A 72,089-nucleotide genomic window follows, 5' to 3' on the forward strand; every position below is an offset into this window, starting at 1 on the left:
GGGCTATAGCTGCACGGAACAGTGCCGGCGCACCATCATTGACGCGCGCCGGTGGCAAAATACCACCGGCGAGCCATGTTAGGCCGTGTAAACACCCAGATTTTTAAGTCCAGATGCCTGTTATGCCATACATCGCAATCCCATGAATATTGTTGTTGCGAGACATAACAGTTGAATATCATAAGTCATCATTCATTACATACCATAGTCGTCTTACAAATAGATCACATGATCCAATATTACACAAATAGTTGATCTACTGATCAACGGACATACACAAGTTCATAGCGGAAGCTTAAGATAGAAGGGACTCTCTAGTCCACAGGCCAACGTCTGACGTCAAAAGATTCCCTAGTTGTCGTAGACATCTTGGTTGCCGTCATCTTGATAGTTCTGCTCCTCTTCATAGTCTGGCCATTTGAATAGCCAGGGACACAGCCATGAGTACTTTAAAGTACTCGCAAACTAATACTAATGTAAGTACTAACAATTTTAGTAAGGGGGTGCTAAGCTCTAGTTTATTTGCACAAAGCCAATTTTAGTTCACAAGTATTCGAGAAAAGACTTATTCATGTACTAGACTAACTCAAGTGGGAACATTAGTGTCATTCCCACAACATTGTTGTGATTCAAAGTCAAGTCACAAATTCACCATTCATTTCACCATCATTTTCAAAAGATTTGACATTGGACACTGTATGGCCTTTCCAACCGTCCGTAACCGTGGACACGGCTATTCGAATAGATTTACACTCTGCAGAGGTTGCACACTTGTGCCACAACATTTGATTTCATCCGTCGGGGTTACCCCGAATCATCGTAACACAGTACGCAGATCATCAACCATAACCTTTCACTTACAAATCCTAGTATGAGCACCTCTCCCCATGAGCTTGGCCTCCCAGTGAAGACCAACTGTCAACTCGGGAACCGCACAGGGCTTGGCCGTACAATTCACCTCAATTCACATCATTTCTCAACAACGGAGGCAGCCTCGGCATAACCCCTATGATGTGTGTTCAGAGGGAACCCATACTAAGACGCATAAATTTCCAGTTAAGCCCTACCCATAATCGGGTATTGTGGGGGTACTCAATGTTGGAAAGGTATCGCATTCAAACCAATATCAGTTTTGTATCAAAAATCACCATCTTCTCTTGGTCATATTCACCTTCAAAAATCCTTCAATGGAATGACTCATCATTCCAAGGTTTCAAATTCATTTCAAAGTCACATGTTCCCATCTAGAGTAGTCAAGTTTTAATATTTAGCACTAGCACTAAGCATGAGGGGTGCTAATCTTGCTTGGCTAACTTGAGACTAACTTTACTACTCTAGTAACCTTCTTTAACTTAGACCAAAGTTAACTATAAAAGCAACTCTTTAAATAAACAAGTAAAAACTTGTAAGGTAAAAACTTGGGATAGGCTTGTGGTAAGAAAGGTAAGAATCATAGTGCCTTGCCCCAAGGGGGCTTTGCACTTTGCAAGAATATTAGCTTGCCACAATGGAACTTGCAATGGTGTTAGCTTGCCTTGGTGGTTGAGGTGATCAAAGTGCTCTTCTTCTTCTGGGTAGAATCCTTCCTCTTCCTGGTATTCTCCGGTACTAGCGTCTATACACGAATACGAGGATACAATCACCAAACAATACTTAAGTAGCCTTAATTAGCCTTAATGGCTCACTCCAAATGATCTAGCATCATCACTTAACATTGCTACCCAAAATTAATCTAGGGTTTTCTTATTTAGGGTTAGGGAAAATAATTTCCTCTCATTACATATGTAAATGATAGTTTTCATAGGGTTCTTGAGGAATAATTTCCTCTCATTGAAACCTTCTTCAGATTTAATTTCTCAAACAATCATACATGAATTAATATTGACCTAAGTCAACCCTTCATTATCATCATTTGAGAAAATGATTTAAATGAGGTAGACCACCTCATACCATTTAATACTTCTACAAATGATTTAAATCTCCAAGTATTTCATATAAGAGTGTTTGACCAGGGGTTCAAACATCACATGAATTCACTTGGGACAAGATTTAAATGAAGTATAACACTTCATATAATTTGCATAATAGTTTTGGACAATATCACTTAGAGAAACTAGCCATATTGTCCATTAATTAAACTAGGGCATGATCATGCAAAGTGACCACACCATTTTCTTGCAGAAACAATTAGTGTAAGTCAAATGTGAGCTATTGGAGTTGGAATTAACTAAATATCTATTTTGGTTGATTTTTAAGATTTAATTGAATGTGCAAAAGTCCCTGGCTTGTTCTTTTTGTCACATTATTTCTACAACAGATCTCAAGGTGAGACCAGTGGCTTGTTGTAGAACTTTTCCATAGCTTTCCAACAATATGAAATTTGTTAAATTTGGCCAAGCACAACAGATTCTATGGATTTTCAAAGTTGGAGCCAGTATTGAATTTGGATGGAAATGGATTAAATCGAATTTGAACTAAACGGGCTGGCGAGAAACAGAGTGGGCCGAAACAATTTGAAACACAGCAATTCGGCCCAGTAACGCGTCCAGCGCGCGTGGGATTGCTGACAGCATGGGGGCCACCTGTCATTGGGGTTTGGCTAGCGAAACGGTACGGGCGATGCTGGCCGTGCGATTAGAAGTGCATCGCACGGTCGAGGGAGGGCTTCGTCTCCGGCGAGCGGGAAGCTTACGGGAGGCGGAGGTAGGGGGTCGGAGCGGTTGTCGGAGCTCCGGCGATCGTCGGAGTTGTGCGCCGCGACGTCGGAGTCGATGAGGAAGCTCCGGGAAGCAGTGGCGTCGTCTGGGGCGGCCTCCTTCTCCGGCGATTGCTGGCGACGGTGCGCGGCAGTGACCTTGCGATTGGCGGCCTCCGGTGGCTAATTGAGTGAGGTAAGGTGGCGAGGAGAGGCGGTGTGAGGAGAGGAAGCAGATGGTGTGCTCAATTTGTGAAGGGGAGTGCCCCTTATATAGTGGAGGGAGGTGGCCGTGGAGCTCGGCTAGGGTCGCCGTCGTCGTCGCCGTTCCAGGGCTGCGAAGGGGCAAGGCATGGGCGCGTCTGGTTGCTGGCGTCCTGGTGATGCTAGAGAGCTAGAGGGCGAGGTGGGGGACGGCCTGGTATGCGCGCAAGAGGGCAAGGTTCTGGCGGCAAGATCACGGAAATCCGGCGATGCGGTCCCCGGCGACAAGGCTCGCGCGAGCAGGGGAACGTGTCCGGCGGGATCGTGTTGCGGTGGTGAGGCTCACGGCGCAGAGAGGGGGTCCAGGGTGGCTTCGAGCGGCGAGGTGACGCGTGCACCGTGGGCGCCTGCGGCGTGCACTCGCGACGCCATCGGCATGCCCTGGCCGTTCTGGGCGCGTGTTGCCTGGCGAGGCTATGGCGTCTACGTCGATGCTATCGGTGCTAGGTGAGGTAGAGGAGTGCGGTGGCGAGCTAGGGCACCAGGGCCAGAGGTGGAGAGCAAGGGGAGAGGAAGGAGAAGAACATGGCCGGCATGGTGTGTGCATGGCCATGTCTTGGTCTCCCTAGGGTTCTTCTTAGGGGTGCTTTGTCTTGCATTGAGTGAGAGAGGGAGCCAGGGGACCAAGTTGAGTGAAATGGGGCAGGTTAGGGTTGAGTAGAGCACTATTTGAAATAGTGGTGTAATAGTTCCATATTTGTAATTTGCCAAATTTGCTCAAATTCAAATGAGTTCAAAAGGTGGCAAGATTTTAAAAGTGTGTGTTTGGTTGAGTTGTATTTGACCAGAGAGAAAGAGGGGTGGTGGTGGATTTTTCAAATTCAAAGAAATGCAAAAAATGCTAAGTTGGAGATTGTTCCACAGAACAAAAAGTTTCAACTTTGCATGAGCATAGTATTTGATACAAAGTGAATTTGGCATGGTGGTCTTTACCAAAGTTGTTCTCCTTCATGTGCTCTTGGGTGAGGTGCAAAGAGTTGAGAGAGTTTAGTTTGAAAAACTTGAGAGAGAGGGGCTCAAAGTAGTGACCAGACTGAAATTGGCAGATTTGACCAATATCACATGTGATCACAATTTGAGTTTGAATTTGATTTGATTTGTGTTTCTTTGATTCCAAAAGTTGTAATAAGTGTTTAGTAACATAATACAACTAATGGTGAAGACCAAAATGGTCTAGGTCAAAGATTTAGAAAAATGGCATAAACCATATGTGAGGGTTTTGTGATTTTCTACTTTTTATTCTTTTCTTCTTCTTGGCTTCTCTTGGACAAGAGTGAGGTTTATTTGGTGTTATATTGGGTTGGGTAAAAGGTTCAAACCATTTTGAGGCAATGGGGGGTGCCTAGGTCAAGAATTGATATTTTGGCTAAGTGCCACATATGCCTCTATGCATATGTTTGATTTTATTTTGCTTCTCACTTGAATTGGTTGGTAAGTACTTGGTTGAGTGTGTTGATGTATTTCAAATCATCTACCAAGGTCAGCACTCAAGGTTGGAGCATTTGCAAAAAGTAGCCATAGGCTTGAATATGCCTTTTTCTTAATTAAGATCATTTCTTCTTATTGTGTGTTTCAAAGATTGATGACAAGAGGGATGAGGTTTAGGGTTTAGTAAGTTTTGCAATGGTTCACCACCATTTATCAAAGTAAGAAAGGTAGAGTCCAAAATTTACACATTAGGGCTACATGCCCACATATGTCTTTTTCTTTTATTTTGGTTTCTCAAAATAGATCCAAAAGAAATTTGAGAAGGTTAGGGTTTTTCTTATTTGATTTCTTTCTCTTTTATTTTATTTGGTTTGTGATCTTCACTTGATCACTTTAGGGTTTTAGGGTTTATCACCTAAGCATAAAACACTCATCATGGCAACACACAAGTATTAGGTATGAGCACTATGCATAGCACTCTATGTAAGAAAAGTTTTTGTTGGTTATCATTTTTGGAAAAAAGGAAATTCATTTTCTCTTTGTTTTGAAATTTGGGGTGTTACAAACCCTTCCCCCTTAAACAAATCTCGTCCCGAGATTTTAGGAAAAGTTAGGTACCTAAGAGAGATTGGGCGATATGGTTTAACAGGGAAACATACTTGGCATGGCCTGAGGTGCTTCTTGGGCTTCTGTCATGTTGTAGAAGCGGCCGTTGTTGTTCTGGTTCTTTCTTGCGGCAAAACAGCGTTGGTTCTGAGCAGGTGCAGCGGTGTTGGCGGCAATCTTGGTGAGTCTCTTGGGGCACTCATTGGAGTAATGTCCAATCACTCCACACTCATAACAGGTGATGGTGGCCTTGTCCTTGTTGGTGACGGGGATGGCGTTGCTTCCAGTCCTAGGGCCAGTGTTGTTGTTGTTGTTCCCGTTGTCGTTGTTGTAGGGGTTGTTGTTGCTGGTGTGATTGTTGTTGTTGTTGCCTCCGGGCTTTGGGGGTCCTCCGTGGTTGTTGGTGTAGTTTGGGCGGTAATTCTGAGCAGGGGGCTTGTTGTATTTTGGAGTATATCCTCCAGATGAGTTGTTGCGGTACTTCTGGGTATTGCTGGACCCATGCTGGTTCATCATCCGGCGCTTGCGGTTCTCGTTGGCTTGGTGAAGCTTCCCTTCCATCTGGATGGCGGAGTCCACCAGGGCTTCTAGGTCAGCAAAGGGAATGTTGACCAGTACAGTCTGCATCTCGTCATGGAGTCCGTTCAGAAATCTTTCCTTCCGCTTCTCATTGGTGTCGGTTTCGTCCGGGGCGTACCTTGACAGAGTAAGAAATCTGTCGCAGTATTCTACCACGGACATTCTGCCTTGCTTGAGTTCGCGGAACTCGTCTCTCATCTTCTTGATCAGTCCTTGGGGCACATGGTATTTGCTAAACTTCAGCTTGAAGTCTTCCCAGGTCATCATCTGTCCAACATTCATTGCGCGGGCGCTTGTCCACCAGGCTCGTGCAGGTCCTGACAGGTAGTGGGTGGCGAAGAGTACTTTCTCTGTGGCTTCAACTCCCGCAACTTCGAGGTTGTTCTCCATTGTCTGGAGCCAGTCATCTGCATCGAGGGGCTCTTCGGTCTTGCTGAAAATAGGTGGGTTGGTGTTTTGAAAGTTCTTCAGTTTTGACCCGGGGTGGTCGTGGTTTCCATGGCCGTTGTTGTTACTGAGCAATCGCTGCGAGTGCAGCGATGTTGGCTTGGCGTTCAGCTCTCTCGGCTTCTCGGTCGGCCATCATCATCTCTAGCATCTGCATCATGGCGTCTTGGTTGGCGCTGCGGGTTGGTGGGGCCATCTGAGTATCGGAGTAGATGATAAGATAAGAGGGAAATTTCTACGGTTTGTTTGAATTAAAGTTAAAAAAGTTCAAAACTTGAAAACTGGAGTAGTGTTGAGGGGGTAAAACCAACAACACTTTTTCATTCATACCAAACATCACACATTACAAATCTAACACACCGTTGGTTTGAAGAACCATTCATTCGCTCTACGATACAAGGGGATCCTGATACAACTCACACCTACTTAAGTGCTGGGGTGATACTACTCTTCCGGGTGGATTCTTCGTCTTCACGGGTGATGTGCTTGGCGAGAGGCGAGGGCGTTGTCCAAATCCCTGCGGGTTTTGTACAGCCTGAAGTCCTGGTGTGCTACATAGTGGTTCATCTCCGTGTGTGGTGGCATGGTCATCGATCTTCCCATGGATTCATGTCTTGGGTAGTAGATGAAGCGAGTGTTCTTGATCTTGTTCTCATTTTGTCCACACAGACGGGAAATTGCTTCTTGCATAGCTCGACTAGTCCTTCCTTCCAAGTGTTTCCCGTTACGTGAAAACCGGATGGTTTCCCATACCGGGGCTCCAAGCTTTCTTCGTAGATCGGTAGAAACTTCCCACCGAGGTGGTTCTCCGGAGTGGTTGTTGAGGGGTATTCCGAAGAACTCGGGATACGGGTGTCCTAGATATTCCACTAGTTGCTTCAAATCCTTTTCGAACCTTAGGTCGCCTCCGGGACCAAGCTGATAGAACTCCCATTGGTACTCCATCTGTGAGCAATTAGGATAAGTAAGTTAAAGAAGTAGTCAAGTGTGCAAAATTTTAGGTAGGCTTGCAAAGAAAGTAGAGTATAGATTTCTCATTTTTGAAAAAGATCTCAAGGATAAGAGTAAGAACAAGTTTTCACAAATATTCACTTCATTGGTTTTTGAAACTAAGTTTTTCAGACGTCCATTCTAACTAGGGTCTCCTAAGGTCAAACAATGGCTCTGATACCAACTTGTAAACACCCAGATTTTTAAGTCTAGATGCCTGTTATGCCATACATCGCAATCCCAGGAATATTGTTGTTGCGAGACATAACAGTTGAATATCATAAGTCATCATTCATTACATACCATAGTCGTCTTACAAATAGATCACATGATCCAATATTACACAAATAGTTGATCTACTGATCAACGGACATACACAAGTTCATAGCGGAAGCGTAAGATAGAAGGGACTCTCTAGTCCACAGGCCAACGTCTGACGTCGGAAGATTCCCTAGTTGTCGTAGACATCTTGGTTGCCGTCATCTTGATAGTTCTGCTCCTCTTCATAGTCTGGCCATTTGAATAGCCAGGGACACAGCCGTGAGTACTTTAAAGTACTCGCAAACTAATACTAATGTAAGTACTAACAATTCTAGTAAGGGGGTGCTAAGCTCTAGTTTATTTGCACAAAGCCAATTTTAGTTCACAAGTATTCGAGAAAAGACTTATTCATGTACTAGACTAACTCAAGTGGGAACATTAGTGTCATTCCCACAACATTGTTGTGATTCAAAGTCAAGTCAAAAATTCACCATTCATTTCACCATCATTTTCAAAAGATTTGACATTGGACACTGTATGGCCTTTCCAACCGTCCGTAACCGTGGACACGGCTATTCGAATAGATTTACACTCTGCAGAGGTTGCACACTTGTGCCACAACATTTGATTTCATTCGTCGGGGTTACCCCGAATCATCGTAACACAGTACGCGGATCATCAACCATAACCTTTCACTTACAAATCCTAGTATGAGCACCTCTCCCCATGAGCTTGGCCTCCCAGTGAAGACCAACTGTCAACCTGGGAACTACACAGGGCTTGGCCGTACAATTCACCTCAATTCACATCATTTCTCAACAACGGAGGCAGCCTCGGCATAACCCCTATGATGTGTGTTCAGAGGGAACCCATACTAAGACGCATAAATTTCCAGTTAAGCCCTACCCATAATCAGGTATTGTGGGGGTACTCAATGTTGGAAAGGTATCGCATTCAAACCAATATCAGTTTTGTATCAAAAATCACCATCTTCTCTTGGTCATATTCACCTTCAAAAATCCTTCAATGGAATGACTCATCATTCCAAGGTTTCAAATTCATTTCAAAGTCACATGTTCCCATCTAGAGTAGTCAAGTTTTAATATTTAGCACTAGCACTAAGCATGAGGGGTGCTAATCTTGCTTGGCTAACTTGAGACTAACTTTACTACTCTAGTAACCTTCTTTAACTTAGAACAAAGTTAACTATAAAAGCAACTCTTTAAATAAACAAGTAAAAACTTGTAAGGTAAAAACTTGGGATAGGCTTGTGGTAAGAAAGGTAAGAATCATGGTGCCTTGCCCCAAGGGGGCTTTGCACTTTGCAAGAATATTAGCTTGCCACAATGGAACTTGCAATGGTGTTAGCTTGCCTTGGTGGTTGAGGTGATCAAAGTGCTCTTGTTCTTCTGGGTAGAATCCTTCCTCTTCCTGGTATTCTCCGGTACTAGCGTCTATACATGAATACGAGGATACAATCACCAAACAATAGTTAAGTAGCCTTAATTAGCCTTAATTGCTCACTCCAAATGATCTAGCATCATCACTTAACATTGCTACCCAAAATTAATCTAGGGTTTTCTTATTTAGGGTTAGGGAAAATAATTTCCTCTCATTACATATGTAAATGATAGTTTCCATAGGGTTCTTGAGGAATAATTTCCTCTCATTGAAATCTTCTTAAGATTTAATTTCTCAAACAATCATACATGAATTCATATTGACCTAAGTCAACCCTTCATTATCATCATTTGAGAAAATGATTTAAATGAGGTAGACCACCTCATACCATTTAATACTTCTACAAATGATTTAAATATCCAAGTATTTCATATAAGAGTGTTTGACCAGGGGTTCAAACATCACATGAATTCACTTGGGACAAGATTTAAATGAAGTATAACACTTCATATAATTTTCATAATAGTTTTGGACAATATCACTTAGAGAAACTAGCCATATTGTCCATTAATTAAACTAGGGCATGATCATGCAAAGTGACCACACCATTTTCTTGCAGAAACAATTAGTGTAAGTCAAATGTGAGCTATTGGAGTTGGAATTAACTAAATATCTATTTTGGTTGATTTTTAAGATTTAATTGAATGTGCAAAAGTCCCTGCCTTGTTCTTTTTGTCACATTATTTCTACAACAGATCTCAAGGTGAGACCAGTGGCATGTTGTAGAACTTTTCCATAGCTTTCCAACAATATGAAATTTGTTAAATTTGGCCAAGCCAAACAGATTCTATGGATTTTCAAAGTTGGGGCCAGTATTGAATTTGGATGGAAATTGATTAAATCGAATTTGAACTAAACGGGCTGGCGGGAAACAGAGTGGGCCGAAACAATTTGAAACGCAGAAATTCGGCCCAGTAACGCATCCAGCGCGCGTGGGCTTGTTGACAGCATGGGGGCCACCTGTCATTGGGGTTTGGCTAGCGAAACGGTACGGGCGATGCTGGCCGTGCGATTAGAAGTGCATCGCACGGTCGAGGGAGGGCTTCGTCTCCGGCGAGCGGGAAGCTTACGGGAGGCGGAGGTAGGGGGTCGGAGCGGTCGTCGGAGCTCCGGCGATCGTCGGAGTTGTGCGCTGCGACGTCGGAGTAGATGAGGAAGCTCCGGGAAGCAGTGGCGTCGTCTGGGGCGGCCTCCTTCTCCGGCGATTGCTGGCGGCGGTGCGCGGCAGTGACCTTGCGATTGGCGGCCTCCGGTGGCTAATTGAGTGAGGTAAGGTGGCGAGGAGAGGCGGTGTGAGGAGAGGAAGCAGATGGGGTGCTCAATTTGTGAAGGGGAGTGCCCCTTATATAGTGGAGGGAGGTGGCCGTGGAGCTCGGCTAGGGTCAATGTCGTCGTCGCCGTTCCAGGGCTGCGAAGGGGCAAGGCATGGGCGCGTCTGGTTGCTGGCGTCCTGGCGATGCTAGAGAGCTAGTGGGCGAGGTGGGGGACGGCCTGGTATGCGCGCAAGAGGGCGAGGTTCTGGCGGTAAGATCACGGAAATCCGGCGATGCGGTCGCCGGCGACAAGGCTCGCGCGAGCAGGGGAACGTGTCCGGCGGGATCGTGTTGCGGTGGCGAGGCTCACGGCGCAGAGAGGGGGTCCAGGGGTGGCTTCGAGCGGTGAGGTGACGCGTGCACCGTGGGCGCCTGTGGCGTGCACTCGCGACGCCATCGGCATGCCCTGGCCGTTCTGGGCGCGCGTTGCCCGGCGAGGCTATGGCGTCTACGTCGATGATGTCGGTGCTAAGTGAGGTAGAGGAGTGCGGTGGCGAGCTAGGGCACCAGGGCCAGAGGTGGAGAGCAAGGGGAGAGGAAGGAGAAGAACATGGCCGGCATGGTGTGTGCATGGCCATGTCTTGGTCTCCCTAGGGTTCTTCTTAGGGGTGATGTGCTGCATTGAGTGAGAGAGGGAGCCAGGGGACCAAGTTGAGTGAAATGAGGCAGGTTAGGGTTGAGTAGAGCACTATTTGAAATAGTGGTGTAATAGTTCCATATTTGTAATTTGCCAAATTTGCTCAAATTCAAATGAGTTCAAAAGGTGGCTGATGCGTGTAGTTGACACGTCCGTTGGGAACCCCAAGAGGAAGGTGTGATGCGCACAGCGGCAAGTTTCCCTCAGTAAGAAACCAAGGTTTAATCGAACCAGTAGGAGTCAAGAAGCACGTTGAAGGTTGATGGCGGCGGGATGTAGTGCGGCGCAACACCGGAGATTCCGGCGCCAACGTGGAACCTGCACAACACAACCAAAGTACTTTGCCCCAACGAAACGGTGAGGTTGTCAATCTCACCGGCTTGCCGTAACAAAGGATTAACCGTATTGTGTGGAAGATGATTGTTTGCGAGAAAATAGTAAAACAAGTATTGCGATAGATTGTATGCGATGTAAAGAATAGGACCGGGGTCCACAGTTCACTAGAGGTGTCTCTCCCATAAGATAAAAGCATGTTGGGTGAACAAATTACAGTCGGGAAATTGACAAATAGAGAGGGCATAACAATGCACATACATGTCATGATAAATATAGTGAGATTTAATTGGGCATTACGACAAAGTACATAGACCACTATCCAGCATGCATCTATGCCTAAAAAGTCCACCTTCAGGTTATCATCCGAACTCCTTCCAGTATTAAGTTGCAAAACAACAGACAATTGCATTAAGTATGGTGCGTAATGTAATCAATAACTACATCCTCGGACATAGCATCAATGTTTTATCCCTAGTGGCAACAAGCACATCCATAACCTTAGGGGTTTCGTCACTCCCCAGATTCACGGAGACATGAACCCACTATCGAGCATAAATACTCCCTCTTGGAGTTAATAGCGAAAACTTGGCCGAGCCTCTACTAATAACGGAGAGCATGCAAGATCTTAAACAACACATAGGTAATAACTTGATAATTAACATAACATAGTATTCTCTATCCATCGGATCCCGACAAACACAACATATAGTATTACGGATAGATGATCTTGATCATGTTAGGCAGCTCACAAGATCCAACAATGAAGCACAATGAGGAGAAGACAACCATCTAGCTACTGCTATGGACCCATAGTCCAGGGGTGAACTACTCACTCATCACTCCGGAGGCGACCATGGCGGTGAAGAGTCCTCCGGGAGATGAATCCCCTCTCCGGCAGGGTGCCGGAGGAGATCTCGAGAATCCCCGAGATGGGATTGGCGGCGGCGGCGTCTCGGTAAGGTTTTCCGTATCGTGGCTCTCGGTGCTGGGGGTTTCGCGACGGAGGCTATTTGTAGGCGGAAGGGCAGGTAAAGAGGCGGCACGAGGGGCCCACACCATAGGTCGGCGCGGCCAGGGCCTGGGCCGCGCCGCCCTGGTGTGTTGCCACCTCGTGGCCCCACTTCGACTCTCCTTCGGTCTTCTGGAAGCTTCGTGGCAAAATAGGACCCTGGGCGTTGATTTCGTCCAATTCCGAGAATATTTCGTTACTAGGATTTCTGAAACCAAAAACAGCAACTGGCTCTTCGGCATCTTCCAGAAAATGCACGAATATGACATAAAGTGTGCATAAAACATGTAGATATCATCAATAATGTGGCATGGAACATAAGAAATTATCGATACGTCGGAGACGTATCAGCATCCCCAAGCTTAGTTCTGCTCGTCCCGAGCGAGTAAAACGATAACAAAGATAATTTCTGAAGTGACATGCCATCATAACCTTGATCATACTATTTGTAAACATATGTAATGAATGCAGCGATCAAAACAATGGTAATGACATGAGTAAACAAGTGAATCATAAAGCAAAGACTTTTCATGAATAGTACTTCAAGACAAGCATCAATAAGTCTTGCATAAGAGTTAACTCATAAAGCAATAAATCAAAGTAAAGGTATTGAAGCAACACAAAGGAAGATTAAGTTTCAGCGGTTGCTTTGAACTTATAACATGTGTATCTCATGGATAATTGTCAACATAGAGTAATATAACAAGTGCAATATGCAAGTATGTAGGAATCAATGCACAGTTCACACAAGTGTTTGCTTCTTGAGGTGGAGAGAAATAGGTGAACTGACTCAACATAAAAGTAAAAAGAAAGGTCCTTCAAAGAGGAAAGCATCGATTGCTATATTTGTGCTAGAGCTTTTATTTTGAAAACATGAAACAATTTTGTCAACGGTAGTAATAAAGCATATGAGTTATGTAAATTATATCTTACAAGTTGCAAGCCTCATGCATAGTATACTAATAGTGCCCGCACCTTGTCCTAATTAGCTTGGACTACCGGATCATTGCAATAAATATGTTTTAACCAAGTGTCACAATGGGGTACCTCCATGCCGCCTGTACAAAGGTCTAAGGAGAAAGCTCACATTTTGGATTTCTCGCTTTTGATTATTCTCAACTTAGACATCCATACCGGGACAACATGGACAACGAGATAATGGACTCCTCTTTAATGCATAAGGCTGTTGACGTCGAAACCCACAGCGGGTAGAGACGGGCAACACCGTAGAGCCGGGAACAACTAGGGCTGCGGCTGGCCCTAGTCCCTCCGAGCGACGGCCCGCAAAGCCTCCCTGGTCGCACGCGCCGATGTTTATCACAAGGGCGTGCCACCTGACCTATACCTGGTCGGGAAGGTGTGGATGATGCCTCGCTTAGTTTCCTGCAGGGCACACACGTAAACGTTAAATACGAGCCTCGATCGGCTCTCGAGTTATCCTGTGAATCGGCTCAAAGAGCCGATCCACCCATGATTCGGACGGGGTGTCCGAATATATGGTGGTCCTGCTTGATCAAGGTAAAGCTAATGAGATCTACGACGATGTGGGGTTTTCACCGCATAATCGGATCGTCCTACTCCAGGTTGGGCCTCGCGGCCACGCACGGTGATCGTAAGCTGATCCTAAACAAGGCCTAAAAACCAACACGAGGTTGATCCTCGGAACATCCTGCTTAGGGCCAACGAACGACACCCTACGTGCCGCTGGATCCTCCCCCTTTGTAAGGCCTAACTATTGCAGATATTAAACTAATCCTTGTAGAACAAGGAGCAATCGTAACGGATCAGATCTACTAAACTATGATCAAGCGGGGTGCCGCCCCTACACCTAAGATAGGTGTATGGGCGGCTAGACATGCAAGGGTTGCACTACGAAAGCATGTAATATGAAGAACAATGCTAACCCTAACATGTCTAAGATAACTACGTTGCTCGCCATCAAAAAGGCTTCAGTACGAGCAACGCATGAACAACGTAGGCAGGCTTGTGCTGCCTAGATCGCAAGATGCGATCTAGGCAGCATGACGCTTACCGGTAGAAACCCTCGAGACGAAGGGGTTGGCGATGCGCCGAGATTTGTTTGTGGTTGAACGTTGGTTGTTGTTTATTCCATAAACCCTAGGTACATATTTATAGTCCAGGGGACTTTCTAATGTGGGCGTGCACCAAACCGTGCACGAGATAAACTCTAACTTCTAAACTAAGATGCGATCTAATATGTTACAGATACACGGGCAATTAAGCCCAACTTGGTATAAAAGGCCGATTCACGTATTCCTTCTATATATATATTTCTTCACGTCCATCTTGATCGCGGCCCACCTCTGACTTGGTCAAATTCTGGTGATAACACATGCCCCCCTGGTTTTGGAAATGACATTTCCAAAAGCATGATATTCCTCTCCCATCGGGTCATGTCGTGGCAGAGCCGTTGCAGTATCCTTCATCATGATGCCCTGCTTTCTCAACTTCTCCGCGTGACATGGCAGTTTTAGGCACCACTTCCTCGGAAGCTGCTCGTGGCATTGAATTTCCACTATATCCCCTTTTATTTAACCGCTATGAACAGTTCCGCTCTGCATCTCCTTCGCATTAGCAGATCCAAAAGCCCTCCTGCGCCACCATGTCTTCTTCCTCCTCTCGCTCCATCGGATCCTTCCAGCCGGTCCTCCACGTCCCGTGAGCCGACGCCGGAGTACAACCCGGCGGAGGTCCATGCGGCCAACACCCGTCGCGCCATTGCGGCCGGGGAGGAGTCGGACCATGACTTCTCCATCTGGTCCGAGGACGACCAGTCCTCGACGGACGGGGAGAGCGACCTCCGCTTCCTCGCCGACGGGGAATCGGAGGAGGAGAGCGATGACGATCGCTTCTCCTGGGATGACTTCACCCCCTCCGAGGGGGTGGAGGAGGAGGAAGAGGAGGAGGAGGACGACGACGACAGCCCCTCCGACCAGCCGCCGGCCAAGCGGTTCTGCCCCTGGCCGGGCAACCTTAGCGACTTCGACAACGATGAGGACGACGCTGACGAAGAAGACGAGGACAACGAGGGCCCGGTCGGCGGCCATTGGAGCGACGACGAGCCCGCCGGGAGCGCGCGCCGACAGGCGGTGACGACGGCGACGACGAGGGCAGTGACGGCCCGTAGATAGGACCTCTAGCATAGGGCCGGTAGTAGTAGATGGGGCAATGTATCCCCTAGTATTTCCTTCTGAGAGCAATCAGCTCTTTGATGTAAGAAATCCCGCCTATTAATGAAGAACTTTTCCCCAATTCGATTTTGCTGATTTCCTTTGAGCTTAATTTAGCCGATTCCCCCTCATACTGACCTTGCCGATTCGTCCCCTTTGCCAATGCGTAATAAGCCGATAGCAACGCATCGGTCCTTCGACATTTACCCTTCCATTCTTCAACTGATGATTCTCTTTCCGGTAGATACTGTGGGACTTCCAAGAGAGCCCTTAAATTTCTCCCACCAGTTTCAGAAATCCTTCTTAGCGAGCGCTCATCGTTTTGTGAAGAAGGTTGCAACGGAGATCAGCCGATGGTACCCCAATCGGTTCCTCAATAGAGCATCTACCAGGCCTGTTGCCCCCCGAGTCTCAGCCAAAAACAGAGACAAGGATACGCAAATTAGCTGTATGGACCTGGGCTTGATCGTGTGTGGGGAAGTTCCTTATGCAGAGCCAGCCGATTTGAACATAAATCGGCTTCTCAAAGCAGAGAGCCTTCAAGATGAGCTGCCCCCCGAGCTTTCTTCAGTTCTTGCCGGCCAGACCGGCTCCTTTCCTTTGGTGGATCTGATGCGCTCCATCCTTGACCTGATCTGTACGTCCAGGCTGCTCTTGGTCTCTTGATCTGTACGTCCATTGAGGAGTTCTTCCATTAGTGCTCCATTGACCCTCTGATCGTAACAGTTATTCCTCTTGAGTCGATGGCCATGCATCGGCTTTTATATCCTTAAGTCGATGTCTGCTGCATCGGCTGTGCTCGAAAATTTTCGAATTTTCAGATTTTTTTTGTTTTTACGGCCGACTAGCGCATCGGCCCCCATATTCCGATACCCATCACCAAAGGATGAGACGCTTCCATTGCATATCCTCGTGTTCTATCCACCTGGGTGCCCCCCCGAGCCGATTCTGTCAAGAGAATTGATGATATCGGCTCTGTTGGATAACATGTCGAACCCAGGCAGAATGGATGGTGAGGATAATTTTGGCCGATTGCTGGAATCGGCCTCCATGTTGCTTGTACGATGAAAGGTTTTATAATGCCCCTTCATAAATTTTTGGGGCCGATCACAAGGATCAGCCTCGCCACGTTTGCTCATTGATGTGCTCTTGCTACTCGTTCGAGCCGGTAGATAAAACCAACCCGATCTCTCGACTTCATCATGTTGGCGCTCTTGCTCGTCGCCCACCTTGAGTGCATCGTGTGATCGTGGAGCGCTAAGTGTCGTCGGAAGAACGAGCACCATGTTTGTGCCAGCCGATGTTTCATCATCGGCTTTCCTTTGCTTGGGGCGCCACTCCATTTTCCGTGGACGACCCTCTTCATCTAGGGTTCGCTGAACCTTTGCAGCCAGATCAGGCCTTGCTTTCCTCAATGTATGCAAGTATAACCTCTCGGCTTCTTCCAGGCCGCGCAATCGTTGAACCCTGCGTTTCTGGGAACGGCTGAGTCCGTCAGGGCACCACCTTGGCCGGTGGTACCTGTCTTCTTCTTCTCCCTCGTCTTCCGAATCTTCGAGATCTTCCAACCGAGGGGACTCAGCTCGTTTGCTCTGTGGCGGGAGAGGTCCCAAGCGCTCGAACACGGACACGTTGGCTGCCTCCTTCTTTTTCGGTTGCATTCGGGCAATTGCCGATTGTTGGCAATCGGCTCATTCCTGAATCCCAGCGAGTGCTCGAAGAAAGGACAATCCCGAGTGCTCGTCCTCGTCGTCCCGCTCCCTTGCCTTTCCCTTGGCGCAATGCTCGTGCTCCTCCTCATCGCGATTATGCCGACGATGTCTTCTAGCCAGACTATCTCTTTCATCATCATCGCTGGACCGTCGGCGTTGGTCGTACTGACTCACATACTTGTTGAGGAGGTGATCAGAGAGAGGTCGTTGACATCTTATGTTCTTCACTTCTCCCTCTGTTACGTAGCGCTTGCCGTCTTGGCGGAGCCGATCGCGTGGAGCGGCTTCCTCTCGTTTCTTTGCTATGAGAGCAGCTGCCCTCATCTCCATCCTTGCCAGCGTGGTGTCCGAGATCTACCATGTTGATATTGCACAGGAAACCCGGCTGGCACCCCCGCATGGCAAGCATACTCCACCATGTTTACGGCGGGAAAGGGGTGTGTGTCGACCTTCATGGCGTATTGGTTGAAAATCAACCGTCCGTTTTCTATCGCCGCTTGGATGTGCCGACGCCACACCCTGCAGTCGTTGGTGGCATGGGAGAGCGAGTTATGCCATTTGCGGTATGGCTTTCCATTCAGCTCTTGCGCCGTGGGGAATTTGAGACCTTCGGGTATCTTCAACCGCTTTTCCTTGAGTAGGAGGTCGAAGATTTGCTCGGTCTTGGTCACGTCAAAATCAAATCCCCGGGCGGGCCTGGTGGCTTTACCCATTTGCGGGACACGGGGTTCCTCCCCGAGTCCACTCAGCCACTCGCTACTTCTTGGTCTCCCGCAGGAACTTCGTCTTCCTCTCGCATCGACCGGGGCTACCGCACGCTTGAACTTGTCTTGGTACGAGTCCGGGTGGCGCTGTTCATATGCTGAAAGTTTCGAACCACGTGCGCCAGCCGAGGGATAATCTGCTTGGGAGGCCATGTCCTTGAGCTGTGTCGCAAGGCCCGCTACTGCCAACTCGATCGCTTCCTTTTCGGTTATACGAACCGAAAAGCATCGGTTCCTAATGGTCCTGAAGCGCTGGATGTATTCCGTCACGGTTTCTCCGCGCTTCCGACGTAGTTGTGCTAGATCGGCAATGCTAGACTCGGAAGCTTCGAATGGTACCGCTCATGGAACTGCTCTTCCAATCGCTTCCAAGTTTGGATGGAGTTCGGTGGTAGCGATGTGTACCACCCGAAAGCCGATCCCGTGAGGGACCGTGAGAAGAACCTCACGCGCAACTCATCCGACGCTGAGATCGTGCCCAGCTGTGCCAAATATCGGCTCAAATGCTCGATGGAGCTGGACCCATCCGATCCACTAAACTTTGTGAAGTCCGGGAGCCGATATTTGGGTGGCAGCGGGATCGGTTCGTAGCTGTTGGGGTACGGCTTGGTGTAGCCGAACGCCTTTCTTTCGGCATCATACCGAACCGATCTTTCGAATTGTACAAATCTGATCCGCTGTGATGGCTGAAGGTGTCGAACCCTGAAGATGCGCCGGGGTGGCATACTTAACCAGCCATGCTTGTTTTTCTGGTTCTAAGCCAACTGCAGGAGCTGGGCTTTGGAGGTTTGTCGGGGCGGCGTACTTAGCCAGCCACGACCGCTTCTCGAGATCGGCTCTCGACGTTCCTCCCGCCGTTCCAGAGGCCGCTGATATTGCAGCCTGGTTCGAGAGTGCCCAGGCGTTGCAATCCGGTACGTATGCGCACGAGTATCCGTGCGGGACCTCCTTAGGTGGCTCAGGTAGGAATTGGTAGTCACTAGGATCACCACCAATCTTGTAGACGACGTATGCCGATGAGTTCGGCAGTTCCGGTGCTACCCATGCGAACGGCTGGGGCTGGAGCGGCATTTCTCCTTTGAAAGTCCCCAGAGCCGGTCCCGACGGGGAGTACCGGTGACTCATGATTTCTCGGACGACGCGCAGGGCGACACGCTCCAAGGTGTTCACCGAGCTCTCGAGTGGCGGTGCAGCGATTGCGCCACCATGTAGTTGATCTCCTCGCCGCGGCCGACCTGGTGCGTTCTTCCGACGGGGCGGACAGGTCCACTCCATCGAGCGCGCCTTCAGGTGTGAAACCCTTCCACCCGACGCCATGGGAGCGGGTTCGGTGGAAGGAGCCGATGAGTTCGGCTTCGAGGGTTGCCTTGATCTCGTCATGCTTCTTCTTGAGCTCATCAGGCAGATCCGCGTATGTGACCGGAGTGTCTTCCGCCATCTCGGATGTAGATGGCGATGTCGTGGATGTCGTCGGCGGTCCCACCGGGCGTGCCAGAATGTGTTGACGTCAGAAACCCACTGGCGGGTAGAGACGGGCAACACCGTAGAGCCGGGAACAACTAGGGCTGCGGCTGGCCCTAGTCCCTCTGAGCGACGGCCCGCAAAGCCTCCCCGGTCGCACGCGCCGATGTTTATCACAAGGGCGTGCCACCTGACCTATACCCGGTCGGGAAGGTGTGGATGATGCCTCGCTTAGTTTCCTGCAGGGCACACACGTAAACGTTAAATACGAGCCTCGATCGGCTCTCGAGTTATCCCGTGAATCGGCTCAAAGAGCCGATCCACCCATGATTCAGACGGGGTGTCCGAATATATGGTGGTCCTGCTTGATCAAGGTAAAGCTAATGAGATCTACGACGATGTGGGGTTTTCACCGCATAATCGGATCGTCCTACTCCAGGTTGGGCCTCGCGGCCACGCACGGTGATCGTAAGCTGATCCTAAACAAGGCCTAAAAACCAACACGAGGTTGATCCTCTGAACATCCTGCTTAGGGCCAACGAACGACACCCTACGTGCCGCTGGATCCTCCCCCTTTGTAAGGCCTAACTATTGCGGATATTAAACTAATCCTTGTAGAACAAGGAGCAATCGTAACGGATCAGATCTACTAAACTATGATCAAGCGGGTGCCGCCCCTACACCTAAGATAGGTGTAAGGGCGGCTAGACATGCAAGGGTTGCACTACGAAAGCATGTAATATGAAGAACAATGCTAACCCTAACATGTCTAAGATAACTACGTTGCTCGCCATCAAAAAGGCTTCAATGACGAGCAACGCATGAACAACGTAGGCAGGCTTGTGCTGCCTAGATCGCAAGATGCGATCTAGGCAGCATGACGCTTACCGGTAGAAACCCTCGAGACGAAGGGGTTGGCGATGCGCCGAGATTTGTTTGTGGTTGAACGTTGGTTGTTGTTTATTCCATAAACCCTAGGTACATATTTATAGTCCAGGGGACTTTCTAATGTGGGCGTGCACCAAACCGTGCACGAGATAAACTCTAACTTCTAAACTAAGATGCGATCTAATATGTTACAGATACACGGGCAATTAAGTCCAACTTGGTATAAAAGGCCGATTCACGTATTCCTTCTATATATATATTTCTTCACGTCCATCTTGATCGCGGCCCACCTCTGACTCGGTCAAATTCTGGTGATAACATAAGCATGTGGCAACAATTAGTGTTCTCATATGAGATTGAGGATATATGTCCAAAACTGAAACTTCCACCATGATTCATGACTTTAGTTAGCGGCCCAATGTTCTTCTCTAACAATATGTATGCTCCAACCACTAAGGTGGTAGATCTCTCTTACTTCAGACAAGACGGACATGCATAGCAACTCACATGATATTCAACAAAGAATAGTTGATGGCGTCCCCAGAAGCATGGTTATCGCACAACAAGCAACTTAATAAGAGATAAAGTGCATAAGTACATATTCAATACCACAATAGTTTTTAAGCTATTTGTCCCATGAGCTATATATTGTAAAGGCGGATGATGGAATTTTAAAGGTAGCACTCAAGCAATTTACTTTGGAATGGCGGAGAAATACCATGTAGTAGGTAGGTATGGTGGACACAAACGGCATAGTGGTTGGCTCAAGGATTTTGGATGCATGAGAAGTATTCCCTCTCGATACAAGGTTTAGGCTAGCAAGGTTATTTGAAACAAACACAAGGATGAACGGTGCAGCAAAACTCACATAAAAGACATATTGTAAACATTATAAGACTCTACACCGTCTTCCTTGTTGTTCAAAACTCAATACTAGAAATTATCTAGACTTTAGAGAGACCAAATATGCAAACCAAATTAGCAAGCTCTAGGTGTTTCTTCATTAATGGGTGCAAAGTATATGATGCAAGAGCTTAAACATGAGCACAACAATTGCCAAGTATCAAATTATCCAAGACATTTTAGAATTACTACATGTAGCATTTTCCAATTCCAACCATATAACAATTTAACGAAGAAGAAACTTCGCCATGAATACTATGAGGAAAGCCTAAGGACATATTTGTCCATATGCAACAGCGGAGCGTGTCTCTCTCCCATACAGTGAATGCTAGGATCCATTTTATTCAAACAAAACAAAAACAAAAACAAACCGACGCTCCAAGCAAAGTACATAAGATGTGACTGAATAAAAATATAGTTTCAGGGGAGGAACCTGATAATGTTGTCGATGAAGAAGGGGATGCCTTGGGCATCCCCAAGCTTAGACGCTTGAGTTGAGTCTTCTTAATATATGCAGGGGTGAACCACCGGGGCATCCCCAAGCTTAGAGCTTTCACTCTCCTTGATCATATTGTATCATACTCCTCTCTTGATCCTTGAAAACTTCCTCCACACCAAACTCGAAGCAACTCATTAGAGGGTTAGTGCACAATAAAAATTAACATGTTCAGAGGTGACACAATCATTCTTAACACTTCTGGACATTGCATAAAGCTACTGGACATTAATGGATCAAAGAAATTCATCCAACATAGCAAAAGAGGCAATGCGAAATAAAAGGCAGAATCTGTCAAAACAGAACAGTCCGTAAAGATGGATTTTATTAAGGAACCAGACTTGCTCAAATGAAAATGCCCAAATTGAATGAAAGTTGCGTACATATCTGAGGATCACTCACGTAAATTGGCATAATTTTCTGAGTTACCTACAGAGAATTAGGCCCAGATTCGTGACAGCAAAGAAATCTGTTTCTGCGCAGTAATCCAAATCTAGTATGAACCTTATCAAACACTTTACTTGGCACAACAAAACATAAAACTAAGATAAGGAGAGGTTGCTACAGTAGTAAACAACTTCCAAGACTCAAATTCAAAACAAAAATACTGTAGTAAAAACATGGGTTGTCTCCCATAAGCGCTTTTCTTTAACGCCTTTCAGCTAGGCGCAGAAAGTGTGTTTCAAGTATTATCAAGAGATGAAGCATCAACATCATAATTTGCTCTAATAATAGAATCAAAAGGTAACTTCATTCTTTTTATAGGGAAGTGTTCCATACCTTTCTTGAGAGAAAATTGATATTTAATATTACCTTCCTTCATATCAATAGTAGCACCAACAGTTCGAAGAAAAGGTCTTCCCAATATAATGGGGCAAGATGCATTGCATTCAATATCCAAGACAACAAAATCAACGGGGACAAGGTTATTGTTAACCATAATATGAACATTATCAACTCTCCCCAAAGGTTTCTTTTTAGCATTATCAGCGAGATTATCATCCAAATAACAATTTTTCAATGGTGGCAAGTCAAGCATATCATAGACTTTCTTAGGCATAACAGAAATACTTGCACCAAGATCACATAAAGCATTACAATCAAAGTCATTGACCCTCATTTTAATGATGGGCTCCCAACCATCTTCTAGCTTTCTAGGAATAGAAGTTTCAAGTTTTAGTTTCTCTTCTCTAGCTTTTATGAGAGCATTTGTAATATGTTTTGTGAAAGCCAAGTTTACAGCGCTAGCATTGGGACTCTTAGCAAGTTTTTGTAAGAACTTTATAACTTGAGAGATGTGGCAATCATCAAAATCTAAATCATTATGAGCTACAGCAATGGGATCATCCTCCCCAAGGTTGGAAAAAATTTCAGCAGTTTTATCACAGGCAGTTTCAGCAGTTTTAGCAATTTCAGGCAATTTTGCGCGCTTTGCACTAGGAGCAGTAACATTGCCAACACCAATTATTTTATCATTGATAGTAGGAGGTGCAGCAACATGTGAATCATTAGCATTGCTAGTGGTGGTAATAGTCCAAACTTTAGCTACATTTTTCTCTTTAGCTAGTTTTTCATTTTCTTCTCTATCCCACCTAGCACGCAATTCAGCCATTAATCTTATATTCTCATTAATTCTAACTTGGATGGCATTTTCTGTAGTAACAATTTTATTTTCAATATCCTCAGGTTTAGCAGCCATTTTATTAATTAAAGAAGATTGTGACGCAGACATGTATGAGATTCGGTTTTCAGCATTTGCAAGTTTAGTTTGCAACCCAGAAATCTCCATATTCAGATTTTCAAGTTGATTTCCCATATTCTTCAACAAGGTAGATTGTTCATTCATAGTTTTAATAAACAATTTATTTTGCTCATATTGTGATTGCATAAAGCTCTTGGTGGATCTTTCAATTTCTAACATCTTTTCCTCATTAGGTGAAACATATCTACCATAAGAGTTACCATTAGCAGGATATGGCCTCGAATTTTGAGCAACCAATGAAGCTAACGGAACATTATTAGGATCAACATTAGTCCTACCATTCACAAGCATAGACATAATAGCATCAATCTTATCACTCAAGGAAGAGGATTCTTCAACTGAATTTACCTTCTTACCTTGTGGAGCTCTTTCCGTGTGCCATTCAGAGTAATTAATCATCATATTATCAAGGAGCTTTGTTGCTTCACCAAGAGTGATGGACATAAAGGTACCTCCAGCAGCTGAATCCAATAAATTCCGCGAAGAAAAATTTAGTCCTGCATAAAAGGTTTGGATGATCATCCAAGTAGTCGATCCATGGGTTGGGCAATTTTTAACCAAAGATTTCATTCTTTCCCAAGCTTGAGCAACATGTTCATTATCCAATTGTTTAAAATTCATTATGCTACTCCTCAAAGATATAATTTTAGCAGGGGGATAATATCTACCAATAAAAGCATCCTTGCATTTAGTCCAGGAATCAATACTATTCTTAGGCAGAGATAGCAACCAATCTTTAGCTCTTCCTCTTAATGAGAAAGGAAACAATTTCAATTTAATAATATCACCATCTACATCTTTATACTTTTGCATTTCACACAATTCAACAAAATTATTGAGATGGGCAGCAGCATCATCAGAACTAACACTGTGAAAATTGCTCTCGCATAACAAGATTCAAGAAAGCGAGGTTTAATTTCAAAGAATTCTGCTGTAGTAGCAGGTGGAGCAATAGGTGTGCATAAGAAATCATTATTATTTGTGGTTGTGAAGTCACACAACTTAGTATTTTCAGGGGTGGCCATTTTAGCAGTAGTAAATAAAGCAAACTAGATAAAATAAATGCAAGTAACTAATTTTTTTGTATTTTTGATATAACGAACAAGATAGTAAATAAAGTAAAGCTAGCAACTAATTTTTTTGTGTTTTGATATAATGCAGCAAACAAAGTAGTAAATAAAATAGGGATTTCTATTTTCGTGCCCTCGGGTCCTTAGTTGTACTCAGTTTTCCCCAGCTCCTTAGTTTTTCCTCAGTTTTCCCCAAGCCCTTGTCTGAACCGCAGAAGGAGCTCGGACGGAAGGAATCCGTTAAGTTGACCGTTCCGTGCTGACGAGTGGGGTCGTGTCGTTTGTGGGGTCGCGTCATGTGGGACCGCGTCGTGTGGGGCTGGTAGGAAGGGACCGCGTGGGACAGGACGAGACCGTGTTTGTGTGGCCGTAGCGTGTGGGGCCGTAGCGTGTGGAGCCGTGTGGGTCCGGGACGGGGGCACGAGTGGTTTCTGTCTCTTTCGCCCAGATTAGCAGTTTTCAATGTACCTTTTTCCTCTCTATCGCTCGATCTCATTCATATTTGATAGCCCAAATTGGTAGCAAATCTAGAGCAGCTTCTCCTTCTATTTTTAAACGCCATTCATTTCTTTATGCCTTCGTTTTTACCCAATCAGGTAGGAAATCTAGGGCACAAATCCAGAGAAAAAATATAGGATAAGTCGCATACAACGAACCAACATAGCATAGATATATTCAGGACAGATCCAAAAGTAGTACCGATAGATCCAACATAAGCTACATTTTACATGAAATTAAGCTGCTCTACGGATAGAGCAGATCACATACGAAGAGTGCGAGTAGGCACGTTCAACGCCTCCGAGTAGCGCGTGTGACTCGCTTGGAGGTTGCGCAGGTGAATCCCAAGTGCTTTGTGTTTGGCCATGTACGCATGCACGTTCACGGTCCTTCCAACTCTAGCGCCACATCTGCCAATGGATTCAGCATGGTTCACCGGGAGTTGAAGTCGGTGGCGCGGAGCTTCCTGTTGCGTAAGGGGCACTTGTAAATGCCTCGAGCAAAAGGGCCATCGTAATGGCCGGACTGCAGCCTCCCGAGGACGTGACGAGTCTTGGTGTGGAAGGACTCGTCGTCGCTGTCGACGTCGCCGCTCCGCACCTGTCACGTAGCACCAAAGATCGTGCAAAAAACACGGAGTCAATTGCAACGATGATGGAACAGAGAGTGAACAAAAAATCATGCATGATAATATGGGCTCGAAAAAAAGAGGTAGCCTCAGCTACATTGGACACACTTATATCCAGGATTTGAGTCAGCAAACCAAAGATCATGCACAACAAATTTGTACACACCAATTGTTTATCGACCAAACCCTCGAATCAATTTATGCCCAAATATTCATCATCATCGGCACAAATCTTAAACAAAAGCAAATCACAAACACTAATAACGCAAGATCTAACACAAAAGGATCGAACTAGGAACAGACGAACAAGTAATAACGCAAGATCTAACAAAAAAGGATTGAACTAGGAACAGACGAACCGTAATAACGGTAGATCTAACACAAAATGATTGAAATGAGATAAGAACAAGGGAACAAAGGGTTACCTCCGGCTCGTTGTCGACGATGGTGGTGTCGTAGGGGTTCTCCGGCGCGTCGTACTGCACTGGTTCGTACGGGTCCCAATCGACGGGGGACTGGACGGTGGCGGCGGCCGATGCGCCGGCTGCTACGTTGGAAGCAGCGACAGGGGCCTGGACGGGGGCGGCGGCCGATGCGCCGGCTGCTACGTTGGAAGCAGCGACAGGGGCCTCGGACGGGGCGGCGGCCGATGCGCCGGCTGCTACGATGGAAGCAGCGACGGGGGCCCGGACGGGGGCGGCGGCCGATGTGCCGACAATGGGCATCTCATTCTTCTCCATCGCCGGCGGTTTTCTTCGGGGTTTTTCTTCGGTTGTGGAGAAGATGATGGGACAGAGAGAGGCGGTTGCAGGTGAGCCGGTGAGAACGTGCGTCGAGGAGAGAAAGAGGGGCTCTATAAAGACGAAGGTGGCGTGTACCGCAACACGCGTCCGCTATGCACGGCAACACGCGTCCGCTATGCACGGCTGCGGCGTGCACCGCTACCCGAGTCTAACCCCGGGACGTTTGGTGTACTCAGTTATAACCTCGGGCCTTATACAGAAATTTTATCTCGTACTCAGTTTTCCCCTCGAGGACTTAGACCGGCAAGTGCAATATACTCAGCTTTACCCTCAAGTAGCTGGTCAACAGAGAGTCAACAAATGAGATTAACATAGCTAATTGAGTCATTTCATGCGCAAAAAAATCCAAAAAAATAAAAACATAGTGGCAACTACTCATGGAGTCTTCCTACGCAACCTCGCCACATAGAAAACCTTAACAAACATATATAAATCAAGTTTTACCACAAATTGCCACTTCTCGGAATCACTAGTGTAGCTATGAAGATGCATGGTTTTCCACCCAAACCCCTTTGCAAAACATCTTTCCCAAAACATAGTTTGTCTAAATGATGCCATAATTGTCACACTCATGTATATTTGAATTGCAAATAATTTGATGTAGCCCAATATGAATTATATTGTACAAAACACACATTTTTCATTTTGTAATTCTTTTGTTTGAATCCCTTAGTCTATTTACTATTTATGTGCCCTTGGATTCTTAGTACTACTCGGTTTTGCCCTCAAGTACTGTCACAAATGCTCCGAGAAGCCCAAACTTATCCCGATTGGTTGAGCCGTTGTCATACGGATCGACTCCACGAACCGTTGATCCACTGATCTAACGGGCAGTATACCCCTATCCGTCTCTTCGTGGCAACCTCTCTCTCTCTCTCTCTCTCTCTCTCTCTCTCTCTCTCGTGGCCCCCCATCTCTCTCTCTCTGTCGGTGGAGAATGCAATGACGAGTTTGCCACTTAATATATAGTATTGGTATAAAAATGAGGCATACATATTTGCGGATTTCGGTGATTGCATTATTTGTCAGCCCTCTAACAATTATCAACTATCTTGAGCTGTCCCTTTCTTTTAGGGAATATAGTTTGGGATATAGTATTGGTATTTTGAAACGGCCTAAAAGTGGTATAATTTTGTTATAAACATGAGGCATACATTTTTGCGGATTTCGGCGATTGCATTATTTGTCACCCCTCTAACAATTATCAACTATCTTTAGCTGTCCTTTTCTTTTAGGGAATATAGTTTGGGATATGGTATTGGTATTTTGGAAAGGCCTAAAAGTGGTATAATTTTGGTATAAACATGAGGCATACATTTTTGCGGATTTCGGCGATTGCATTATTTGTCACCCCTCTAACAATTATCAACTATCTTTAGCTGTCCTTTTCTTTTAGGGAATATAGTTTGGGATATGGTATTGGTATTTTGGAAAGGCCTAAAAGTGGTATAATTTTGGTATAAACATGAGGCATACATATTTGCGGATTTCGGGATTGCATTATTTGTCACCCCTCTAACAATTATCAACTATCTTGAGCTGTCCTTTTCTTTTAGGGAATATAGTTTGGGATATAGTATTGGTATTTTTAAACGGCCTAAAAGTGGTATAATTTTGTTATAAACATGAGGCATACATTTTTGCGAATTTCGGCGATTGCATTATTTGTCACCCCTCTAACAATTATCAACTATCTTTAGCTGTCCTTTTCTTTTAGGGAATATAGTTTGGTAATTTCGGTGAATGCACACACTAACTTTGAAAACAACTACAAGTACATGTAACTCGAATAATGGATTTGTAACTAGGTATCCCTTGTAACAACTTCTAGCGCCCGGTGAGCAATGATAAGAATCCGATCGTAATTATACAACAAAAAAAACAACCAGCCATCAGATTAGCTTGCTTCTTCAACTCGATCAGCTGCCTTAATCGCTTGTTCATTTTCTTCAGCTTCTCCCTTCACTTCCACCAGTCCTGCATTGGGAGCATTAGGCATAATCGGAAGGTCCCTAATCGGAACGGCTCCTCTCTCCACCGCATTCTCTACAGCAAGTCCCCCCTCCCAAATTGCGCCCCCCCAATAGCGCCAATTGATTCCTCCAACTGAAGCCTCTGAACGTACACATCGATCCACTCGAAATGCCTGCATTTCTTCAAGATCTGAAAACAACAACGTGAACCCTAAATCCCAAATTCGAGGGAATAACAAGAAAATCGAGAGAAAACAGAGAAATTGGAGCTAGATCTAACCTTATCCCCCTCTCTATATGGCAAGCTCTCGCATGCAACGAACTCACGTCCACGGTTGCCGTTCTCGTCCGTCTTACAGATCGACCGCTTCAGAGGCTCCTGGCGTGGGCAGTCAGGGCATCTTGTCAAAGGCACGTGTCCATACTGCGGCCATGAAGAACAGGAGGTCGAAGAGAAACTAGACATCACCCGCGTGCCGGAGAAGGGCTGCCGCTGGCGGAGAAGAAGAACAATGGGGCGCGGAGAAAGAAAGGGGAAGCAATGGCACGGGCACGGGCGCGGGGCTAGCTCGGGCTCCCATTTTGCAACGGTCACCTGGGTAAGCTGTGGGTCCGGCGCGCTCACGTGGACAAGTTGTGGGTCCCACGATGATCTGGATAAGTGGAGACGTGTCCACTGCGGGGCACCAACAGCGGCCCCACTTGCTAGCACCAACCAACGTCAACTAAACGGGATTCCTTCCGTCCGAGCTCTTTCTGCGGGTTATAGACAAGAAGTTGGGGAAAACTGAGGAAAAACTAAGGAGCTGGGGAAAACTGAGTACAACTAAGGACCCGAGGGCACGAAAATAGAAATCCTAATAAAATAAAGCAAGACAAAAACAAAGTAAAGAGATTGGGAAGTGGAGACTCCCCTTGCAGCGTGTCTTGATCTCCCCGGCAACGGCGCCAGAAATTTGCTTGATGCGTGTAGTTGACACGTCCGTTGGGAACCCCAAGAGGAAGGTGTGATGCGCACAGCGGCAAGTTTCCCTCGTAAGAAACCAAGGTTTAATCGAACCAAGTAGGAGTCAAGAAGCACGTTGAAGGTTGATGGTGGCGGGATGTAGTGCGGCGCAACACCGGAGATTCCGGCGCCAACGTGGAACCTGCACAACACAACCAAAGTACTTTGCCCCAACGAAACGAGTGAGGTTGTCAATCTCACCGGCTTGCTGTAACAAAGGATTAACCGTATTGTGTGGAAGATGATTGTTTGCAGAAAATAGTAAAACAAGTATTGCAAGTAGATTGTATGCGATGTAAAGAATAGGACCGGGGTCCACAGTTCACTAGAGGTGTCTCTCCCATAAGATAAAAGCATGTTGGGTGAACAAATTACAGTCGGGCAATTGACAAATAGAGAGGGCATAACAATGCACATACATGTCATGATAAATATAGTGAGATTTAATTGGGCATTACGACAAAGTACATAGACCGCTATCCGAGCATGCATCTATGCCTAAAAAGTCCACCTTCGAGGTTATCATCCGAACCCCTTCCAAGTATTAAGTTGCAAAACAACCAGACAATTGCATTAAGTATGGTGCGTAATGTAATCAATAACTACATCCTCGGACATAGCATCAATGTTTTATCCCTAGTGGCAACAACACATCCATAACCTTAGGGGTTTCTGTCACTCCCCCAGATTCACGGAGACATGAACCCACTATCGAGCATAAATACTCCCTCTTGGAGTTAATAGCGAAAACTTGGCCAGAGCCTCTACTAATAACGGAGAGCATGCAAGATCTTAAACAACAAATAGGTAATGACTTGATAATTAACATAACATAGTATTCTCTATCCATCGGATCCCGACAAACACAACATATAGTATTACAGATAGATGATCTTGATCATGTTAGGCAGCTCACAAGATCCAACAATGAAGCACAATGAGGAGAAGACAACAATCTAGCTACTGCTATGGACCCATAGTCCAGGGGTGAACTACTCACTCATCACTCCGGAGGCGACCATGGCGGTGAAGAGTCCTCCGGGAGATGAATCCCCTCTCCGGCGGGGTGCCGGAGGAGATCTCCGTAATCCCCCGAGATGGGATTGGCGGCGGCGGCGTCTCGGTGAGGTTTTCCGTATCGTGGCTCTCGGTGCTGGGGGTTTCGCGACGGAGGCTATTTGTAGGCGGAAGGGCAGGTAAAGAGGCGGCACGAGGGGCCCACACCATAGGTCGGCACGGCCGGGGCACAGGCCGCGCCGCCCTGGTGTGTTGCCACCTCGTGGCCCCACTTCGACTCTCCTTCGGTCTTCTGGAAGCTTCGTGGCAAAATAGGACCCTGGGCGTTGATTTCGTCCAATTCCGAGAATATTTCGTTACTAGGATTTCTGAAACCAAAAACAGCGAGAAAACAGACAAGCGGCTCTTCGGCATGTTGTTAATAGGTTAGTTCCAGAAAATGCACGAATATGACATAAAGTGTGCATAAAACATGTAGATATCATCAATAATGTGACATGGAACATAAGAAATTGTCGATACGTCGGAGACGTATCATTGGCAAGATTTGAAAAGTGTGTGTTTGGTTGAGTTGTATTTGACCAGAGAGAAAGAGGGGTGGTGGTGGAATTTTCAAATTCAAAGAAATGCAAAAAATGCTAAGTTGGAGATTGTTCCACATAACAAAAAGTCTCAACTTTTCATGAGTATAGTATTTGATACAAAGTGAATTTGGCATGGTGGTCTTTACCAAAGTTGTTCTCCTTCATGTGCTCTTGGGTGAGGTGCAAAGAATTGAGAGAGTTTAGTTTGAAAAACTTGAGATAGAGGGGCTCAAAGTAGTGACCAGACTGAAATTGGCAGATTTGACCAATATCACATGTGATCACAATTTGAGTTTGAATTTGATTTGATTTGTGTTTCTTTGATTCCAAAAGTTGTAATAAGTGTTTGGTAACATAATACAACTAATGGTGAAGACCAAAATGGTCTAGGTCAAAGATTTAGAAAAATGGCATAAACCATATGTGAGGGTTTTGTGATTTTCTACTTTTTTATTCTTTTCTTCTTCTTGGCTTCTCTTGGACAAGAGTGAGGTTTATTTGGTGTTATATTGGGTTGGGTAAAAGGTTCAAACCATTTTGAGGCAATGGGGGTGCCTAGGTCAAGAATTGATATTTTGGCTAAGTGCCACATATGCCTCTATGCATATGTTTGATTTTATTTTGCTTCTCACTTGAATTGGTTGGTAAGTACTTGGTTGAGTGTGTTGATGTATTTCAAATCATCTACCAAGGTCAACACTCAAGGTTGGAGCATTTGCAAAAAGTAGCCATAGGCTTGCATATGTCTTTTTCTTAATTAAGATCATTTCTTCTTATTTTGTGTTTCAAAGATTGATGACAAGAGGGATGAGGTTTAGGGTTTAGTAAGTTTTGCAATGGTTCACCACCATTTATCAAAGTAAGAAAGGTAGAGTCCAAAATTTACACATTAGGGCTACATGCCCACATATGTCTTTTTATTTTATTTTGGTTTCTCAAAATAGATCCAAAAGAAATTTGAGAAGGTTAGGGTTTTTCTTATTTGATTCTTTCTCTTTTATTTTATTTGGTTTGTGATCTTCACTTGATCACTTTAGGGTTTTAGGGTTTATCACCTAAGCATAAAACACTCATCATGGCAACACACAAGTATTAGGTATGAGCACTATGCATAGCACTCTATGTAAGAAAAGTTTTTGTTGGTTCTCATTTTTGGAAAAAAGGAAATTCATTTTCTCTTTGTTTTGAAATTTGGGGTGTTACAAACCCTCCCCCCTTAAACAAATCTCGTCTCGAGATTTTAGGAAAAGTTAGGTCCCTAAGAGAGATTGGGCGATATGATTTAACAGGGAAACATACTTGGCATGGCCTGAGGTGCTTCTTGGGCTTCTGTCATGTTGTAGAAGCGGCCGTTGTTGTTCTGGTTCTTTCTTGTGGCAAAACGGCGTTGGTTCTGAGCAGGTGCAGCGGTGTTGGCGGCAATCTTGGCGAGTCTCTTGGGGAACTCATTGGAGTAATGTCCAACCACTTCACACTCATAACATGTGATGGTGGCCTTGTCCTTGTTGGTGACGGGGATGGCGTTGCTTCCAGTCCTAGGGCCAGTGTTGTTGTTGTTGTTGTTCCCGTTGTCGTTGTTGTCGGGGTTGTTGTTGCTGGTGTGATTGTTGTTGTTGTTGCCTCCGGGCTTCGGCGGTCCTCTGTGGTTGTTGGTGTAGTTTGAGCGGTAATTCTGAGCAGGGGGCTTGTTGTATTTTGGAGTATATCCTCCAGATGAGTTGTTGCGGTACTTCTGGGTATTGCTGGACCCATGCTGGTTCATCATCCGGCGCTTGCGGTTCTCGTTGGCTTGGTGAAGCTTCCCTTCCATCTGGATGGCGGAGTCCACCAGGGCTTCTAGGTCAGCAAAGGGAATGTTGACCAGTACAGTCTGCATCTCGTCATGGAGTCCGTTCAGAATCTTTCCTTCCGCTTCTCATTGGTGTCGGTTTCGTCCGGGGCGTACCTTGACAGAGTAAGGAATCTGTCGCGGTATTGTACCACAGTCATTCTGCCTTGCTTGAGTTCGCGGAACTCGTCTCTCATCTTCTTGATCATTCCTTGGGGCACATGGTATTTGCTAAACTTCAATACTCACCGATGGCCTCCGAAGACGACTACTACTCCGGTGACCTCCTCCCCTCCGGTAACCTCCTCCACCTCGGGACTCTACCTCCATCTCCGCCTTCTCCTTCTCCTCTTCCACCACCTTCACCTCCGGCCATCTTCTCCTCCTCCTCCTCCTCCTCTTCCTAAACCACCACCACCTCCGGCCTTATCCTCCTCCTCCTCCTCCTCCTCCTCCTCCTCCTCCTAAACCACCACCTCCGGCCTCATTCTCCTCCTCCTACACCGGTGCGGCAACGACGACAAGGCAACGCACGGCCACTTTTTTTAGGACCCGAGCTAGATGAACCCGAGCCAGATCTAGATCTAGATCTAGATCTGGATCGGGCATTTTTTTAATTTCGAAAAAACATACCGCCGGCGCACCAGGTCTGGTTCGCCGGGGATAATTCATGTTGCTGCTGGCGCACCTGCTGGTGCGCCGGCGGTAACTCATTACCACCGACCTGTTCCCACCGGCGGGCTCTGGTGCGCCGGCAATAGCCGTTTTTGGTGCGCCGGCAATAAGGTTTTTCCTTGTAGTGCTAGTACTCCGTATTAAACTTGCTCTAATTCTGCGGGTACTGGAAAAAGAATTAACACCGCGTCTTGCTATTGTACCGTACGCCAGCCCGTCCTGCTTGTATTCCTAGGACATGCTCAGGTGTCAACTCCACAGGAAGGACATAAAATTGGTAGAGTAATTCATCTCTTCTCGATTCTCTATCTTATAGTCAAGCTAGTGACACGTATCTGATACGATTTTGTTGGGTCTGTTATCGTATTGTGTTGTAATTTGTACTTTCTTCGATTCTTTTTAATTGACTGAAATTTAGCATAAAATTATATTAAATTCAAGTTAATTGAAATAGATCGAAGGGAGTAGATATAGATGAGCGTAAGTTTTTTTTTGAAAGAAATGGATGTAGTGAAGAATGGTAGGAAAGGATGTCGTTCCTCTGGCTTGCGTCCGAACGTCAGATTTAGATCAGACGGTTTCTGGAAGCGTACGGCACGGCAGGGTATTCCATCCATTCCCTCTGTCTTATCTCCGGCACCAAGAGGCCTCCAGCCCGGCCGCTGAGCCAACCAAAGCGGTAGCCATGGTGACCGCGTCCACCACCCCCTTCCCCCGCCTCCTCGCCCCGGCCCGGTCGAACCCCGCCGCGCGCCCCTCCCTCTCCACCCGCCGCCCTCCCACGCTCTCCTCCTCCCGCTCCGTCGTCTCCGTCCGCCGACGCCTCGCCGCCGCATCCAATGATACCACCAGCGACAAAGAGCAGGAGCAAGAACCGTCCACGGCGGCGGGCGGAGCCGCAAACCCCGCCGAGGAACCGCCGGTTTCTCCGGAGAAGACCCAGGAGGAGGTGGCGGCGGAGCTGAAGGAGGTGATGCGCGCGCGCAAGGAGGCGGAGGTCGCCGGAGGCGGCGGCGGGTGGTGGGCCGGGGTGACCCAGGAGATGTCGGAGATCGAGTGGCCGGCGCCCGGGAAGGTGCTGGGCACCACGGGGGTCGTCCTCGGCATCATCGCGGGCTCCACGGCCGCGCTGCTCTCCGTCAACGCCGTCCTCGCCGAGCTCTCCGACCGCGTCTTCGCCGGCCGGGGCCTCCAGGACTTCTTCTAAGGGTGATGTGGCATCCATCTGTCTCCTTTTGTATTTCGAGAATTCAGATAGGCGTATAGTCCGTTCGCTGTATCCATGGTTTACAAAAGAGCATGGTTGTGTTCCAAGAAAAATATGGTGATGTTTGGGAGAAAATTTCAATGTGCTAACTTGTGGATACAGTTCAGTCTCTGGGAAAGAATTTCACATTGTCATTTCTTCATCCACAACATTTCAGATCATGTTTTACCTTCACAAAGAGCCACCCTAGGGTAGTATTTGAACTAACAGGACATTCCTAACATTTAGTTCGAGGGCTATACCTTTTCTCTGAACAGGACCTTTAATCTGATGGGTTGATCTATCGTGCGGACCTTAGATGTGCTACTGTACCGACATGCTTATCCAAAACCCCATTCAGGGCTTCAGGCAGCTCTTATTACAAGGAACTTCTATGTGCTACTGCACTCCATCTCATCCGCGAACAGTGAGATCTACTCTGCTAGGCACTACCAGAGTGATGCTGTGTTCATCAGGCACAACCTTGGTTGTTGCCTTCAGACAAAAGATTACACCGGAATGCTGCTAGATCATTTGTATTCCTCAAGTTGCCACATTTTATGGCATGAACTTTGAACGAAAAGTTGGCTCCTCAGACTTGGTCGATCTGTATAGTGCGGGCACTGATCATGCCTGATCTATATATAGGATCATGAGATACATGTACACCACTAGGTTTTTAAATTTTGTGTGATCCGTCTTTGTTTTGCTATAGTAAGTTCGGCCGATGGTTGTCACCTGCTTTGTTTTGTTGGGCTAATCCAGAGAGTGCAGTTAACTTCTGCCCATAGGTCCAACAGTTATGGACCTTTGATCTCAGCCGAATCAACGAGCAGCAAAAACATCCATACAGCACCAAGAGAGAAGAGAGGGCGAGAAACTCTGTCCAGATTGGCCGTTTCTCGTTGATTTTCACCAAGCTTGTTCGTCGGAGTCTCAAACATGGTTGGATTGACTCCAAACACGGTGAGTTCGTTCTACACTTGGAGCATGATTCGGCCACAGAGTGGTTTAGTTTTAGCTATCTCTAGAGGTTATCAGTAAGAGGGGACAGCAGATTGAGGACTCACCGTACTACATATTTCCAAGTTTCACGCTACTTGGTTCAGTTGTTTAGGAATGGTCTTCTGAAAACCAGAGGACAGAAACTATACCAGTTTTAGCTGTCTCTTGTTTGCTCCTGTTAAGTTTTGGTGGTCTTGGCAAGTTTGGTAAGTTTAAGTCATGTTGCTGTTATTGTGATCCTCAAAAGATTCTATAGAATACTCCATTTGTATCCACTTTGCTAATAGTGGAAGTTGGAGTGGGCCGGTTGGTCTCGTGTGCATGCTATTTTCTTATTCTGCTGCTTGTTGGTTGAGACTATTCACAAAGTTCATTGCGAGTTGAAGGGTTTGTGTAATGCATATGTGCCGTACCAGTGAACCGGTGCATTCTTTGTTGCTATCACCCCAACATGTTGCTGATTATGTTGTGGCGAAAGAATTACATGAACGATTTGTTTTACCATTACTGTGAACATTTCATAGCAAGGATTAGGTCAAGAATGGGTTCATCTTCTCAAGTTCTCTCAAGTGGCAGCACATATGTGCAAATGGTGCTTGTTACAGGACTTACAACCAGACACCAATTCAAAATGACACTTGTCTGAGCCAACATGTTTAGAATAATACTACTGCTAATTACTTTTGATGGCGACTTGTAAATTTTCCAAGTATAGAACTATTTTTTGCATGACTGCAGCTAATGAATTTCACTTTCCAGACTGATTTCTGAACATCCATATATCCAACTTCGCTGTTGTTTATCAATTTTGAAATCCATAACAGAGATCTATATATTTAAAAAATGATGAAAATATCTTTACTATTAAATAGGAGTTGGTCGTTTGACACTCAACGCACTTTGGTGGTCGTCATTGAGAGCATCCTGTACGTCCAATCAATCTCACGGTCTCTGCTTTCGTCAGATCTAATTAGGAAACAATCTCGATATCAATCAAATCTGCATAAGAATTAAAATACTTGCCAAAAAAATTAATATTTCCCACAATCTCTCGTCCTTTATATAATGAGGAAACAATCTCAGGCGTGATATCAATCAAATTTGCACAAGCATTAAAATACTTGCCAAAAAATTTAACCTTTCCCATAATCTCTTGCCCGTTATAAAATCTTTACTATCTTTACTATTAAATGGGAGTTGGTCGTTTGACACTCAACGCACTTTGGTGGTCGTCATTGAGAGCATCCTGTACGTCCAATCAATCTCACGGTCTCTGCTTTCGTCAGATCTAATTAGGAAACAATTTCAGACGATATCAATCAAATCTGCATAAGAATTAAAATACTTGCCAAAAAAATTAATATTTCCCACAATCTCTCGTCCTTTATATAATGAGGAAACAATCTCAGGCGTGATATCAATCAAATCTGCACAAGCATTAAAATACTTGCCAAAAAAATTAACCTTTCCCATAATCTCTTGCCCGTTATAAAAAATCTTAATTATTAGCGCTAAAAAATCACCTGTAATTAACACCTCAGCCTTTTATTCCATGACGTAAAAGGAAAGAAATATTCTCCTGCTGCATGTGTTTCTATTTTGCATGCATCGATACTTTAATATCTTTACTATTATAGTACAAATGCCCGTGCGTTGCCACGGTCCTCAAATTTTATTTCTCAATGCAAATATATAATTCACAACTCACTATGAAAATACAATTCACAACTCACTATAAAATCCTATAACGTCAAGAGAAAATAACAACACCAACAAATAAGTACCCATATATAGAGATCAAAAAGTCATATTATATTTCTCACAATATAAAGAGGCAAATAAGATATACATGAGAATATAACTACGGTAACAAAAGCATCAACACAAATACAATAGAACACTTCTATAAAGTTGAGGACTCATCGACTCACTTATCTAGATCGCAAGGGCTTTAGGTTTTAAATCCATCGGTCCCTATCTTCAAAGATGCACGTGTGTACGTCTTCAGCTCTAGTCCAATCCTGTAAACAAAATATAAAAGTGAGCCTTCAAGATATATAACAAAAATTTAGAGATGTTGAAAACATTTCTCGAAACGCAAAGAATAAAGCACAAATCTATAGTGATTTTTTCATTCCCACTAAAGTTATAACATCCAAGTAGTTTTAGTGAGTACCAAAAAACTGGGCGAGAGTCTACAACTTTATACTATCAGACTATACGAATTCTAGTTATAAATAGTTCCTTCAAGAAATTACTACCTTAATATAGAAGAAAGGGGATATGTATTACATCATTTTCACCTTCCATGAGTGTCACCGACTTACAGATATGAACTTTAAATCAATTAAATAAGGTTGCGAGCCTCTTTGCTTTCCTCCAATCCTAGTAGAAATTTGTATAATGAGTAATGAATAATTTAAATACAAAATCTAATGGTCCTAACAATTTAACGATCCATATTTGACTACAAAGATGAAAATATATAGCTAACAGACAAAAAAACTAATCGGTAAGAAGTAGGGGAAATATAAAATTGCCATTTCAAACTGAGAGCGCCATGTGTCACTAACTGATAAAATATATATTTTCTGCATATTAGGTAAAAGCATATAGGTTTTTTGATGGGTAGCACTGGTAGACATTTGGCAGCAAACTGCACCAAAACAGAAAAATATATGTCTTTCAGTTAAGCATATCAACTCGAAGCAAATAATTTAGTAAATCCTCAATCCGACCACAGGAGATGCAAATAAAATACGTCATGCAAATGCAATGCAATGCTCACATGCACGATACCTCCACATCAATACACGTGTGGGTCATTTGCACTGTAACCTAAACTAAGTAATTTTCATAAGAACACACAACTGCAGTTTACAAAATAAAACTCAGGCATTGACTTCAGTATATAACATAAGACCTATTTATACAACGCAAATGTCAAATTGACGGCAGATCCTATAGATAAAATTCTGAACGGAACAACAAAAACCATGACAAAGTTATTGATACATTACACGAAACAGGTTATGGGCGACAAACACAGGAACAAATGGAGATGTGCTCACTACAATACTTCTGATAGCACACGTGATGTGTCGTGATGAATACATTTGAAGGATTGGAATGCCAAAAATCATAAAAGTTGGAGATGAAAATATGAGACAAAATTTATTCTCAACCAACATTCCTAGTAAATTTACACTATCAGCTTGTCACAATTCGACGAATCCTTAGCACGTCATCACTGACATATACCATGAGAAGTATACCTGAAATGATGAGCATATTCAAGGGAACTGAATTCTGAAAGTACCATAGACATCCCCTGCTAAGGAGTTAGGAACAAGAAAATTGTGAGATGCTGGCCGAAACCTGCAGCTTCCATGCTGATTAGCACATCTTTCAGGCCTCAAATCATTTACAAGAAAAAACATCTATCAGGAAAACTCATAAAGGATATGAAATTTCCATGAATACGCAGATATATACATTTGAAACCTATCTTCTATGTCCAAGAGCATGGCCCATAGGAGCACAAGAAAAAAAATAGCAGTAAGCTTTCAGAAAATCAGAGATATACATCGGTAAAGATGAACCATACGACTGATAATTTTCTGAACATTATGCCCAACTACAATTTTTATATTGATTATTTGCCTAGTAATACAGATTCTAGACCTGTATATTGATTATTTACCTAGTAATACAGATTCATTATGCTCATGATTATGATCCTCATGAAGTTGACGGGGTTGTCTGACCTACACAAGACCGGGGATAAATGATGAAATGCATAGTGAGATCAAAATCCTCTTACATCTTCAATGTGGTGATGGTAATCATCAGTGTATAAGATACCATGCTAATGCAATTCTTTTGAAGAGTGCAAACGATGAACTCAAGCGAGAGAGAGAGATGGAAGCAGCTGCATCACAGCAGCAGAACCAATGCTTGTAGGAGAGGACAGAGTCCGGCCGTATGGATCAGATTAGAAGAAATTCTGAAAATAAAACTTGAAATTCGAACATACAAACAACAATCCTCAGTTATGTATCAGTATCGAGCAAAATGCTAATGACTGCAGAACATGCATTTTTAGTCTGGTAGTATAACAGATACATCTTCCTTTCAGGGTATTGAACAAAATGCTAAGGGAGATTGCGTCCAAGAAAATTTAGGTGACACGAAGTTCCAAACTCAGGCTCATATGTTGTCCACGAAGTTCCTTAATCGATAAATAAAAATATATTCTAATGCTCAATAAGCATTTCCTGTACTATTTTAATAAAATGATGTTCTTTGGTCCTTCTTGTTTTCTGTTATAAAACAATTAATGCATCATCCGATATAGCAATATAGTAGACCATTTTGACTACTGTATCTACTACTACCAACTTACGGACTAACAAAGAGAACCACATACGACTTGAACTTACTTCGCTATTCTAAACCCTAATAGTGCTACTTAAAACTACAAAGATGGTGCTCCAGTGAGAGATGCAACACTTCGAAGAATTCCTGTTGAATATCCAAGAACACCTCCACATAGTTATGAACTGATCAAGGGACCTTTTTGACATGAATACATTTGTACAACCAGGACATGAAAACCAAACGGATGAGTTTTGCTCTTTGTAAAATGGGAAGAAGCTTGCACAAAAAACATTTACCTTGGGGGTGCAGCATTTGTTTCCTGGATTCCTTGGATAATATGAAGCAACACCATACTTCTCAGCTATCTCACACACATGTAGACCTAAATAAACAAAACAATTATGGTAAATAACAACTAAGCAAGAAGAAAGTGAATGGCGATGTCAAGGGGAAGATGACTCTTATGGACATGCACTAACTTTAATCATGTTCTTTTCTAATGCCCTTTTCGCTATTGATCCATACATAAACCAGCAAATATGGAGAAGTGAACAATGGAAACTGAGTAAGTGGGCACATATTGGTTTATAGCCTTGTCTGATTGCAACAAATATATCAGATGAGAAACCTTAAGAGCTCGTTTGGCTCCCATGTATTCATTTCATTTGGTATTCCAAATACGCATACATGTTTGGTTGCCACACAGTTTTGCAAATGATTCTGGAATTTAATATGGAATTGCTACATTATCACATATATGTGAGCATGATATGAATTGCATCAACTATTTTTTCATAATTTTATGAACTCAGAACTATCCTTCTCCTACAATACATATGTTGAGTACCGCAACTCCGATAATAAAGAACCCAGCTACTGCCCGCTTTCGTCTCTACCTCTTCTCATGAAATAACTCTAGTGGTAGATTAGTCATCTATAATGAGTATAGTAGAGAGAACTAATTGAGTGTAAAAATAAACCGATAGATGGATATCCTACACACACGTGAAAATATAAATAAGCAGTGACAAAAAATGCAATGGCAAAGAAACTAATCACTTCATTATTGACAATAGATGCATATTCTACACCCTGTCCAAGAATGGGACCACACAAGCAAGCAGATATAGTGATCTGGGAAATCTCCAGAAAATCTCAGATAGGAACATGATCTCATTATCACGGTATTTCCGAGTTAGCAAAACATATGTGTTACATGTTTACAGGGAAGCAAATGAGGCAACAACCAGGGACATTAGAGATGTACATCAAATTGCAGACAACCATGTACATTAGACATGTCAGGTTTGTAAGTAAATTCAAAACTAAGTGCATGAGATGTCAGGTTTGAAAAAGAACTTCAATGCAATGGCGCCGCAGAAAAGTAATTCAAGTCATCTTGCACGGCAATACTAAGTACCTTCCAGTCTTCACGAATAAGCAGGGTCGTGAATTCTAATGAAAGTCTGAAATTTTAGCCTCATTATTCTTTCACAAATTAAATACTGGTGCCCATATCAAACTACATGACCTTCTAACCAAGAATTTATATTCACAGCCATAGAGAGTAGTGGAATAGAATTGGTGAAATAATAAAAAGGTATGAAACCACAACAATCCTGAGAAATGAATTAAAATTATTCAAAATTTCTATTAGGAGACCTTACTGGCAGCTCAAAGCACTTTCACATAAATAATGAACACCTACATTACAAAATAAATTGTGGCTAAATATCACATGACCTTCGAACCAAGCATTTGATCCGCATAATTTTAACTATCGTATTTTTGAGTTAGAATATTATCAACTGCAGTTGTAATCTGGGAAGATAAATCCATGTAAAAAAAGCAAGGAGTTCGGTGTACACAGCTAGTTCTTGCTCAACCACAGTACTAATCAACATGCCTATTCAATCAAGGCGTTGCGGAAGAGCAAAGATAAATCCAACCCATTATCTTCGGCAAAGAATGAAAAACGAGCTGATAGGCAAAGACACCTCCAATTACAGTCATACTCAGATTGGAGTTTTCTTAAGCTTACATTCAGTAGCATATTGTCCATTACGCAATCTAAAGCCACTTCCCTGAAACAAGAACATGTATGAATTATTCATATGAAATCATAAAAATAAATAGCAAATGAACCATCATGAGTTGGAGTTGGTGCCCAGATCCTAGTTCAGTACAAAATGGACCTTTATGGCAGGTTTTTCCTGTAAGAAGCCTGAATTTGTTTAGGTAATTCTCAATGCATCAATGCAAACACATAATAAGAGTGGAGTGCCCAATTAAATCATATAACCTAGGAGAAGTCTATTTTATTTTCACAACATGGCACATTCAACGAAATATCTATTTGCCACTGAATGCATTATGCTGCTGCCAAAATTTCATACCTTGCAATTTGGGGCTCCATGAGCTTTCACGGCAGATGCTTGATATTTGTAGATTGATCCATTTTTAGACATAGCATCCTCCTTCCTGGGGAATCCGACATATGTACAGACTTAGACAACATCAATGCAGGCCTAGAAAACATTATTTGTTGCAACAACTCCTATAGCGCATCAACAGAAAATTTTGGAGGTAAAGCCGTCATGTTATTCACCTGGAGTTAAGGTTACCAGCTGCTGCGAGCTGGAGATGAAGGGCATCGGTGCCGCAAGTTTCATCCCGTGCGCCATGAGCTCGCCAAGCACCGCCTCCAAGATCAGCAAACGTCGGCCCCTTCTCCCCTTCGACGCCTTCCTCGCTAGCCGCCACCTCCTGCTTGGGGTCGCCCCAGCCGCCGAAATCGGCCGTGATGCGCCGGTGGGGGTTCTCCGTGCTGACCTCGATCTCGAGCTGCTGGCTACCAGTCGTCGTGGAGGGGTCTTGGCGGTGAGGGTGGTGTAGGGCGGAGGCGAGCGAGGGTCAGCGCGCGGCATTGCCGTCGTTGTGCTTGGAGATTTGGGGTGGCAGGCTGGGGACATAGGACAGGGGACGGAAGGGTGGAACCCTAACTCGGACGCACAGCTCCTCGCTCTTGCTTGTTTCGGATGAACATGGGTGGAGGTCGCCATGCGGGGCGGACGAGCAGCGAAGATTTTGGGCCAGGCCCATAGGAGCGATGCGCGACGAAGGTAGGACGACCAAAAATTGTCGTAGTGAAAGGTAGGCAGAATAGGGAACACTTTCGTCCTTTTTAAGTAGTGTAGATGTAGAAATGGGAGTTGGTCGTTTGACACTCAACGCACTTTGGTGGTCGTCATTGAGAGCATCCTGTACGTCCAATCAATCTCACGGTCTCTGCTTTCGTCAGATCTAATTAGGAAACAATCTCACACGATATCAATCAAATCTGCATAAGAATTAAAATACTTGCCAAAAAAATTAATATTTCCCACAATCTCTCGTCCTTTATATAATGAGGAAACAATCTCAGGCGTGATATCAATCAAATCTGCACAAGCATTAAAATACTTGCCAAAAAATTTAACCTTTCCCATAATCTCTTGCCCGTTATAAAAAATCTTAATTATTAGCGCTAAAAAATCACCTGTAATTAACACCTCAGCCTTTTATTCCATGACGTAAAAGGAAAGAAATATTCTCCTGCTGCATGCGTTTCTATTTTGCATGCATCGATACTTTAATCTCGCTCGCAAATTGGGAAGTTATGGATCGGAAAATTTCTATATAAGACCTGGTCCAAAATCCTATTAGCGTGGACCAACTCTAATGAACCACGCGGGGCGCTCTCAATCTCAAAGTGCATGATGCCTGATTTTAGGTAGCTCTAAATCTTATACATATTTTTTTCTTTCGCCTAGCATTTGACTGGTATATGATGAAATACGATATATTGCATCCACATGGATGGATGATCCCTATAGGCGTGCCCGTGACACATTGTGGCATCTTCCTGTTGCTGCATCACACCGCCGACAAGGAGCGGTAAGGAAATACAACTCAGACGGTGTGCCAAGCCGCCACCGACTCTTTCATGCTTTATGGTTCGTGTCGCTTCTCTCATATAAATGTTCATATTTGTATCACAATTTTGTCTTTCGTTGTTGTCAGCATGAGCGTAAGTACAGACTCTCAGGCATCATGTATGTGAATCATTGAATCGCCTCGACATCGTAGTCATGAATCCTTACCGGATCTTATCGCCGACGCTTGGCGGCAGCCGCTTTAACTACATCAGCGTTGTGTGTGAATTTGGTCGTGCCGCAACGCTGCTTGAGTTGGACGATCGGGTGCATAAACAATCGATGTATAGTATCATATCTGTATAGGCATCAAACGCTTACCCGAGAGAAAAATATGTAAGCGATTATAGCAGTTAATGAGAAAATCAGCATTGTTTGTATCCATCAGGTAAATCATGCATTCGAATGCATGTATATTGGGATACCTCATGATTTGTGTTGTGCCACCGTGGATATCAGAGCTTGTGTTTCAGCTTCACGATTACTGATCACTTTCTTTGATTTTAGGTTCAAAAGAATATTGATTTTAGGTGTATTTACTATGTGGTACCAGTGGAATCGAAAGGCGAAGTGCTTCTGGTTGTACCTTCTTGCGTGAGCTACTCCTTCCTATAATTTCGATCTAATTTAATTCATATTCATTTGAGGGCTGGAAGGTAGATTCCTACACTAATCTAACTTGTATAGTTTGGATGGTCTGAAGCTTCCTACACCAACGAGTAGCAAGCCTCACCTGCTCCGTGTTCCATGAGCAATACAACCCGGTGATATTTCTTGTTAACTACTATGTAAAAGATTATAGCAATTAACTAGAAATATGATAACTTTCAAATCATCAAGGCTAAAATTGAGGACTGTTTTCAGGCCGTAGATTTTTCCAATATGTGTCCATTGGTGTTCATCATGATTGATTCCCTGCCCAATATTCTGTATTTTCCTCATTTTTTCTGCTCAATTTTAAATGTCGATCTCGATGTAGAGTAAGAGGACCATCAACATTTCTGGTCAATCTTCACCCAACAATCTTGGTGAAGAGTAAGAGGACAATCTTCAATGCCAATCTTGGTGTAGATTTTTAAAAAAAGGCACATACTAATACACACACATGATGGCATAATGTCATGGTGTAGAGTAAGAGGATATATAATATGGCCAAGGCAAGAGTAGAAAAAAGGTGAAAAGAAATTTGGCAATTTATTATGATCAGGGTGAGACGGGTCAGGGAGATGACCCAAATGGGTGGCGCAACGGTATCAAAGATTGCATTGATATGTTGAATAAAACGACATGCACTATGCTAGATGACATGACACAAAGACATAATAGTATGTATGATGACAAAATAATTTATGTGACCGTAGCAACGCACGGGCATTCAACTAGTGTACTGTAAATTGCGGTTGCTACATCGTTCAGTTGATTTGGATCCTTGTCTGCAATGGAACACTTCGTTTATTACTACTAACAACTGAGACATGGTGAAAAATCCTATTGGGTCGACCGGGAGTATGAGATTCGAAGAACCCACACCACAGGATTGAACTACACTATGTCGCTAGTTATTTTGCATTGGAGACTAGGATGATAACATCTTTCTTCACGGTGTTAGAGCACAGAGAGTTCTACAGGATTTCACAGCACTACAGGATTTCACAGCACAATGGCGCAGGATTTCACTGCATTCCAAGCCTCCAATGAGCAGTGACAACCCAAGGTTCTACAGGCAATGCGCTCGGAAGGGCAATGGAAATCCAAGCTTCAGCACGACTGCGAGTCAAGGTGCGTACTATAAGTTCCTGGCATCTCCCAAGCCCAACATTGTCTAAGCTTCCTTCGTTCATGTTTTCTCTGTGCAAAACTATGTGCTTCTTTCGTCTATTCTGCTTTGGAGAAGACTTGTTGGGTATCATGTTCGCTCCATCCAACTTTTATAGCATGGTTTGGTTGGACGCAGATGAACAATGTTTTGGTAGTTGAAGACTATTAATTATTCATCGTGTCCATGAGCAGCGATCATGTGGTTCCACCGAGCAACACTCTTGTTAATAGAGGGGCCTTCTCAAACCAATTAGGCCAAACAGGTCTTTTTTAGAAGAAAAAACTCGAAAATGACATACCTGAGAACCTGCACAAGAACGAATCCTCAAAAGGATTTTACCATGTTGATAACATTTCAGTGTTCACAGGTTTTTACTAGAACTCCTCCCAACGGGGAGGTTTTCACATACATCAGTGTCTTTTGTTCATGCTATTATTGTTATTCTGCAGCTTGTTGGTTGAAATATCCACAAAGTTCACTACAAGTTGAGAGGATAGCTGCTTGTTGATTGAGACTATTCACAAGCTTCACTACAAGTTCAGGGGGCTGTGTAATGCATATGTGCCGTAAATCGGTGCATTCTTTGTTGCTACTCATCCCAACATGTTGATTATGTCGCGGCAAAAGAATAACATGAACGATTTGATTTACCATCACTGTGCCAACATTTCATAGCAATGATTAGGTAAAAAAAATGGTTTTCACCTTCTCAAGTTCTATCCAGTGCTGGTGTATATGTGCAAATGTGCAAATGGAACGTTCTACAAGACTACAGCCAGACACCAATGCAAAATGACACTTGTCTGAGCAACATGTTTAGAATACTACTCCAGTGCTAATTACTTTTGATGGCGACTTGAAATTTTGCAAGCAGAGAACTTTTTTTATTGTATAACTGCAGCGAATGAATTTCGTTTTTCGGACTAAATTCTGAACATTCATATATCTAACTTCGTTGTTTGTTTATGAATTTTTAAATTAAATCCATAACAGAGATATGAACTTCAATTTTTTCCCCAATGAAAATCTGTACTTCAATTGCGGTAGCTACGTCTTTCAGTTGATTTGGACCCTTGTCCGCAATGCACGCATTGTCTTCGTACTACAAACCGGATATAGTGAAAAATCCTATTGGGTCAACAGGGAGTAGGAGATTCGGGGCACCACAGGATTTAACTGTACTTTGTCACAAGTTATTTTGCGCTGGAGACAATGCAGACAGCAATTTTGTGCACTGCTGCATGCTGTTAAAGCACATAGAGTTTTATGGAGAAGTTCTACTGACCTGGATTGCTCCCCAAGTGTGTCAGCAACCTCCACAAAACCAGGTTCGCTAATGCTCCAAGCCTAGATTTCACTACCATCCAAGCCTCCCATGAACAATGGCAACCCAAGGTTCTACGGGGAACATGTGATGATCATGTGGCAAATAATAGAGGTATAAAGAAAAGTGTGGCAAATTATAAAATCCTCACGTTCTACAGGACAGACACAACTCGTGAGCTCGGAAGAGCAATGCCAATCCAAGATTCAGCGTGCTCAATAAGTTCCCAGCGTCTCCCAAGCCCAAACATTGTCTCGCTTCCTTCAGTCGTTCATGTTTTCTCTGTGCAAACTATCTGCTCCTTTCCTCTATTCTGCTTTGCAGATATCATGTTTGCTCCATCCAACTTTTGTACTATGTTTGGGTAGTTGAAGGCTATTAATTCATCGTGTCCATGAGGGGTTCCACCGAGCACCACTCTTCTCAAGTTATCTTGAACTGTACCATGTCACAAGATATTTTGCGCAGGAGACAATGCTGATAACAAGTTTGTGCACGGCTGCACACTGTTAACGTAGAGTTTTATGGAGAAGCTCTACTGGCCTGGATTGCTGCCCAAGTGAGTCAGCAACCTCCAGAACATCAGGTTCGTTAGCTAGGGATCATGAGTACCGAGGAGGCGAGGATCAGACACGATTTCACCGCGCTCCAACCCTCCGATGAACAATGGTAAACCCAAGGTTCTACAACACAGACAGCACAAAACTCGGTGCGCTCGGTAGAGCAATGGCAATCAAAGGTTCAGTATATCGAATCGTATATCAAATAAATACGAAGACTAGGCGGGACCATATCTTAATTTGCAAAAGTAGAAAGAACCGTGCGTGATCTTAGCGATTTGTCCAGGGTCCGATCCCTAGCGGTGCCAAGTATAGCACCTGACTAGGGATTGAATAAGGAATATGGAATCCTATCACATAAATACGAAGATTAGCCGGGACGATATCTTTGCAAAAATAGCGAAATAACCGTGATTTTAGGGCGTTACTTCTTAATTTGCCCCTGTACCTCACGCTTATTGTTGGGTATACATACATTAGAACACCCAAACGAAGATACCTGTCATTGTTTCTCAGGAAGCCTACTTTGCTATAGACGAGGATCAAACAAGCCCGCATAGTAAATTTCTCCATGGACAAGTATAGGAACCGTTTCCATACACCACTCATACTCTCCGTGCTTCTTCTCGCCTGCTTCGCTAGCCATGTCCATGTGCAGTGTAAGTTGTCTCCCGGTGGACATATTTTGATGATTCGGTTGAATTGTCTTCCAAAAACTAATCTTGCAACATTAAGCAGTTCATGCTCATGCTATGCATGATTTTTCTTGAGAAGCTCTTACAGATTTTCGGAGTGATTGCGTATTTTGTTTGTTTGATTGTTGTAATAAATATATTAATTGGTTTTCCTGTTCCAAAGGTAGAATATTGGAAGAGTTGGAAAGCGTTAAGATCAATTTACCGTACGGACTGTGTGTCCGTGGTCACTCATGCGAGAATATACCGGGTTGCTACTACTGTTGTTCATTAGACGAGCTCTGCTATCCAACAGTCCAAATGTGCAAGTCTGAATGTGCCAGGACTTCTCCCCTGGACCATGTGGTGGCGGTGACGACTCGTGCACCATCGCCTCATATTTGATGTACCGATGAATAATTTAGATAATAATAAATGTCATAATACTTGATGTGTTTCATGAGTTGAGAATTAAGTTTATATAATTGTGTATGTAAATTAGTTTTTGTTCTCCTTTGTTCGGCGTAGCATCTTGCGTCGCAAGGTAACTCTTTTTTTTTCGATATGGGAGCAAGGTAACTCTTTTAGAATATATATTTGGTGTCCTAAGGCTATCTTCATTTTCCATCTCCATGACCAAAAATATATAAGCAGAGAGGAAGCCACCTCACACGTCCAACAACTCGATCCAATGGTGCGACAGCGGTGCCACAAGTGACGCCATGGCCGTCCCAATGATCTTCAGCGTATAACCTTCAAGCATGATTGTTCGTTGAATTTTTGGAAAATGCAGTCTGTAGCTGCAGTTTGAATTTTTTAAAACTGCAGCTCGTAGTTTGAAGTGTTTTGCAAGTGTCGTGTAACCTTCAAGCATGATTAGTTACAACCTTCAAACATGATTAGTTACAACCTTGCAAGTCACTGAATCCCCATCCCCTATGAATAATGGAAACCCAAGGTTCTCCATGACACACACTAGACAGTTCTCTCCAAGGAGCAATGGCAATCCAAAATTCAGCATGACTACGAACGGTAGTGCACAATAGGTTCCTGTCATCTCCCAAGCCCACCATTGTCTCTCTTCCTTCCTTCATAAACTTATGTTTTCTCTCCGCACAACTATCTTCTCCAACCCTTTAATCTGCTTTGCAGAAGACTTGTTGGGCAGTATCATGTTTGCTCCATCCAACCTTTATATAACGGTTTTGTTGGATGCAGAAGTAAAAAAGAATTGGTGGTTGAAGGCTATTAATTCTTCATCGTGCCCATGAGCAGAGATCATGTGGTTGTACCAAGCACCACTCTTTTTACTAGACTAGAGGGCCTTCTCAAGCCAATAAGGTTGAACAGGTCCTTTTTAGAAGAACAAAAACTCCAAAGCGGCTGCCGCCCCGGCGGCCGGGGATCCGTCCGGCGCTGCGCCCAGAGCTCCTCCCGCTGCACCCAGAGCTGCTGATGCTGGAAGCATGCTGCTCTCTCCGGAGGAGCCTGCCGCCACGACCCAGCTGCCGCCCCCAATGGTTCGGCTCCCGGAGATGGTGGGGACACCTTCTGCTGCGCCAAGCGAGCCGCTGGTTGTGGAGAGGAAGTGGGAGGAGGTTGGAGGACGGCGTCGCCAACGGCTGGAGAAGGGGACGGCGTCGCCTCAGAAGGAGGCTGGGCTGTCCCTCATCTTCAAGCGGAGAACCTTCGGCCTCTGTTTCCGCTGTTTGGCGTCAGACCACTTCGTCGCTGGCTGCCGAGGCCCTGTCCGGTGCTTGGGTTGCGGCCACTCCGGCCATCGCGAGAGGGACTGCAAGGCGCGCCATGCTCCTCGCCTCCGCCCCCACGCGTCTCCAGCACCTCCTCGTGGCATGCCTGCTTGCGCGTCGCCCCCTTGCAGCGGCTTGCCTCATGCCCATCGACCTCCTCGCTCCTGGGCAGCGGTTGTTGCCCAACATGGGGACTCTGCTGCTGATCATGGTGAGGCTGCTGATGATCCCGGTGATGCGGCTGCTGATCCAAGCGTGGCTGCTGCTGTCTCGGGGTCGCTTCAGCCTCTTCTTGCAGCCCAGGCGGAGGCACTAGGCGCTGAGTTGCAGGCGATGTGCGCTGCTCGTTTGGAGGAGGTGTTCCAACCTCTTCGTGATTTGGTTGCTGCTGTGCATGGGTGGACTGATCAGATCTCAAGAATTTGGGATCTTATGGAAGCGCTTGGTGGCAGCCTTATCCTCGCCAATTCCTCATCGGGCAGGCATGAGGACACTGGGCCTTTCAACGTGACAGTTGGTGAGGAGACATATGCAGATGTTGTGGCTGGCTGTTCATCTGAGATGGATGCACATACCTCGGTTGCTCCCCCTGGTTTGGATGGTGTCCTACCCCAGATGGTGATCCAAGACGTGGAGAAGCAGGCCAATGTTGCTGGTTCTAGTCCTTTGGGTGATGGCATGGAGTTGGCTGAGAGGCCCGCACCGCTTGGTGTCAATGGCGTGCCACCGGGCCCGTCTTCGTCCACCCTGCTGCTCTGAGCCGCTTTCGTTGCTCGATGCGCCGATCCATGTGCAACTTGATGGGGGCTTCGCTTGTGCCGGAAGGCATAGTGGACGCCTTGAAAAGAAGAATAAGGATTGCAACATTCCGACTGCCAAGTGTGTTGAGCATAGGCTAGCGGAGTCTTTCGGAGAGTTGGTAGAGGTCAATGCTTAGTCGTGGCCGCGCGGTTCTTTGCGAGCACCCATCTTGTTGCTTGTGTGCTCTAGAGGTTGCAGTTTCAGGTTTGGTTGGGTACAAGTTGTTTCCGATGGTCCTGGACCTAGGAACTCTTGTATCTGGATCAGATGATGTGCCTTAATTAATTGTAGTGGGGTGTGAGATGCACGGTCTTCGTCGGTTTTCCCTTAATTAACCGTGCATGTATGGTCTTTAGGTTCGGTTTCCCTTATTAACTGGACCACTTTTCCTCTTCCTATAATGCAATGCGGGAGCTCCCCGCCCTCTGATGAGGTTCCATCAAGAAAAGAAAACTCGAAAGCGGCATAGCTGAGAACTTGAATGATCATAAAACCTAAATACTACCATTTCCCAAGTCTCGATGTCTGACGTTTCCCTAGGCACCAAGTCTGGATGTCTGGGGTGAAAATTCTACTAGGTAGTTGTACATGGCAATGGCCGATTTCTATTCATCTCCCGGTTGAGGCGTCTAGATTTTAGTAGGACTTTCCTTTTGGGTGAAATCTATGATTTTTTATTAGGCGAAGATGGTGTTTTTGCGCTGTTAGGGCATCTCCAACGGGGCGACCCATCCCGCGCCCGCGCGTCCGGATGGGTCCAGACGGACAAAAACCCGGCCCAGCGCGCGGACCCATCCCTAAAACGGATGGCCGCGGCGTCCAGAACGACGCAAACCCGGCCCAAATCTGGGCCGGGTTTGCGTGGCTGCGGACGCGAAAGGCTGGTCGCTCGCGTCCGCCCCTTGTCCGCCCCTGGCCCGCGTGTCATAGACATAAACATTTGTTTTCATTAAAAAGAACCCATTACAATTTTTTTAACTACTACTTCTATCCTACTACGTACGGGGCCGGCGGCCTTGCCGGCGGCTCCTCGCCGGCTCGCCGGCGGGGCCGTGGATTTCACTCGACGCGGGCGGCTTCGTACGCGTGAGGATTCCACTCCGGCTTACGAGCCGGGTGGTGCGGCGGCGGCGGGCTGCGGCGGCGGCGGAGGCTTTCATCCTCCTCCTTTCCGTCCGCGCGCGCTCGGGCGCGCTCGCGCTCCGCCTCTCGCTGCGGCACCATCCGCTTCCCGCATAGCTCCAGCTCCTGCAGGGCCGCGCATTCCACAGCGGTGCGCGCCTCCAGGCGGACGCGGCCGGCGGCCTGGGCTTCGTGGTTCCCCAGGCGCCGGCGGCCGGCGCATGCGCTCTTGCCGGCCGCGCTCCGCCGATGCAGCAGCCTCCCGGGCGCGCCACTCGGGCGAGGGCATCTGGATGAGGTGACGGGCTGCTCACATAGCGAGCAGCTCGTTCTTCTGCCCGAGGAGGTCGCCTAATCGGCGGCGGCCGGCCCGGCAGGTGGCGTCGTGCTCCTTCGTCACGCGCGTGAGGTCGGCGAGACGTTCCTCGATGGCGGCGTTGATGTTCGCCGGCGCGAGGTCCTCCTCGTCGACGGACTCCTCCGCGGCGGCCGCCCTCCTCCGCGGCCTCGTACCCGGCCCGTCCGCGGTCTCGTGCCATCCGTCCGCGGCCGCCTCCACCATCTCCGCATCCGCTTCCTTCTTCGCCGCCGCCTCCGCCGCGACGCGGAGCGCCTCGTCGTCGGCGACCCACCGCGAGTCCGCGCGCTCCTCCTCCTCCGTCCGTGGGAACCTCGGCCCGGGCGGCGAGGAGAGCTTGGCCCACGTGGCTGCGGAGGAGCGCGTCATGGCGCCGGAGAAGGTGGAGGGGGAGAGAACGGTGATGCGGTGCGTGTGAGACCGCCGCCGTCTTTATAGCCGGCGGTCCGGCGGGAAACTTGGGCGCGAGCGCGCACCAATGGCGTTTTCGCGCGCGGGAACCTTGGTGCGCGCAGGATCTTTCCCGCGCGTTCCACCGCCCGCCATGGCTGTCCCGTCGAGGCTCGCCATGGCGCGGCGCCGCGCAACGAAGACGAACCACGTGGCGTCTCTTTGGGTCGCCGCGTTGGGCGCCGCGTGCGACCCAAACGGACACGCGGACGCGGGGCGCTGTCCGCGTGTCCGGGCGGCCACGCAAACGGCCCAAAACTGACGGCCCAGCGCGTCCGTTTGGATCGGCCGGTTGGAGATGCCCTTAACTCTTTGGAGGCGTCGTTTCTTCTAGAACCCTTTTTTTGCAGTCTGGGTGTGGCATTTGGTGGTGGTAATTTCTACTGCCTTGCTAATCAGTTCGGCAGGTTTTTTTTAATCTTTTTTTGCTATGTGCATCTTTGAGACTACCTGTTGAAATCATATTGTTGCAATATCTTAGAACATCTAAATTTAGACAAACTTAGAACATCCTTTTATGGACTGAGATAGTACTACATCTTACCTAATATAAAAGTATTTTACCCTGTTGATAACATTTCAGTGTTCACAGGTTTTTAATAGAAATCCTCGAAATGTTGTGGTATGCTCTTTCTTGCCTTTCTCAAATTTTCTGGTAGTCATTTGATCATAATTTGTATGATCTTCTGGTTTCTATAAACAAACTTTATGTTCTCAAAATTGTGCAGACAAAGAAGTTGATGTTTTCAAATTGCGAAGACAAAGCAGTGGCGGAAAAGAGTGGCCACAATTGGATGGCAGAAAGGTGATTACGGGCAAAGGAATGGCAAGGAAAGCTCCTCCCTAAAAAGTGACACTATCCAGAAATCGTGTGCATTGAATCTGTAGATTGGGCATCCATCAAAAATCAGCCGTGCACATTCATTCTATCCACGCCCAGTTGAGAGTGATGATTTGGACCTTACTGGACATGAGCCAATCCAATTTCTGTCATTGATTGGTGAACACATAAACAATATAGGCACATCCGCACATGGCTAGTACTAGTATACATCAAAGAGGGAACTGACAGCTGAATAGCTGATGTAAGCAATACGGAGCATCAGGTCTAAGAAGCAACGAGTCAAAATTGGGGGTTTGGTCGAGCTTTGAACAAAATTGAGTTGATAAACATGATGGATGAGCGAAGTCGAAAACTTATTAAGCTGGGCACCCATGATGAAAATTAAGGAGGAGGAAACGCAGTAGTAGTAACAGTAGCGTACGCAATAAGAGGTTAATAATCAAGAGCCGGGATGCGTTGCGGCTGCTTCAATCTTCTTGGCTTATTCCCTGGTGATTCCTCAGCGCGTCGGCGGGCAGGTGCGGCGGCGGCTACTTCTTGGTGAGGACGGCAACGGTTCCGTCCTTCTTGGCGACGATGACGGAGGTGGCCATGCCGAGGAACATGCCGTGCTCGACGACGCCGGTGATGCGGAGCAGGCTGTCGCTGATGGCGCGGAGGTCGCCGCGTATGCCGTCGTCGAAGAACATCTCGACGATGTGGTTGCCGTTGTCGGTGACGAATAGCTCCTCCTTGCCGTCCCCGGCCTTGGACTTGACGGTCCTGAGCCTGGCGCTGAACCCGGTCACCCCGTCGAACACCTTGCGGACGAGCCCCAGCGTGTAGGCGCTCCCGAAGGGGACGACCTCGACGGGGACTGCGCCCGTGCAGCCGAGGCGCGGCACGAGCTTGGACTCGTCGACGATGACGACGAAGCGGGCCCCGGCGCCCTCGATCATCTTCTCGCGGAGGAGCGAGCCGCCGCGGCCCTTGACGAGGTTGAGGTCCGGGTCGACCTCGTCGGCGCCGTCGATGGAGAGGTGGATCTCGGCGGCGTCGGCGAGCGCGAGCATCGGGATCCCGGCGCGCGCGGCGTGCGCCTCCGTCTTGAGGGAGGTGGGCACGCCGGCGACCCCGCGCAGCGCGCCGCTGCGCAGGAGGTCCCCGAGGCGGTCCAGCGCGTGCGCGGCGGTGGAGCCCGTGCCGAGCCCCAGGGTCATGTTGGAGGCCACCATGGCCACGGCCCGGTGCGCGGCGACGCGCTTGAGGTCCTCCTGCGACGCCGTGGGGGAGGAGGCGGCGTCGAGGGTCCGCGGCGGCGAGGCGGCGCTGCCCATGGTGGGGGGTGGGAAACGAGGGTTTCTTGGAGGGATTGGGGGTAACGGGAGGTGGGGGATTTTGGCGAGGATTGATGGCAAAATGGGGAGTTTTAGGAAAGGAGGCGGCGGGAAAGGGGAGCGGAGGTGAGACGACGATAGGAAGGGATTCGGCAGCATTTATGGGCATCGGAACGCGTGAAAGGTGCGCGCGGCGAATCAGGGTAAGGGCATCCGTGTCCGACGTGGTGTGGTGCTCATCAGATTTTTCATTCCTCACGCACACTGCAAAGTCCAAATGGCTTGGGCCTCCAACATTCTTAAACACACTAGCAGGCTGGATTTTAGGTGCAATGCAGCTTTGCCCTCTTTTAGGTGTGGAGCTTACTTATGCTGCCACATAGAAACTTATGGTGCCACCTAAAGTTTCTGTAATTTCCTACAAAACTTTCCATAATCACGGGAAATCAGAAAATGTCATCTTCATCACTACTTTGTTGGAATGCTGAAGGCACTGAGTACAACAACCTTCGCACCAACCAGTTTAACCAAGCATAACTGCAAATGCAACATGCTACATTGCACTCTTCCCCCCTTCCGTAGGAAACTTCCCTTTCTCGATGTCTCCTATCCCCACCCTAGATTACGTTGTATTTTCTCTTCTCGTGCACCATATTTGCTAGGTCGGATATAAGGTACGAAAGAGATGGCGTGAAACTCTTGAATGGAGGATGGAGGGAAACACAACGTCGGTGGTCTAATATAGACTCTTGCTCGGGCGCAATATCAATGCCCACATGGGGAGTTGTTCGGTAAATTCATTTAAGAACTATTGCATTCATGTTGCACACACGGGGATCTTCATACATAATGGATGCATCCACCATCACATAGATGGCATAGGTGTGTAATTTCTTTTTACGATATTCTTACCATCAAATTGTATTGGCCACCTCGACAATTAGTTTCCATTTATTTTCGGACAATAATTAGTATGCATTTAAGAGTTGCAACGTTCAACTAAATCCGTGATCAATTGGATTAAAGTTGGATGGGTGGTCGAGGTTCTTCAAACTAGTACCTTTTATACTGGGACACATGTTTTAGCTTTAAAGTGTAACTTAAGTTATCAATAACACATGGTACCTGTCAACCGCTCTAAAAAATTTCTATTATGTTCATACACATTAGAGCGAATTCCACTTTTTACGTTAGTTTTTGACGTGACTTTTTACGTTAGTTGTTGATATGTTTGTTGTTGATGCACTAATAGTTTCCTCGATGTGGGCACATGTTCATAAATGGAAGAGATTTTCTTATCAATAGTGGAATTCATCCTTACCGTCTTTCATCACTGCATAGTAGTAACTTCTTGTTACCGACTCTCTCCATGCTGATTTACTAAGCAGTTAGGCTTCTACGTACTTTAAGAAAAAACTTTGATCATTAATTTGGTCAATAAAATATGAGATATATGCCACAAAAGTTATATCACTGTAATCATATTCAAAAGAAGTTTTCGTTGGTATAAATTTTGTGGCATATATCTTATATTTTATTGATAAACTAATGGTCAATTTTCTTTAAGTATATGCAGGCCTACTAAACCGGTATGGAGGAGTAATAACGACTGAGTTTGGCTTTTTCCTACACTTTTTCTTAGTAGAAGATTGATCATGGCATTACCTGTACTTGCAGAAAGTTTATGTTTTAGGGCAATGAATGCCTTATTACACTTTTGCATATCATGTAGGAATTCTTGATCTGTGTTTAGATCAACTCCATGTTTTTTGGATTTGTTAGATACTTCTCAACCACTTCATTCAATATGGGCTAGAGTTAGCGTTTTCATATCGCTATAGTATGCTTAGAGTAGCTCCAACCCCCGCACCCCCCACCCCCATTGGGCGTCCGGCGATGCCGTTTTGCCGGCCGAATGGGGGGCACGGAAATTTTAGGGGGGGGGGGGGCATTTTCCCAGCCGCGGCCCCCATAAGGCCTCCCAAACCGGCCACTTTGAATATAAATCGTTCCCGCCCACATAAACCAAAATGCAGAGAAAAATAGTAAATCGTTCAAATAAATTTGAAGTATATAAAAAACTAGGCTCCTCCTTTGATCATCCACAAATGATCCACTAGATCTTCTTGAAGTTGGTAATGAATCATTGTGTCACGGATTTCCCGACACATGGAGAGGAAGGGAGCAAAAGCAGGCGATCATTCCTCACGCACACTACAAAGTCCAAATGGATTGGGCTTCCAACATTCTTACACGGACTAGTCTCGATTTTAGGTGCAATGCAAGTTTGCCCTCTTTTAGGTGTGGAACCTGCTTATACCACATAAAGTTTCTATAATGCCTTGAAAAACTGTTCATGATCATCAAAAATTGGAAAACAGAAACTTCATCACTACTTTTGTTCGAATTGTTAGACGAATGAGTACAACAGACTTCGCGTGAACCAGTTTAGCCAAGCATATCCGCAAAGGCAACATGCTACATTGCACTCCTCTCCCATTTCATAGGAAACTTCCGTTTCTCGATGTCTCCTATCCTCACCCTAGATTACGTTGTTTTTTCTCTTCTCGTGCACCATATTCGCTAGCTATGATATAAGGTAGAAAAGAGATAGTGTGAAACTCTTGAAGGGAGGATGGATGGAAAACACAGCGTCTGTGGTCTGATATAGATTCTTGCCCGTGCGCAATGTCAATGGCCACACGGAGAGTTGTTCGATAAATTCATTTCGGAACTATCGCATTCATGTTGCACACACGGGGATCTTCATACATAATGGATGCATCCACCGTGACATATGTAGCATAGTTGTCTAATTTCTTTTTATGTTATTTTTACCATCAAATTCTATTGGCCACCTCGACAATTGGTTTCCATTTATTTTCGGACAATAATTAGTATGCATTTAAGAGTTGCAACGTTCAACTAAATCCGTGATCAATTGGATTAGAGTTAGATGGGCGGTTGAGGTTCTTCAAACTAGTACCTTTTATATTGGGACTCATGTTTTAGCTTTAAAGTTTAACTTAAGTTATCAATGACACATGGTACATGTCAACCGTTGTAAAAAATATCCATTACATTCATACAAATTAGAGCGAATTCCACTTTTTACGTTAGTTTTTACGTGACTTTTTACGTTAGTTGTTGATATGTTTGTTGTTGATGCACTAATAGTTTTCTCGATGTGGGCACATGTTCATAAATGGAAGAGATTTTCTTATCAACAGTGGAATTCGTCCTTACCGTCTTTCATCACTGCATAGCAGTAACTTCTCGTTACCGACTCTTTCCATGCTGATTTATTAAGCAGTTAGGCTTTTACGTACTTTAAGAAAAAACTTTGATCATTAATTTGGTCAATAAAATATGAGATATATGCCATAAAAATTTATATCACCGTAATCATATTCAAAAGAAGTTTTGGTTGGTATAAATTCTATGGCAAATATCTTATATTTTATTGATAAACTAATGGTCAATTTTCTTTAAGTATATGCAAGCCTACTAAACCGGTATGGAGGCCTTGGGAAGTCTTCGAGAGTTTTGCCCAGGTGGCGTCTGGCGACATGCCGTATTCTTTCATCCTTCCTCCCAAATCCACCTGATTTCTTCCTTGGATCTTGTTTTTCCGGTTGATTTTCTACCATCCTCCTCAAATCTTGCCCCTCTTTCAATCCCCCACCCTAGATTGAGGTTCCTCTTCCTCCTCTCTGCCCAGCTCTCTTCTCCCTACCGTCCAACATCTCCCTGCAGCCTACTAGTTTCAATCCTCTGATTCAGCCCACCATCGTTTCCTCCAGACCTTATATTGCCGGATCTAGTCCAACTCAAGCCGTTTCAATTTATCAACGTCTCCGATCTCTTCTCGCGCTGGGACTGCGGGGTGACTGTGTGCTCGTGACAACAGGGTCGGGCGCGCTGTTGATTTTGGGGGCAAAGGCTGTCTTGTCCATGAGGAAGGCATCTGATTGCACCAGCATCATAGTGGTTCCAGAAGATCAATTAGAAGAAATTGAAGTCTTTGAATTGGGCACTGTCAACCCATAAGGTGCCATGAAGTTCATCGGATGGAATTGTCAAGGTGCAGGCAGGGACCTTGGCAGCTCCAACAAAGTGGAGTACCTAGCCAAGCTGATGAAATCCACCGGAGCGCAGATAACATTTGTATCTGAAATCAGAACCTCTCGGTACATTTCTTCTCAACTTAACACCCGTTTTAATATTGCGGATAGCTTTGTAGTGCCCTCTAATGGCCTCTCGGGGGGTCTTTGGCTTCTTTGGACTGATGAAGTCCAAGTCTCGGTTAAGTTCAGTAATCACCATCTTATTCTTGCTATGGTTGTGAATGTACCCACTAATGTGGAGTTTGCGCTGGCTTGTGTTTATGGCGACCCTCATCATCGCCACACTAGGATTATTTGGGATCACATTTCAAATTTTGTGTACAACAACTTAGGCACGCCAGTTGTTTGTTTTGGTGACCTAAACAATATCATGTGTGATGTAGAAACTACCTCGGTTAATGTAAAAAAATATCGTATGCGTAACTTTAATTCCTTTGTTAAAAGTTGTGGTCTTTTTGATCTTGGCTTTAGTGGACCTGCTTATACATGGACGAACAAGCGCTTCTCTTCAAAACCTATATTTGAGAGACTTGACAGATGCCTTGTTAATGCTGATTGGTGTGGTCTTTTTCCTAATACGAATGTTTTCAATTTGCCCATAATGCTGAGTGATCATGCTCCTATTCTTGTTTCCACGGAGTCTCATTTTCGCAGGCCGAAGCTTAGCTTCAAGTTTGAAAACTGGTGGATGATGGAGAATGACTTTCAGAGCACTGCTAAAACAGCTTGGTTGTCCACTGTTAATAGGCCCTTTTATGCTAGAACGTCTAACCTTGCAGGAACTTTGAAAAAATGGTGTAAAAAGAAAAAGCCCCTACAACAACAGCTTGATACTATTGAAGAGCAGATCAACAAAATTCAGCTGCGGCCTCTTGAACTTCAAGACCACACTCTAGAGGCAAGTCTGGTTGCCCAATATGAAGAGAACATGGCCAAGCTTACAGAATTTTATCGACAACGTGCAAAAAAACATTGGGCCACGCAAGGTGATAGAAATACTACCTTCTTCCATAATGCTGTTCTCAAACGTAGAAGACGCAATCGTATATTCTCAATTAGAGATAGTTATGGAAATAATCTTCATGACCCGGATGATATTGCTCTTGAGTTTGTGAATTACTTTCAAAATATCTTCCACTCCTCTCGTACTAACAATGATAGGCCTTTCTTGAGCTCTGTCCATCCACAACAGCCACAGGTGTTCACCAATTCACTTCCGGACAAACATGAAATCTGGGAAATCCTCAAGGCAATGAGAAAGAATGCTTCTCCAGGGCCAGATGGTTTCACTGTAGGCTTCTACATTTCATCTTGGAACTGGATAGGTGATGATGTTACCAACCTGATTCGGAATTTTTACCTCACAGGTATACTCTCACCTCACGTTAATGATACCCATATTGCTCTCATTCCTAAGAAGCTGGTTTGTCACTTACCTTCCGACTTTAGACCCATAAGCCTATGCAATGTTATCTATAAGCTTATTGCAAAATCATTAGCTAACCGTCTGAAAGAGCATCTTCCAGATTACATTGATCCCTCTCAACAGGCTTTCATTGAAGGTAGACGCATTAGCAACAATATCATTGTAGCCCGGGAAATTGCTCACTCTTTCTCACTCTCATCCCATGATAGCTACGATTTCATGATCAAAATTGACTTAGCAAAAGCTTTTGATAGATTAGAATGGCACTTTGTTGTTTCTGCCTTAGCCCGCAAAGGGTTGAATGGTCATTTCATAAATCTTATTCATGCATGCATCTCATCGCCGACTTTCTGTGTCATCATTAATGGTCAACCTACAATCCGTTTTAATAGTGCCAGAGGTATCAGACAGGGTTGCCCCTTGTCTCCATATCTATTTGTGCTTGCAGTGAATGAGCTCTCTTTGGCGCTTCAGGATGCCTTACAAGCCTCCCATCTGTCAGGTATTTCTCTTGGACCAAACTGCCCTCCAATCCACTCCTTAATGTTTGCAGATGATTTGCTAGTCTGTGGGAAGGCCAGTGTGCAGGAAGCTTCTACTATCTCTCATATCTTAAATCAATTTTGCAACGACTCGGGTCAGGTTCCAAATTGGAATAAGTCGGCTATCACGTTCAGCAAAAATGTCCACTTGCAGGTGAGACAGGATATTAAGAGGATATTTCCAGTACCGGATATGGATGTTAAAACCATCCATCTTGGTCACCCTCTCATACTTCCAACAAAAGATAGGTCAGCTGCATACAACTTTGTCTATGACAAATTCAGATCTAAGTTGAGTGCTTGTAAAGCTAACAGGCTTTCTCATGCTGCAAGACTAACGTTGATCAAATCTGTCTTCTCTTCTATAACCGTCTACTATATGTCTAACATACTTTTTTCAAAGAAATTTCTTGCTAAGATCACAGCTATCATCAGGAATTTCTGGTGGACAGGTGTAAGAGAAGAACCTAGCACCAAAAGTTTGTGTCTTAAGGCATGGGCAGACATATGCACCGACAAGAAAATTGGTGGTCTAGGTATCAGAAACCTGCAGGCTATTAACCAGGGGCTTATCCTATCAGCGGCTTGGCGATTGGCGAAGGATCCTCAAAGCCAGCTTGCACAAATTCTTAAAGCCAAATATCACCATGACACTTCTATTTGGAGGGCCAAGCCAAATAAACCAAAGTCAGCCTTCTGGACTGCAATCCTCAAGGTACAACCCCTCTTATTCTCGGCTTCTTTCTATCAACTTATTGATGGAAGCTCCTCTGTTTGGAGTTCTCCATGGTTCACTGGGTGGGAATCCATTTATGACAATCTCATTATTCAAGCTACTCCTTATGCTTATCCTGCAGTTGTTAGAGATCTTTGGATTCCTAATGAAAAAACTTGGAATATTAATTTGGTGAACTCTCTGTTCAGTCCTCATACAGCCCATGCCATTTTGCAAACTCCTATAATTAATACTGATGGGCAAGATACTTTGGTTTGGAAACTAACCCCTACAGGGATGCATTCCTCCAAAAGTGCCTACAAGCATTGCTTCAACAACCTTGCTCTCGGCGTATCGCCAACTCCTTCGTCTCGAGGGTTTCTCCGGTAAGCACCATGCTGCCTAGATCGCATCTTGCGATCTAGGCAGCACAAGCCTACCACGTTGTTCATGCGTTGCTCGTGCTGAAGCCTTTTTGATGGCGAGCAACGTAGTTATCTTAGGTGTGTTAGGGTTAGCATTGTTCTTCGTATCATATGCTGTCGTAGTGCAACCCTTATACATCTAGCCGCCCTTACACCTATCTTAGGTGTAGGGGCGGCACCCCGCTTGATCATAGTTTAGTAGATCCGATCCGTTACGGTTGCTCCTTGCTCTGCAAGGATTAGTTTAATATCTGCAATAGTTAGGCCCTACAAAGGGTTGGAGGATCCAGCGGCGTGTAGGGTGTAATTCGCTAACCCTAGACAGGATGTTCCGGGATCAACCTCGTGTTGGTTTTTAGGCCCCGTCTAGGATCGGCTTATGATCACCGTGCGCGAGCGCGAGGCCCAATCGTGAGTAGGATGATCCGATTATGCGGTGAAAACCCTAAATCGTCGTAGATCATTTTAACTTTATCTTGATCAAGCAGGACCACCATATATTCGGACACCTTGTACGAATCATGGGTGGATCGGCTCTTTGAGCCGATTCACGGGATAACCTGAGAGCCGATCGAGGCTCGTATTTAATGTTTACGTGTATGCCATGCAGGAAACTAAGCGAGGCATCATCCAACACCTTCCTGACCAGGTATAGGTCAGGTGGCACGCCCTTGCGATAGCATCGGACGTGTGACCGGGAGGCTTTGCGGGCCGTCGCTCCGAGGGACCGGGGCCAGCCGCAGCCCTAGTTGTTCCCGGCTCTCTTGTGTTGCCCGTCGCTGCCCGCCGGTGGGTTTCTGACGCCAACACATTCTGGCACGCCCGGTGGGACCATATTCGACATCCACCGCATCGCCATCTACATCCGAGATGGCGGAAAGCACCCCGGTCAAGTACGAGGATCTGCCTGACGAGCTCAAGAAGGAGCATGACGAGATCAAGGCACCCCTCGAAGCCGAACTCATCGGCTCCTTCGAGAAGACCCGTTCGCACGGTATCAAGCTCAATGGAAACACACGTCCGTTGCCTGGCGTCAATGTGGTGGATCTCAGCCACTCCATATGCGAGCCAGAGTTCTCCTTTGGTGTCAACATGGCAGGGCTTGCAAGCCGCCATGGCAAAGATGAAGCAGAAAGCAGCCACTCCCGTGGCAAGGATAAAGAGGAGGCCGATCCACACGACCGGCCCCAAGATGATGACAGAAGGTACCTGACAGAGGAGGAAGTGAGAAGCGTGTGGTATCAACGTCCACTCTCCGTGCATCTCCTCAACAAATATGAGCAGCAGTACGACCGACGTCGGCGCTACGACGTAGATGATGAGAGGGATTGTCGGTCTAATGCAGAGGACAGGAGGTACCGTCGGCATGATGGAATCAACGACGGGTACAAGCGTCACGCTAGAGGGAGGTCAAGGGGGCAGGATGACATGGATAGGCACTCGGACTGTCCTTTCTTCAAACATTGCTGGGACTCAGGAATGAGCCGATTGCCAACAATCGGCAACTGCCCAGAATGCAAACAGAAGAATAAGGATGCAGCTAACGTGTCCGTGTTCAAACGCCTAGGGCCTCTCCCGCCTCGGTACAAGCATGCTGAGTCCGTTCGGGTGGAAGATCTCGAGGAACTAGAGGACGATGATCAAGAAGATAAGTATCATCGGCCAAGGTGGTGCCCTGATGGGCTTAGCCATTCCCAGAAGCGAAGGGTTCAGCGTCTGCGTGGGTTGGAGGAAGCTGAAAGATTGTACCTGCACACGTTGAGGAAGGCACGGCCTGATCTGGCCGCCAAAATTCAGCGAACCCTGGACGAAGAAGGTCGGCCACAAAGAAAAGAGTGGCGCCCCAAGCAAAGGAAAGCCGATGATGATACATCGGCTGGCACAAACATGGTCTTCATCCTTCCAACGGAGTTTAGCGCTCCAAGATTATATGAAGCACCTGTGGCACAATTGGATCTGCGGCCCACGGCCGGTCATCTTTGAGAAGCCACGAGAAAGAAGTTACGGGCATCCGAAGGCCCCGTACTTGCGAGGTTACATCAATGGGCAGCCTGTCAACAAGATGTTGGTGGACACCGGAGCGGCAGTTAACATTATGCCATACTCCATGCTACGTCGGTTGGGACGCTCCAGCTCGGATCTGATCAACACCAATGTAACACTGAGCGATTTCAACGGCCAAGCATCTGACGCACAAGGTGTTCTGAATGTGGATCTGACCGTGGGAAGGAAAACTATCCCTACGACGTTCTTTATTGTCGACAGCAAGAGCACCTATGCTGTACTACTAGGGAGAGATTGGATCCACGCCAACTGTTGCATTCCATCCACGATGCACCAATGCCTAATACAGTGGGATGGAGATGAAGTAGAAGTCGTCCACGCAGATGATTCAGCCGAAATTTCAACAGCCGGCATGGATGTTTGGGAGACATCAGGCCAAGAGCCACTCTCAGGTATCAATTTGGACGACTCCGAGCGCATCGACGTAACAAAGAACGGGGTTAGGCTGGTTTTATCCACAGGCCTGACCGTGTAACAAAAGCAAACATCGATGGACGAACGTGGCGATGCCGATCCAGGAGATCGGCCCCAAAAAATTTATGGAGGAACATTACAAAACCTTCATCAGGCAAGCAACGCGGAGGCCGATTCCAGCAATCGGCCAAAATTATCCTCACCATCCATTATGCCTGGGCTCAACATTTGGTCCAACAGAGCCGATACCATCAAATCCCTTGAAAGAATCGGCTCGGGGGGGCACCTAAGTGGATAAAACACGAAGGTTTGAAGAAGGAGTATCTTTCAAATGCGTAGCAGCCCAAGATATTCTTTGAGGATGGGTATTGAAGTATGGGGGCCGATACATAAATCGGCCGTGAAAAACTCAAAAAAAATTTAAGCACAGCCGATGCAGCATACATCGACTTAAGGATATAAAGCCGATACATGGCCATCGACTCAAGAGGTATAACTGTTATAAGCAGAAATTCAATGGGATGCCAAGAGCAGCCTGGACGTGCAGATTAGGTCAAGGATGGATTGCATCAGATCCGTTAAAAGAAAGGAGCCGATCTGACCAGCAAGGCGCAAGAAGTGGACTGAAGAAGCTCGGGGGGCAGCTCACTCTGAAGGTTCTCTGCTCTGGAGAGCCGATTTTGTTGAAATCGGCTGGCTCTGCATCATGACTTGGAAACCGATGGCGACACGTTTGGTTGGCCCACTGCTATGCTCGCCTTGGTAGAGGCTCGGGGGCAACTGACTGCGTAGATATTCTGTTCTTAAGAAGCCGATTGGGATTTCATCGGATAGCCCTCCATCATAACCTTTTTAAAAAAAGGGATTGGGCAGGTTTGAAAAGTATCACTGAATATCTGAAAACCCAGAGGTGTCGACTTCAGCATCAAGTCGTTTCAGCAGTGGTTCTGGGGCTCTCGTAAGGGCGTTGATCTGCCTAGTTGTCCGCCAGAGCTCAAAGTCATCGGTTGGAAAAGGCGAAAGATAGATCGTGAAGGATTGATATGTTAACATCAGCTTTCGGGCATTGATCAAATTCACGATTGCTCCGACGTCAAAGGGGTGAAGAATGGGTCATGAGAGACCGATGCGTTGTCATCGGCTCATTAAGCATTGGCTAAGTGACGATCGGCGGAATCAGTATGAAGGGAAATCGGCTAAATTGGCATAAAGGAAATCGGCAAAATCAAATTGGGGAATTTCTTCATTGATAAACCAGATTTCTTACATAGAAGAGCTGATTGCTCTCAAAAGGGAGTACTAAGGGGATACATTGCCCCGTCTACTACTACTGATCCTATGCTAAGGGTCCTATCTACGGGCCGTCGCTGCCCTCATCGTCACCCTCGTCGCCGCTGTCGGCGCTACTCCCGGCGGGCTCGTCGTCGGCTGGCTGTAGCGGCCGCCGGCGGGACCCTCGTTGTCCTCATCCTCCTCATCGTCGTCATCATCGTCGGCTGTCGTAGTCACGAGATTCCCCGGCCGGGGGCGGTGGCGCTTGGCCGGCGGCTCGTCGGAGGGGCTGTCGTCGTCGTCCTCCTCCTCCTCCTCCTCCCTCACCTCCTCGGAGGTGGTGAAGTCATCCCAGGAGAAGCGATCGTCATCGCTCTCCTCCTCCGATTCCCGTCGGCGAGGAAGCGGAGGTCGCTCTCCCAACGGTCAAGGACTTGTCGTCCTCGGACCGGATGGAGGAGGCGTGGTCTTCCGGAGTCCCATTCTTACGGTGCGCGAATGTCCGGCGGCGTCTCGCGGGAGGAGGAGGACCCAAGGGAAAGTCCCGATGAGGTGGAGGAAGAGGAAGACATGGTGCGCGAAGGGCTTTTGGAGTGCTAATGCGGAGAGGATGAGGAGGAGAACTGTTCGGTGTGGTTAAATAAAAGAAGTGGGGATTTAATGTTCGAACAGTTTTCGAGGAGGTGGTGCCAAAAAACTGTCAAATCGTGCAGAGAAGTTGGGAAGGCAAGTCATGATGGAAAAATACTGCGACGGTTCTGCTCTGCCACGACATGACCCTTCGGAGGAAAAAACAGAGTGGTTTTGAAATTATCATTACCAAAACCAGGGGGGCATGTGTTATCACCAGATTTTGGCCAAATCAGGAGGTGGGCCGTAAGGGAGATGGGCTTGGAGGATTACACGTGGAAGATCTCTGAAGCGGCCTTGCACGAAGGATTTGGGCTAGATTGCCCGTGTATCTTTAATTATAGTAGATTGCATCATAGATTAAAAGTTAGAGTTTGTCTCGTGCACGGTGGGGATTATTCCCACATTAGAAAGTCCGCTGGACTATAAATATGTATCTAGGATTTATGAAATAAACAACAACCAACGTTCAACACAAACAAATCTCGGCGCATCGCCAACTCCTTCGTCTCGAGGGTTTCTCCGGTAAGCACCATGCTGCCTAGATCGCATCTTGCGATCTAGGCAGCCTAAGCCTACCACGTTGTTCATGCGTTGCTCGTCTTGAAGCCTTTTTGATGGCGAGCAACGTAGTTAACTTAGGTGTGTTAGGGTTAGCATTGTTCTTCGTATCATATGCTTGTCGTAGTGCAACCCTTATACATCTAGCCGCCCTTACACCTATCTTAGGTGTAGGGGCGGCACCCGCTTGATCATAGTTTAGTAGATCCGATCCGTTACGGTTGCTCCTTGCTCTGCAAGGATTAGTTTAATATCTGCAATAGTTAGGCCCTACAAAGGGTTGGAGGATCCAGCGGCGTGTAGGGTGTAATTCGCTAACCCTAGACAGGATGTTCCGGGGATCAACCTCGTGTTGGTTTTTAGGCCCCGTCTAGGATCGGCTTATGATCACCGTGCGCGAGCGCGAGGCCCAATCGTGAGTAGGATGATCCGATTATGCGGTGAAAACCCTAAATCGTCGTAGATCGTTTTAACTTTATCTTGATCAAGCAGGACCACCATATATTCGGACACCTTGTACGAATCATGGGTGGATCGGCTCTTTGAGCCGATTCACGGGATAACTCGAGAGCCGATCGAGGCTCGTATTTAATGTTTACGTGTATGCCATGCGGGAAACTAAGCGAGGCATCATCCAACACCTTCACGACCAGGTATAGGTCAGGTGGCACGCCCTTGCGATAGCATCGGACGTGTGACCAGGAGGCTTTGCGGGCCGTCGCTCTGAGGGACTGGGGCCAGCCGCAGCCCTAGTTGTTCCCGGCTCTACTGTGTTGCCCGTCGCTGCCCGCCGGTGGGTTTCTGACGCCAACAGCGTGCAAGTAGGTTTTCAAAACATATTGAACCAGAATGCTCTAGGTGCGGTTGTGTAGAGGATGAAATGCATTTGTTATTTCTCTGCCCCTTTTCAAAAGCTGCTTGGTTTTGCCACCCTTGGTATGTTAATGTTGAGCACTTTGCTATCTCTCATCAGTCCGTTCCTGATATGATCCAAGGGATGCTTTCTTCGCGACATCCTCATGCAAGCATCACTAACCTATACACCTTTTTATGGTGTCTCTGGAAGGCAAGAAATGAAACTCTTTTTGGCAGGAAACAGAGGAAGCCCTCCCAGATTTTTGCTTCCACTAATGCTGTTTTGCATGGATATAAACTAGAGGATACTACAACCACCATAGAACATCAATCTGGAGGCCAATGCTCATTCCCATCAGATCATACCAACTGGTGACTTCACACGAGATCCTTCGGCGTGCTCGGTAGCCATATTTTCAGATGCGGCTTGGAAACAAGATGGGCACTCCCAGCCAAGTCCAGCTGGGATTGGCATCGTCGTTCAGGTGGACCAAAATAAGCACTTCAAGCAGCTTCATATCTCGGCCTTATCCCCTCCGGCTTCTTCGGCGTTGCAGGCCGAAGCTTTTGCTCTTCTTCTTGCCACAAGACTGGCTGGTGCTCTATAGCTCCAGGAACCGTGCTTCTTCACTGACTCTTCTGTCCTTGCTAAGGCAGCAACAGCGACAAGCCTTTTTGCAGCGCCAGGACACTGGGCAGTCAGACCGCAGATTGCAGCTATTCAGGCGAATCCTACTTTTCAGACTTCTAGGATCTCTCATATCAATAGAAGTGCAAATGTCAAAGCGCACCATCATGCTAGACTAGCTACAAAAATTCAGAATAGATCACTAGCTATCAGGTGTCTAAGTTCAGACCTAGGACATTGTCCAGGCAAGAATGTTCTTGCAGGTTTTAGCGTGACTCCTTTCACGCTCCTCTCTGTAAAATGCTCTTAAATTAATAAAATCTGTGTGTTCAAAAAAAAAAAACCGGTATGGAGGAGTAATAACGACTGAGTTTGGCTTTTTCCTACACTTTTTCTTAGTAGAAGATTGATCATGGCATTACTTGTACTTGCAGAAAATTTATGTTTTAGGGCAATGAATGCCTTATTACACTTTTGCATATCATGTAGGCATTCCAGATTAGATCAACTCCATGTGTTTTGGATTTGTTAGATACTTCTCAGCCACTTCATTCAATATGGGCTAGTGTTAGCGTTTTCATCTCGCTATAGTATGCTTAGAGCAGCTCCAACCCCCCACCCCCATTGGGCGCCCGGCGATGCCGTTTTGCCGGCCGAATGGGGGGCACGGAAATTTTAGGGGGGGGAGGGGATTTCACCAGCCGCGGCCCTCCATAAGGCCTCCCAAACCGACCAATTTGAATATAAATCGTTCCCGCCGACAGAAACCAAAATGCAGAGAAAAATAGTAAATCATTCACATAAATTTGAAGTATATAAAAACTAGGCTCCTCCTTTGATCATCCACAAATGATCCACCAGATCCTCTTGAAGTTGGTAATGAATCATTGTGTCACAGATTTCCCGACGCATGGAGAGGAAGGAAGCGAAAGCAGGCGACACTTGGTGATCTACCAGCGCAAGCGGACCCCGTCGGTGCCATGGTTCAGCCCTCTCACTCTCGATGATCATGTTGTGAAGATCACGCAAGCAGTCATCACATCTGGCATCTGATCTTTCGACTAGGTAAGAGCTAGGTACCGGGCAGCAGCAAATCGATCTTGGAACACACCAAATGCCCGCTCGACGTCCTTCCTGCAATCATCCTAATGCTGAGAAAAATTAGCTCGCTTTCCCGGAGTAGACCCTGAGATTGTCTTCACAAATGTTGCCCATTTTGGATAGATCTCATCTGACAAGTAGTATCCCTTGTTGTATTGATGGCTATTGATTTCATAGTTCACCGGAGGAGACCGCCCTTCAACAAGCTTGGAAAACACGTGGGAGCACTGCAGCACATTGATATCATTGTGAGATCCAGCCATATGAAAGAAAGCATGCCAAATCCAAAGTTTTTCATCTGCCACTGCCTCTAGTATCACACTACGGCCTCCTTTGTGCCCTTTGTACATTTCTTGCCAAGCAAATGGATAGTTCTTCCACCACCAATGCATGTAGTCGATGATCATGTTGTGCAAGATAATGCAGGAAGTCATGATATCTGTCATATGATCTTTCAACCAGGTAAGAGCTAGGTACCTGACAACAGCAAATCGAGCTTGGATTGGAGCACACCAAATTCCCTTTAGATTTCCTTCCTACAAGCCTCCTAACGCTGAGCAAAATTAGCTCCCTTTCCCGGAGTAGGCCCTGAGATTGTCTTCACAAATGTTGCCCATTTTGGATGGATCCCATCTACCAAGTAGTATCCCTTGTTGTACTGATGACCATTGATCTCATAGTTCATCGGAGGAGACTGCCCTTCAAAAATCTTGGAAAACACGTGGGAGCACTTGAACATTGCAACACGTTGATATCATTGTGACATCAAGCCATACAGCAGAAAGCATGCCAAATCAACAGTTCTTCATCTGCCACAGCTTCTAGTATCACACTGCAGCCTCCCTTTGTGCCCTTTGTACAGTTCTTGCCAGTTGCCAAGCAAATGGACAATTCTTCCACTTCCGGTGCATGCAGCAGATGCTTCCTAGCATCCTAGGGAATCCTCTTACGTGCCATTATCAGAGCAGTGTCTTCAGCAGTGTGTGATTGCAGGTATAGTTTCCGAAACACCGCCACTACTGCCCTGCAAAACCTATACATGCTTTCATGAGCAGTGGACTCGGACATACGCATGTAGACGGGGATAGGAGGAGGGGATTCGGCGGCATTTATGGGCATCGGCAAGCGTGAAAGGTGCGGGCAGCGAATCAGGGTAAGGGCATCCGTGTCCGACGTGGTGTGATGCTCATCATATTTTTCATTCCTCACACACACTGCAAAGTCCAAATGGATTGGGCCTCCAACATTCTTACACGGACTAGCAGGCTGGATTTTAGGTGCAATGCAGCTTTGCGCTCTTTTAGGTGTGGAGCTTACTTATGCTGCTACATAGAAACTTACGGTGCCACATAAAGTTTCTATAATTCCCTACAAAACTTTCCATGATCATGGGAAGTCGGAAAATAGCATCCTCATCACTACTTTGTTGGAATGCTGAAGGGACTGAGTACAACAGCCTCCGTATCAACCAGTTTAACAAAGCACTTCAGCAAAGGCAACATGCTACATTGCACTCTTCCCCCCTTTCGTAGGAAACTTCCCTTTCTCGATGTCTCCTATCCTCACCCTAGATTACGTTGTTTTTCCTCTTCTCGTGCACCATATTCGCTAGCTAGGAGAAAGTGTATGAAGGAGATGGCGTGAAACTCTTGAAGGGAGGATGGAGGGAAAACATAGCGTCGATGGTCTGATATAGATTCTTGCCCGGGCGCAATGTCAATGGACGCACAGAGAGTTGTTCGGTAAATTCATTTCGGAACTATCGCATTCATGTTGCACGCACAGGGATCTTCATACATAATGGATGCATCCACCGTGACATATGTACCATAGTTATGTAATTTCTTTTTACGTTATTCTTACCATCAACTTGTATTGGCCACCTCAACAACGGGTCTCCATTTACATAATTTAAGACGATAATTAGTATGCAATTTAGAGTTGCAACGTTCAACCAAATCCGTGATCAATTGGATTAAAGTTGGATGGGGGTTCAGGTTCTTCAAACTAGTAACTTTTATATTGGGACATATGTGCTTGTTTTAGCTTTAAAGTTTAACTTAAGTTATCAATAACACATGATACTTGTCAACCATTGTAAAAAAATATCCATTACATTCGTACAAATTAGAGCGAATTCCATTTTTTACGTGACCTTTTACGTTAGTTGTTGATACGTTTGCTATTGATGCACTAATAGTTTCCTCGATGTGGGCACACGTACATAAATAGAAGAAATTTTCTTATCAATAGTGGAATCGATCCTTATCGTCTTTCATCACTGCATGGTAGTAACTTCTTGTTATCGACTCCCTCCATGACGATTTATTAGGCAGCTAGGCCTCTACGTACTTTAAGAAAAACTTTGATCATTAATCCGGTCAACAAAACATGAGATATATGCAAAAAAAAGTTATATC

At 45.8% G+C, this 72,089-nt stretch overlaps 2 protein-coding genes across 2 annotated transcripts; one reads left to right on the forward strand and one right to left on the reverse strand.

Moving 5' to 3' along the window:
- The first annotated feature begins 33,955 nt into the window (after positions 1–33,955).
- LOC124677093 (preprotein translocase subunit SECE1-like) lies at positions 33,956–34,686 on the forward strand. The gene has a single exon (XM_047213091.1). The coding sequence runs from the start codon at positions 33,971–33,973 to the stop codon at positions 34,490–34,492; it is 522 nt and encodes a 173-aa protein (XP_047069047.1). The 5' UTR covers positions 33,956–33,970; the 3' UTR covers positions 34,493–34,686.
- Positions 34,687–53,929: 19,243 nt separating this feature from the next.
- Positions 53,930–54,916, reverse strand: LOC124674999 (probable ribose-5-phosphate isomerase 2). Its single transcript, XM_047211059.1, has one exon. The coding sequence runs from the start codon at positions 54,907–54,909 to the stop codon at positions 54,124–54,126; it is 786 nt and encodes a 261-aa protein (XP_047067015.1). The 5' UTR covers positions 54,910–54,916; the 3' UTR covers positions 53,930–54,123.
- Between the last annotated feature and the right edge of the window lie 17,173 nt (positions 54,917–72,089).

The sequence above is a fragment of the Lolium rigidum genome, chromosome 7 (genome assembly GCF_022539505.1).
Source record: "Lolium rigidum isolate FL_2022 chromosome 7, APGP_CSIRO_Lrig_0.1, whole genome shotgun sequence".
Lineage (NCBI taxonomy): Eukaryota > Viridiplantae > Streptophyta > Magnoliopsida > Poales > Poaceae > Lolium > Lolium rigidum.

Excerpts from the sequence above, each read along its gene's own strand:
- LOC124677093 (XM_047213091.1), top strand. The coding sequence starts at position 33,971 with ATGGTGACCGCGTCCACCACCCCCTTCCCCCGCCTCCTCGCCCCGGCC.
- LOC124674999 (XM_047211059.1), bottom strand. The coding sequence starts at position 54,909 with ATGGGCAGCGCCGCCTCGCCGCCGCGGACCCTCGACGCCGCCTCCTCC.